Below are 60,948 nucleotides of genomic sequence, written 5' to 3'. Positions count from 1 at the left end.
TTCTTTTTGTAATGCTGTTTTCTTTTCAGATAGCATAGGAAACAAATACAGGCAATACCGTTTTCTGAGTTCCTTTCATCCTGCGTTCTTTTTAGTTTTCATTGTTCAATCGATCAGACAATTACATGATAGATATAGACCGATAAAGGCAGGTAAATGAAGGGCGCATTCACCTCAGACATCCTATAGAACCAGGGGAGCCAGGAAGAAAATCATTTAAATTAAAATGACTTTTTGCTGGGATCGGTTATTTTTTGCATTTCAACCAGTAGAATTACTTATCCACTTAACCTTTTGTTTTACTAGTATGACCTGCAAATCATAAATTGCACGCTTCCTATGATGTGCATGGACAGGGTTGGCATGGAAGGAGAGGGTTTGTTGTTAAATGTAAGACATTTATGCTCTTTTCCGCTGCTTTTCCCCCACACTTTCAGAATGAAACAGACATCCCCAGACATTCCTCAGAGGTGAATCGTAGGCTTAAACCTGTCTCGCATGCTCCAATGGTTGCGGGTTATTTTTCATGGCTTCCACCTTGCCTTTGATACAGTTATAGGGACACTCAGGCCTTGCATTACTGTAAGTCTGTGCACTTGTTGCACAGTGCCGCCGGCATGCTGATGCTGCACCACACACTTACACAGAGTGTCAATCTCCGTCCACTGACGGCGCTGACTCTGTGGTTTAAACCAACATGAACGTCACAAACATCATTGTTTTGTTTTTTTCAGCTGGTATTGGGATTCATCCAAATGTGAGGCGAAACTGGAGACTGTTGTTCAACACCCTGTAATCTGTTGTTTTGAATGTCTTGGTCCAGGATTTTCTCATGACCTTTGTAGGCCTTTCATACCAGGACTCAGCAAAGCACTGCTCAAAATATGAAAGTATGCATTTTCTTATTACCTCTACATTCTAATGCATCGACTGTTGCTTTGGAGAGGGATCTGAGAGCAACTTTTTTTATGAGGTGATTAACTCCAACATTTATTATTTGCACTTCAAAGCTGGAATTAAGTACTCAAACAATAACGTATTTGTGTATATTACAATCTAGTAAACCAGATTCACATATGTTTCATATCATCCCCAAATTGTGCTTTCATGTCAAAACCATACGAATGGTAAAGAAGCTTTGTAACGTAGTTAATATGTATACTCTATTATTAATGATGTTAAATAAAAAACACAACAATAGATTAGTTGAGAACAAGTCAATGTAACAAGACTAAAACTCCGGTCTACAAATATTATCAGTAAAATGCATTTAATTATTAAAAATAATAGTACCAGTTAAGCAGAAGGAGGAGTTGTTACAATATAGTACTATTTATATTATTGAATTATTATTACTGATGCATTCATTTGTAAGTAGCATTTTAATGTTGTGCATCAATGTTGATTGTATAGTTAAATAGTATTTTACAAATGATAGTTAAGATAAACTAATAGTTTTAAACTAATTTAAAGTTTAATTTACAAGATAATTAGTAACTATAGCAGTGAAGAGTTTCGTAATCAAAAACAAGAATTAATTATATCTGCAGTATTTTCACAAGATCAATAAATTCCACGTGCATTATTAAAAAGGTTTTCAATGTTTTTGTTCAGGCACGAGTTGGCCACCGCCTGTGACGTCATACAAGACCGTCTAAGCAACATGGCGGCCACCGGAACGAAGTCGGTTTTGTTCGTTTGCCTGGGTAAGAGACATAAATGCGTCATTTTACACTGAAGAAGTTCATGTAATCCTCATAGAGGATGAAACAAACTTCACATACGACCAGTAAACCGATAGCTAAGCTGCGAACTTTCAAATAAACTTCACAAAAGGCGCCTTAATTAGCTCGCTAGTCGGTAACGTTGTGCATGTATGTACTGCTGGTGTGAAGCCAGGTGTGGTGAAACGTCACAGTGTGATTTGCACACGCGCTGAGCGTCTTTACCTGCGGCCCTTCTCGTTTCTCAATATGTATATACTCGATTACTTTCCTCGACTCCTTGCTTATTTCCGCAAACGGGAGAGGCGTTTGGACACAGATATTGTATCTATTTTGTACTTTCACACTGTTTCAACTACCAAATATTGTGTATACAGTGTATTGACTATGCGTGTGTGTTGCTCTTGCTACCTCAAGTGTTACAGTTTTTGGTAAAACTGTTCATAAACTCCTTTTTAATTTGTTTAAAACATGGCGTCTAAATGTGTCGTGTTGTTTGTGGTTTTCACAGGGAACATTTGCAGATCCCCGATCGCTGAAGCGGTCTTCAGGAAGATGGCGACAGACTCTGGTGTCGTAGACAAGGTAATGTCGTGATTAATCCATCATTACGTCACATTAAATGACATTTAGAATACATCTCATGACCAGCAATATACTGCTGTGGACGAGGGCGGCAGCAAAACGTATTTCAGCCTCCTAAAATGTCCATCTGAATACAGCAATATCTCTTTAAGTTTATGCTATATTTTTATTGTATTTTAAATGTGGAACTGAACTGTATTGAAAAGCGTGGTTCCCCATACAGCGTGGGGAACTGTATGGGGAACTATGCGCATTGTTTTCTCCCATGTCGGTGCCTGCCTCTCCAAATTGGGGGCGTGCACTAATGCAACCCTGCTGCAAAAAACACCCCAACTTCCCCTTTTTTAACCGATACAAGTGGGAAACGAATGGCAGTACAAATTTGCATGACCCACCACACATCTGTACGCGAGGGTATGAACCATTTTTGCTGTGTTGTTGTTGTTGTTGTTGCTCTACTCTGTCTAGTGGAGGATAGACAGTGCTGCCACCTCCAACTATGAGATAGGAAGCCCTCCAGACCACCGCGGTCAAGCCTGCATGAAGAGCCACGGCGTGCCCATGCAGCATGTGGCCAGGAAGGTACGAACACTCACCTCTACGTCTCTCTTAGCGGTAGTTAGCGCCCCCTTTTTGTGTTCTCTGTTGTTGCAGTGGGTCATAGACAGTGGCGCCACTTCTGACTGGAATGTAGGCAGCTCACCGGATGCCCGCGGTCTGGCCTGCCTCAGGAAGCATGGCATTGAGACGAGCCACAGGGCCCGACAGGTACAAGCAGCTCGTCCCGCGGCTCCTCTCGCCTCGTTCGTGTTTCGTGTGTATGAGTGGGATGTTTGTAAGATGGCGCCTGCTAGACACCCAGGTGCTGTTAACCTGTCACTTAGCATACTGTAGCTTTTTCCACTTTTGATACAGGTTCATTTCTCCTTTTTAACCTGCAGCTGCATACTGAGCGCCACACGGTTGCTCTATCCTAAACAAGCACAGGTTCATCTGACCTTCAGCTGAACTGGATGTAAGGTCCAGCCAACGCTGCAGATTAAGAGGAATGTCGAATACCATAAGTCTGTGTAGCAATGATGCCGGTTCAGTTAGCTTGTCTTTCTTAAAATGAAGCTTTGCTTGGAGCCAGTTCAGGGCATGTGTACATTATTACGTAGTCGCCTCCATTTGGCTTTTTAAATGATTCGATACAGATGTGTCACGTTTGAAATGTACTTACACAATATTACATTTATATGAGATATAGTTAACTCATGCCATATGGGGTGAAATATATGACCTTTTATCTCATATTGGAATGATTAGAACAGTAGAAATGCCGTTTTTTAAACGACGCGGGCGGTGAAGTCTACAGGGGGGGGGGGGGTTCAACATCTAAGGTTTTAAAAGATCAAGCGACTTGTTCCAGACAACACGGGTTTAAACTTGGTCTTAAAATATGAAGTGCAGCAGCAGCAGCAGCCCTCCATATTTAACTTTACAGCTTTACTTTAGTAAACGTAAAGATCTTCCTACAGGGAAGAAAAGTGGCAATGGTTTATGAGACTTGAGTTAGAATGTCTATATGGAGTATTAGTGTCCACGGAAATTCAAAATGTATCAATAAAAATGGCAGTTTTCATCAAAAGTAGTGTTATGTTGGAAGTATATGTTTTTTGTATTAGGCTTGGGCAGTATTTTGGTGTTACCGTATACGAGGGTATTCAGAAATCCTGACGGTATGATTTTAAATCCAGACGCTCTGCTTTCTATTGGGCTGTATTGATGTGATGTATCGTAGTTCACGGTACGCGCCACAAGAGGGCGTTCTCCACTGGTGGACCAGGCAGCTGAGCTCAGAAACATGGCGACTACTAGCGGTAGGGATGACGTCACAGCACGTGTTTCGGGCTATTTTGGAATTATTATTCTTCCAAAATACAAAATCAGTTTATAGCCACATGATTTTATTCAACCGCCAGTCTGCCACCACCACCACCACCCGCACATCGTCTCCGTTCAGTCCCCCGAGGCGTCGGTGTCGTAGCTACCCACTGTGTGCGTGACGTTACAGCGGTGCAGTGGAAGTTAACTTTGGCTCGGGCTCATTTAAGGTGGACTGACCTTCTTTAAAGTGGACCAGCTGTTCTCATCTTAGCGACAAAGTGGTCGGGCACTAGTCAGTGAAACGTCAGGAAGGTATATAATAGAAACCAGCCGAGCGTAATGTATATTTGATTGTGAAAGTGAATCCATTGGCCAGGTCTGTCTCCATACTGTTCTGTAAAATGATGGCATCTGTGTGCATGAAATATTGATGAAGACAATCGAACAATTGTTGTATTGTATTAGTTTCAAATCCTGAAACGGGTCTGAAATTACAGCAAGATGTTTGTCCATGTAGGGCCTTTGGGCTTATCCTCTGTTCTTAAAACAGTCTCTTTATGTTTCCCTGAGAGGACTCGGGGGTTTCACCCTGTGCTTGAGATCTTCCGTCTCGCTGGTTTGTCTCTCTGCAAACCATTTGGTCAGACCCTCGTCTAATCTCCTCAAAGCAGGGATGGGGAGGCTCAACCCTCGGCTTAAACCCAGCCAAATCCACACAATGAGCTCCGACAAGCTTTTTGCTCTTTTCCTTCTTCACCCTTCCCTTTTTCGTTACTGTGGGAGTTCGAGGTGCCGGGGCCATCCGGTCCTTGTATAACCAAAGTAAGAGCTGTGTCTGTATACCCGGTACTAAGTCGAGCATGTGTTCAGTGGGTGTTCTGTTTGTGATTTTTATCACGCAGCTGGGGGGTGGGGTGGAAGAGAGTGTCGGGTTTTGGCGACTTCAGAATTGCGCTTCTGCTCTTTGCAGATGATGTGGCGGTGTTGGCTGACAAGTGTGAAGCAGTCGGAATGAGAGTCAGTACCTCCAAGTATGAGGCCATGCTTCTCTACCGGAAAACGGTGGATTGTGTGAGGTGCTGTCCCGAACGAGGTGCTTCAATCTCGGGAACTTGACCACGACTGAGCGTAAAAGAGCCAGAAAGCCTCTTTTAATACGAGATTACCACTGTTTCAGTTAGTGTGATAGTTCAAGTTAGACATGAGCAGAGATATCAACAGAAAGGGTGTGAATGGTAAATAAGTCATCAGACCTTTTTATGGCTATGCATTAATATGTTAACAGTCATACTACTGTGTTGTTGCATGAATGGCCACAGCTGTTTATGTGAGTGAAGATCTCTGTATATCAACATCTGGATCGCAGGACTTTTGTTTGTGTCTTTTTGTTCCTCTCTCTTTTCACTCGTCTGGCATTCCTATAAACTGACTCTCAAAACCCCAAACTATTCAGGGCGCTGACTGCTTTTTCTTCTCCCTCCAATAAACAGTGAACACTTTTCTCAACACCCCTCCATAAAGTTGTTATCCTGAAGATTTCAGTCGTGGTTTATTTGCAACATCAGATGTGGTTTAACGCACCAACAAAAAAAACCCTTGAGCCGCTTCTTTTGTCAGAAATACAACAACATCAAAAGAGAGCTGTTGCATCCGTTTACAGTGCGGCTAGCTGCCCTAACCTCAAGTTTTTTTAAACAAATAAGTCGGTTAACAATAATCTGATTTCATACTTCAAACGGCGAACGAGGTTTTCCACATTACGAAAGGTCACAGAAACGTCTCCATCAGAGCTAACCGTGGTTACAAACGCGTTACACGTCACAATAAAAGCCACCCTGTGTGTCGCCAGGTGAAAGCTTTTAATGTGAAACAGCAGCAGCAGCAGGAAATGTGCAGTGATGTATTGGTGGAGTTTTCTTGTAAACAATGTTTACATTCAGTGTCACTCCCCTAAACTCATTGTACGTATTCTTGAGGTCTAACAAACATGTTGATTTCATTTCTTTCCTCAGAAAACATTTGCAAAGCCGAGACTTTTTTAAAAATCCTGTAGCGTTAAAAAAAACTCCACGGGAAACCTTAAAGCAGCTGTTGTACAGGGTTAAGAGCGTGAACAATAAACTAATGAAATAAAATATAAAACACTAACGCTGAATTACCTGCATGCTTCGTTCCCTGTGAATCCTTCCAGTGGCGGACCCCGCCACTAACGAACGTTTAGTTTAATGTTTAATCTATTAAAGATTTAAGGTTTATGGGAGCCTTTATTGTTGTTTTGTGATTGATTGATTCTCATAGAGAGGCTCTGCCGTACCGTGTCTCCACACAAAGCCAGAAGTAACATTTGTCTTTTCTCCTTCCAGGTGACCAACGAAGACTTCATGAGCTTCGAGTACATTCTCGGCATGGACGACAGCAACATGAGGTACGCTTCATTCAGCCCGCAGCAGCACAGGCTTACTCTATCTGAGAACGTAGCTCTCCGGTGGACGCGGCCTCTGAAAGCAGCGGCGTCATGCATCGAGTGTCTCGGCTCAACGAAGGAAGCCTGGGATCAAGAGAACATTTGCCCGGAAGGAGGTCAAACTAGGTTGTCCTTCTGTCTCGGTAGGGATCTGTGCTACTCCTTCACATGCACATCAAAATGGTGGTAGCATGGAGTAGAACTAGCTTGTAGGTGAATGCCTTCCTTTTTAATGAGCAATATCCTTTCTTAAGCTCTTTCCAAAGGTCAGGGGGAGGGATATTTTTTGATACTTTGAACGTTTAGGGATCATTTTGAGATCACATGCCTGTGGCAGATCTGATCTGTAAGCAGCTTACTGAGTTCTTTGGATGCCTCGTCTTTGGGCAGGTTTTTACCCTTTCTCTCCCACATAATTTTTTTTTTTTTCCTCCACAAATGTTAAGCTGACCAGACTGGGAAAAGTAGACCCCCGTCTTAGACAAAAGGCACTCTGTCCATGTTTAGTTGTCCTTCTCACAAAGCCCATCTCATTGTCGTCACCTTGAAAGTGATTAATAGTTGTTTCACCGTCTTAATAAAGCTCAGAGCATTGTTTGTCAGTGCTTTGGAAGGAAGTTAATTGCGTTACAGATATTCATAAAGGATGATATGGATGTGATGATATGGATGTTCCACCTCATATCTAAAACATTCAAGTGTTCTTCTTCTGCTCTCCTGAAGCCACCAGCTTTCTCTTTGTCTTCACAGTGAGCTGAACAGAAGATCAAGTCTGGTCAAAAACAACCCAGCAAAGGTGGAGCTGCTCGGTTCATATGACCCACAGAATCAGCGCATCATTAAAGACCCGTACTATGTAAGTATTCAAGTATATTCTTCTGTTCGCCGTTTTCACACATAATTAAGGCGATTCTTGAGCGTTTGATCATAATAATCCCCATTTTTGGGACAGTGTGTTCGTGGGGAAAGCAGTGGCAAGAGTCTGAATAAATAGAAGATTGGAGACAACCTGAAGACGAGATCCCTAAAATCAATGTCGTCAATTTTAACTTTATTTGTCAAAATGATAACTGTCATTTTGGACAAAATGATTCTAAAGATAGAGCCCAAAAAACTTAAAGACAAAACTTTCTATAGTTATTATCTTTGGATAATTGTTGTAATTGTTTACTCGTATCACAGCCTTCGTCTGAACATTTCATTCTTCTGGCAATATTTGATCTTAATTCACTTTTACATGTAAATTAACAAATAGTTTTAAGATCTGGCTGACAGGTTTTGTTTATTGTTCCCGTCGCTCACAGTAATGCTGATTGGGGAAAATAGGTTTTCAGGGCCAAACATCTGGAAATCACAGAACATTGCAATATTCCGTTCAATGGCTGCGCACCTGTTGAGCAGAATGTGTGTCGTCTTCAGGTGGTTTAACTCCGGAGACGATTTGCTCTCTAATGGGAGGAATGGGATCCTGTCCAGGCATGTTGTATGAAACGGAGCCAAAAGAAAAACACGGTGAACTTTAACGGTGAAACGGCAGCACCGTCGGTTCTTTGATTCCTCTATTGGAATTAAATGGCTGGCCATAAAATAAAAAAAAAAAGCCATTAACCATTTTGTATCCATATAAAATATGCCATTGAGCCCTTCCAGCCCAGTTAACGCTACAATAAAGTATTTTAACACAACTGTTGTTCAATTTGCTTCGAGGAATAGTTGAGATTGGTCTGCAGCGCTCCCTCATCCCTGATGTTCTCCACATGCTTCCTCTGCAGCGGAACGTCCTGCCAAACGATTCAGACTGATGAGTCCTTGGCTGCTGTATTAAATTCTTCTTTGGGGGGGGGGGGGTTATGAGTGGAAAGGAGTAACGTTTTGATTAGTGGTGATATGCTGTCGATATCCTAAAATAATAGTAATTTACTATGTGGTCTTGATGGATGAAGTGGAACAATGAAACGCTCGTCAAAGTCTAATTGGCAGTGATGAAAGAGAGAATGGTGGTGGACCACGGTGGATGTGATCGTAGTATTTAGTTTCAGAGTTGTGCTTTAATCACCACTTTTCTGTGTGCGGTTAGTGTGTGTGTGTGTGTGTGTGTGTCTGTGTGCTGCTAGCTTTTAGCCAACAGAAGGGGATTATTAATGCTCTTCACTGGCACCACGGTGTGGATGCTTCACAGTAGTGGATGGTGCTGGATCGTGGTCGACAGCGAATGAGCAGAGAGGAACTTGACGTCAGAGCTGCTAAATGAATGGAGACGTGTGCTCTGATCACAGAAAACATCTGCTGCACATCGACTCCAGCGTTTCCTAATCATGCACACGATACACCATCTCCACCAGAAGAAGATTGGTAATAACTTTGGTCTTCTGACTTCTTCTAGCGCCGGAATCAGGTCGACGTTTTTAATGACATGGCGGCGGCCTCGACTGGTACTTTTGCGTTGCTAATTCTCTACTTAAGATGGTGAAGGAGGTAAACGCAGGCTGCAGCTTTAACCCTTTCACGGTGTGCTTTTTAGTTCGGGGGAGGTAAGACCAATAACGTCTTATCCACCGGTCCGCTGTACGTAGCGCCGCCCCCTCTCGTCACTTCTGGCTCCAGAAACACAAGGTGGGAGTGGCCAAAATGACGAGTGACGTCACGGTGACTTCGTCCACTTCTTCTAATCAGTCTGTGGGTTAACATTATACCTGCTGTACATCGTGACCTTTGCTGTGGTTGTGAAGGTTTTTTCCATAAAAATCGATCAAGATTTCAGTAAAAGCTTCCCGCTTTAAAACCTCAAAGCACTCTTGCTGCTTTTTCTAAATTGTAGGTGTTGTGCTCAAGCTAACCTGTTTCCTTCTCGGCAACATGTTGCTCTCATCTGATGGTTGAGTAAGAAACTAACAGTTTATTTGGTGTTTTCAAAGCACAGACTGTTCCCTGCGTTTCTACAGCTGTATTGTATAAAATCCAGCAGGTGTATGTATGTACGTAATTAATTACATGATTGATTTATTTTCTCCCGTTTTTGTCTCACAGGGGAGTGACGAAGACTTTGAAAAGGTGTACGAACAGTGCTTACGCTGCTGCAAGGCGTTCCTGGAGAAGAACTCCTAACAGCATGAGGCCTGAAACTGATCTCTGCTAAATCTGTTGAATTAACAAGAAACAATCAACCAAATATGATTTGACTGTCACACAAACGCATAACGTCATTGGATGAGCAGGAAGCGTTTGTCTCAGTGTTGTAAACAAACCCCACATTCTGTACGTTTAGAAGGATGCTGCGTGGACGAGTTTGACTGTAAATTTATGTGATTAATACAATAAAATAAAAGAATGACTATCGGAGGCTTATTTTACACACAAATCCTTATTCTTTACATTTTGAATTAGGTATTTCTGTGTGTGAAGACATCCTTATTATTGACAGAACATGTGAGGTGTGCAGGTCAAAGGTAGCGCCGGCCTAAATCTGGTATTACAGCTCCTTTTAATCTGAACTAAGACTATATTATTACTATTATTAGATATCAAGTGTATCTCATGAATATTTAAAAACAGATAAACTCAATCTGCTCCCACTCTTTTCCCTTGACTTGACCGATCACCGCTGGCTACTTGTCCGGTGGTGGTGATCCCATGAGGGCGGACTCATCAGCGCCAATACAGAATTAGCATGCGGTGCGATTCATCTGCATGCGGTGGAGTTGTGGTTTCACCCTAGTGAGTGAACATTGAGAAAGGGCTGCATATCATTAAACTTGGGTGGACTCTAAAGGTTCGTTGAACCAACTGGAGCGTTTCCAATTGTAAAAGAATTTAGTTTTGGGGCGGTATAGTTGTCAAGGAGGGGCGGCAACTGTGAAGGAGCTCGCATGCGAATCGAAGATTAATTGAGTAAGATTTCAAAAACAGCAGATGTATCCGTCTTCTGGTCCGGGTGAGTCGAAAAGTGCCTCTTAGGATTTTGGACACAATATGGTTCAATCTGCTTTATTCAGTACTGAAATGAAGCAGTTTTTGGCAAACTTTGTTCCCTGATGCCTGATCACACAAGCACTGCTAGGGGTTAATATTTCAGACCAAACATCCTGTACAAATCCACTGTGGTTCAAGCAAATAATAGTTTCCATGTTCAGTTAAATATGCTTTCTTGCGGGGAGTTGGATGAGCCGATCGATGCCTGAAAGTAGCCTGGGTCTGTCTGATAGAACATCCACCTGCTGGCTCCTCTAAAGCTCACCATTACCCTGGATAATCGGGCTACACGGTGAGCAATGTTCATACTTCTGGAGTGTGAAGTAGTGCCAGTGAAACGTTCAGTGTGGAGTCTGTGGAGTGTATAGAGTAATTGTTCTTGAAATGTGCTTTCTCTTTTGTTAAAACACAAAAACAGCACGATAGTAGAGAACAGGGTAACATTGTATTTGTCTCAACATTTCAAATAACACTTAAAAACTCACTTTCACCAGTCAAGAGAGATAAGTTGTTTTGCAATTTGTTGAACCGGCCCGTTTAAAAGGGCCTTTTTTTCGCCCAGTGTGAATGTTTTTATCGTTGCTGATCTGCAGCGTGAAGTTCACCGTAGTCGCAGGACTCGGTCCAGTCATGTGGTCCATCAGGGAACATTCCACATTTCAAGAAGGAAAGAAAACACTGCACCAGACGACAAGGACGACCCACATTTGTACCAATCTTATAATTTATACGTGTATTTAACAGCCATTTCATAAATGCAGTCACTTTAATTTATGGTGGATGGATTCCTCCTATGCTTTACAGTATGTACATGTGTCTCTTGTTTCATATGGCCTATAGTCTGTACAGGGAAACCTTTACGACAACTCAAATATATAAATATAGATTTTCGATCCACAGGAGGGCTGCGATTACAACCGCCTCTTCCTTTTTTCTTGCAAAGACACAGAGAAATGTCAATTAATAATTTAATCGCAGTTCTTTCTCAGTGTGAGCACAAGTGGCTGAAGCTATGCCGTGATGCCCGGGGGTTTGTGGGAGCTTATTGTCTGCATTAATGCCTAATGCAGCAGCAGAAGGGATGGGCTCAACCCACAGCACTCATACGGACCGAACCAATCGCACAAAGCAAGTCGTATCAAATATATCTTACATTTGGATTTTGCTCTCTTCTGAAAGAAATTAACAAAATAAAAAAATATGGAATCCCTTTTTTTTTTTTTGTTTGTTTGTTTTTGCAACATCTTTTTGGATGCCAGCAGGAAAATAGGCCTGGTGTCTGCTTCTCTCAGCCACTCGCTTCTTTCTCTCTCCACTCCTCCTCAGCTCCGCCGTCTCTATCTCGCTCTGGTTTCGTTGGCTGGTTGCCTCCCTCGTGGTGACAGACGTCCATCGAGGCGCAGCCGGAGCGGTGGGAGGCATTAATCCACGCGGTGGCAGAGCAGACCTCACTGATGGCCTAGTGTCAGTGAGGGCTGCTCAGAGTTTTTTTTTTAGGCTTCCCTTTCACTGTCCAAGGCACTTTTATCCCAAGTTGTCTTTCTTGTGGAGGACTTGTTTGCGTTCAACCTGCAATGAGGAGGAAGTGAAATTCAGCACCGTCTCCAACCGGGCAGCCCTTGACAAAATATTTGCTTGCCAAAAAAAATCAAAAAAATCACAATAAATCACGAAACTATCGCTGTGCTGCTGCTGAGGCGTGTGTGTATCGACGCAGCACGCCTATCACCATGGACATGCAGCTGAACTGCAGAGCCAGGACACCACAGTGTACAAATACTACATAATACTACATTACAAGTAGTGTAGAACGGCCCCTTTTGAACCTTCATTTAGTATTTTCCCCAGAACTCTAGTGGAGAAGAGGTATAAATACATGCATTCAATGGAAATATTCAAATGAAGTACAATAAGTGCCCCCAAAATGATGTAAAAGCCCAATTTTTGGAGACATATTTTTAAAGTTTAATGATTAACACCTACAGTGGGAATTGTTCTGCATCGAGTACTTTCACTTTGGATTCTTTGAGTACATTTAGATAATGATACTTTTACTTTTACTTGTAGCAGCATTTTTACATTGTTGTATTGCTATTTTTACTCAGCTAGATGACCTCAATACTTCCAACTTGTCACATATGTCTTTTGAAAGTCATCCTTCCTGGATATATCCCAACACGCCGTCCCTTCGACCATATGTCCTCTGTAGCGTCTTCTCTTTAACCCTAAACAGCAGAACGCGTGTTTGATGTAGAGGAGAGTGTGTTACGCTACCTTGTGCGCTACCCCTCTGTGCACTGCGGGCTGCCGGCTAGTCTTGTGAGGAGCCGAGCACATCTTTTGAAGTCTGAGAAAGAGAAGATTAAAAGGAGAGACCTGCGTATGAGTGGATGCTTTTCACACGGTGTGATGACATTGAACTGACAAAGAGAGACATTCCTCTGTGTGTGTGTGTGTGTGTGTGTGTGTGTGTGTGTGTGTGAGAGAGAGAGCTTACAATCAGGTGTTGTGCAGTCCCTGGTGTGGTGGTAGAGTCTGTACACATGCTTCCTGCACTTGGGACTGAAGTAAAGCGGACCTGAAAGGGAAGACAGCAGGCTGTGAGAGCATGTCCGGCACTGCACGGTCACCTGCACCAACATGTTTACAGCTAATACAGTGTGTAAGGCTATCATGTATGTGTTTCCTCCCTCACCTGTTAAATGTTTCAGGAATTTCTCCTTCTTTCTGAGATCTCTGGGGAATATGACTGTGGAAAGAGAGAAGATGGGAGAGAGGTGTCAGGTTTAACCTATAGCTGCCTTTACATAGCACAGACATTTGCCTAAAATGAATTTACTGGACTCAATCCCAGCACTAGAACTGTCAATTAAAGCCTGGGTCAACTTTGATATCCAGCGAGAGGCCAACAGAAACAACAGGAACTCATTTTGAAGCATATTTCCTCACTTACCTCCGGTGGTATCTAGCCATGCAGATGGTTTTTGTTTGATTTTTTTTCTCCAGATTTTGAGATTTCTGCCTCCAACCAAATATCTGCATTGCTAGATAGCACTTAAGGTAAGTTAGAAACATGTGGTGCAGCACCCATTTGACTGTATCCCGTGATAGCTCCATCGCTCTATAATGATTATTCCAGTAGGCTACATCCTTCATTAGAGGCTACAGCATCCTCTTGAGATCCAACACTAGAGTCCCGCCCAGAAGCACAAGTCACTCACCGACAACCTGATCGCCTCTGTCTGTTTTCAGTCTGTTTAAGTCCTTTAATTCCACCGCAGAGCTCCTCGTCTGTGACGGTGACGGGGCTTCCCTGTTCGCGCTGTGGCGACCCCGGCTCTGCTCCACGTGCCTCACGATCTCTATCATCCGCCTCAAGTCCTGCCGCGCCTCCGTGCCGGCTGCAGCGTCAGACGATGGGGCCGCCGAGGGCGCGCTCTCGCCGCAGTGAGCGGTCAGCGTGCACAGCAGTAGCACCAGTCCCATTATGACGCGCTTACGTAGTCCGCTCATAGCTCCCGTGGAGAGCGAGCGAGAGGAACAAAGTGAACTACTTCTCCACACAGTTGAACTGTAGACCTGCAAGAAGGATCGATGCATGCATGTCAAGATGATGTCAGATTCACAGAGAAGGAGTATTTTAACCGATGACTGATGCATAATTCATTCACAGAAAATCACAGTTGGAATAATGTGTCAAGTAAATAGTAAATACGTCACAAGGAGTCCCATTTAAATACATGCTCTTACTTTGTCTCTAAACTATCTTCTATCATACGTTTGCGTCACACATCATTGCTTATTCTTCATATCAAAGTATTGTAGTTCAGACAAATTTTGCTCTACATTATTTAAAATCGTTTAAGAAGTGATAACCTGAATGCTATTTTGGTCATAAACCTATAGAAGTAGGCTACAAGTTCATAAGTCTTGTGACTTAAGTGTTTTATTTATTTAGGAATTCGAGATTTTTATTTTACAAAAGACAGTTAAGAGCAAATTACAAATACAAAAGACCACACGAGCAACAGCAGCACTACGTTATATAAGAAAATATTGCTTATATCTGATCAAAGAGATAGGCCTAAGTGATGGGATAATACAAATATATTTACCTTTGGGTCGATACAGTCTTTTCAAACTGCGTGATTACGTTCCGTGCGTCCAAACATGGAAATAAAGAACTGTGCGCAACTTTAGCTCCTCGCTTTTGCCGCTCCAAAAAAAGATGTGCCCTTTAAGTCTGTTCTTCTGTGGGGGAAATCAAAGCGTCTGAAGTCATATGAGTGTTCGCCGAGCATCTGTGGTCATCCCTCCAGGCCGACTTCAGGGAGAGAGTGGACAAGCAGCCAAGTGATCCGGTGCTCCAAGTCCGGTGTGCGTCCTCGCTGAAGTAACGGATCAGCTCACTTTTTTATCTCCGTCTCGCAGACGCGGTGACCTGTCCCTTGTGGGTTACTCCGCCGTGTCTGTGATAATAATAATAATGATAATACGCATTATTGGTACTCCTGAAGCAGAACGTCCACTTGAGTCGACTGACCATCACTTGAACGCCGTGTGAAGTTCTCTGCGCCCCCCTCCTTTCGGTTACTCTATTTATTTGTGCGATATGCAGTTACAGGAAGCGTTTTTCCGACTAATACTTCCAATGAAATTTCCAATTAGCCCAGCTCACGTCGTAAATACCACCATCTCGGTGGAAACGCTCTCATATTAATGTGATTCTCATAACTTCATTTGGAGCCATTGCGCACTTTACATCCATCATGGAGATTGAAACACAATTACGCCCCGTTTGAGGGTGATTCTATGAAAATGAATTACGCACGATTTTAAAAGTTATTGCACTGTAGTTTCTGGTCAGAACAAACGACTACACGGCATAGTGGAGCTTTAGCCCACAGAAGGTTTCTCCTCAGATTAGTTTGTACAGCTTTCTCCAAGCAGGGCGTGCAATTGTTTCCCATGACCCCCCCCCCCCCCCCCCCCTTCAAATCTAACTGACCAGTGAGGCTCAAATATTCTACTAGTACTAAAACACGTTGAGGGGAATCCGCATGTTTCAGAACTAAGAAAGTAAAGTTTATGCAGCACCACAAGTCAAAAAGTGTAACATGTTGCCTCATCAAAACTAAACTTCCAAACAATGATGAGTACTTTTTAACCGCAAAGTAACTCGTGTGACCGTGCGTAAAACCTTGGTGCTGAAAGGACAGCGCGCACTGTCACCCAGCTCCGAACCTCTTCTCCGAAGAGTCACGTCTCTGCGTTAACTCAGGAGACGTTCCGGTATAATGACAGACAGGTTCTCTTAGTTGGAACGCAAGGATGGCAAATTGTTATCGATCAAAACGATGACAGAAGCTATGGATATTTGGTTCCCCTGGTGATTCACACCAGGATGATGGATCTTGTTTTTTGTAGATCAGAGAGAATCGATCCAACTTCTTGGCGGTGTAATGCGATATCCAATAACATTGATCAGCTGTGTCAGACATGCTTTGCATGGAGAGCAAATCTGCCTTGCGGTTGCAGATGAATTTAGGTTTTTTTTTTGCAGCACGAGACCAGTGTGATGATTAGCGTACTGGACATCACTGGTACGTTTTGGGAGCAGGTGGCGCAGTGGTTTGAGAAGATACATCCACCAGACAATCCTGATCCTTCGCCCATTTATCACTGACCTCTGACCTCTGACATGCACGTGGAAGACTATAAAGTGAATATTATTTTACTATAAAACAGCTCATCTTTATCATTAACATTAGAGCTGGACTGCAATGCCCACTAACCCAATATCATGTGTGTAATATACGTTTGAATGCATCATTTGAGAAGAGTTTCTGACCACCTAGCACTTTTAAATGGCAGCTATTTCATTTATCAAGTAAATAACATAATAAATACACATTTCTTTATAGTCACCATAATATTCTGCAATGGAAGGAAACATCTTCAGCAGGGGGCGCCATTCTGCAATTACTACACATGACAGTAAAATCCTCCAAATGTTCATTTGTCTACTGTCTCATGCCTCCTGACATAACAAACAATGACTTCTGCTCTTGAAATCGTTCTGCAAAGATGGAAAACTAAAGTGCATAGTTGTGCTAAATGAACCAACATTCTGGATTAACACCACAAAATAAAATGAAAAAAAAAATGAATATGTTCTGCTTTTAAATGGCTATTTAATACAAAGTAAGTGAGTTTATAATTGTGAGTATTTGTGTGTGACTATGCATTACGATGCTGGCCAGTGGTTGTCTTCCTTCCTTTGACTGATGCTGTAATGTGTTGGAGATCAGCAGCAGCAGAAATCATGAACAGGCATGCGAGGTGGTTCATGGTCGTGCAGTTGTATGACCATGTCACATGTGGAGCTATTATCCAATATGTGTGAGTCCATGAGTCATGTTCCTGTGCTCAGCCTCACTCATGTGGGTTTCCTCTCTCTCTCTCTCTCTCTCTCTCTCTCTCTCTCTCTCTCTCTCCTGTTGCACTTGTATTTTCCTCTGCAACACGTTGTGATTCACTGAGGAGGATGTGGTCGTCTTCCCTTCAACATGCCTCTGTTTTCCTGGATTACTTGTTTTCATGAGTTTGTCAAAAGGCGAGGCCGTCTCTGATGTTGGCCACAGCAAAGGACACGCTTCTGTGATCAAGGATGTTGGAACTATTTTCACCATGAGGGTCACTTAAACTAAATGCTTGTAACTTTTTAAAACCTGGACCACAAACAACACGGTTTAAATTATGAGAAAATAGAAAACATGTACTTTAATTTGCTAAAAGGAATTCATGTTTTACCAAAACTAAGCTTGGTTAACAAGGGCAGTAAAGTTCACGTTTATGAACCGGTACTCGTCCATCTCTTTTTTAAAATACAGACATGGGGTTGAATAATGACACATCACTATGTGGTATTCATGCTAGACTTTCTCTCCACGTGTTTCTGGTCATAGAACATCCTCCTAACAGATATTAAATACAGGCGTCACGCCTCCTAATGCTCTAGATCTGTGTCCTCTCGACTTCATCTTTCACGGCTTCTTTATCTCCCCTCATCTGACCTTCAGATGGTTGGCTTTTACCTTGCTTCCGTCATCATTATTTAATTGTTCAGGTAATGTAGGGGTGCAAATACACCTTTTCTATTTTATGTAAATACAGATTTTGTTCGATATTTACGACAGAATGATGCCCTGTTTTATAGCACACACATGCCATGGCAGGGTAAGCCCAGGTGTGATTGATACCATTAGTTATGGCTCTGTTTCATTTGGGTTGGCCAGGGCCCTGGTATTATGCATGCTGGCTCACTGGAACGGCTGTGATACACTGAATAAAATGGGACGATACTTAACTTTATGAATAAGCAGCTGTGTTCACCGCGTTACGTCATGTCAAAATAGATGCCGTGAAAAGGGACTGTTGAATTTCAAAACGTGGGTCTGCCACCAATTATGTTTTCCTGTTGTAACGCTTCATAACAGTCCGAGAGTGGTGGCAGTGGTACGCTAAGAGAATATCTATTTAATATTAAGCTGTGTTTTGAGATTAAAGGGAAGAAAGTGATACTATTTTCATCGTGTCTGAGTTAAACGCCTGCAGGTCTCGTTATTTCCTCTGGCGCACAGCTGCAGATCCGTTGTTCTCGCTGCATCCAGTGACGTGACATCGTTGAATCAAGGAAGAGAGAAGCCGCTCAAAGCTGCAGCGGGGAGGATAGGGGGGATAGGGGGGATAGCGGGGACCCTCCAGAATCAAGAATATTCAACAGGGACATGAAGGGTGATTGGGGGTCAATGTGAGGGAGGGGATGTGAAGGGAGGAAGGGGGAGATGGAGGAATGAATAGCTGAAATATGAAAGAGAGAAGCGTGAGGGAGAACTTTAAAGGATCGGACCTGAAGAAATGAGAAGGGATTCAAGTTGTTGTACATCAATGATTTAACTCTTAATCTCTTACATTAATAAATAATAAATTAATATATCGTCCAGAGAGATGCAGGAAGTACCCAGCAGGAGTTGTAGTGAGGGACGCTCATCTAGGATGAACAGCAGAGAAGACGACAGAATAAAAAGATGTCTGAAGGTTCTGAACTAATTTCAAAGATTAGAAAAAGACGTATCGTTTCTGCAATGCAGTCATTATTCATCATTGTGAACTGAAAAGGTGATTAATAGGACTTTATATTGGGACATACATTTATACAGAGGTCATCTATAGGAACTCCATATCCCTGCTTCTAAAGACAAATTAACTGAACACAGACACATCCATACTAAAGCAATCACCCCCATTTATTTATGAATTAATTTATATATTTTTAACAATTTGAAACTAATAGGAATTCAAATCCACACACTACTACTCCTGGTTGGAGAACATCCACAATTGTAAAAGTTTTTTCCTCTTTTTAAGATCCACATGTTTGTTATTAGCGTTTGGAGTCAAATAAGGTGGAGTGAGAGTAGAAGTGTTCCTCAACACTTTGTATCTTCAGGCAAACCAGTGTGTGTGTGTGTGTGTGTGTGTGTGTGTGTGTGTGTGTGTGTGTGTGTGTGTGTGTTACGTTTTTACGCTTGAGAGGTGATGGTGTCTGGGCTCTGGTCTTGTGCAATCTCCATCTGGCTGCCTTCCACTCCGCTGCAACTAGAACAACTCAGATCAGTGCTGCTGGAAGGGCAATTAAGGTCAAGCCCTGCAAATACCGCCAGACCGCCAGACCCCCAGACCGCCAGACCCCCAGACCCCCAGACCCCAGACCCCCAGACCCCCAGACCGCCAGACCCCCAGACCCCCAGACCCCCAGACCCCCAGACCGCCAGACCGCCAGACCCCCAGACCCCCAGACCCCCAGACCGCCAGACCGTCTTCCTCGTTGATGCTCCTCTGTACCACAGGAAGTACATGGAGCATTATTAGCATCTTCTACGATGACTTCACTAGGTCACAAATGAAAGCAAAAGCCTGAATGAATGAGTGAAGAAACATAACAAATGTAAACGCTTCCATACTGCACTCGGAGTAGAAAGAGCACAGGTGTGAAAATAACATTAACGATGGTTTCATTCCATTGTGGCTCATTAAACTGTGGCAGTTAGACCTGTCCCTGGTAAGCTTAAATAAAGTGCAGCTGTTGTTAATGTTATAGACCTCTGTGCTCTTCAGGCTATACATATTATTGGGGTACGGAGAGCAAGAACGTCAGTCACAAACTCGGCTCATTCGGTCCGTTGTTTTGCCACAACTGTGACTCGGCTGAGAGACGATGCAGACGACACATTGCTCCCCAACAGATGGAGGCTTGCTGTCGTTGGGAAAGAAGTAGAATGTAGGAATGTAAACACGCGATGATGTCCGGCGCAGAGTATCAATCACGGAATATGAGACACATTCTCACCAGATGCTGTGTTATAAAGGAGTTACTGCATCCAGCTCTACGCAACTCAAACGTAATGTTTACCACCCGAGTGCATCTACTGTACATCAGTAAGCGGTCTGTGGAGACAAACATGAAGCCTCTACAGGACCTGTCTCCTTTAATAACACCCACCGCCGTCATTTTCTCCCCGACTCAGCAATTTAATGAGTTCACGCTACACTACTGTGCAGCTGGTTTCAACTCAAAGCAATAATCGAACTGAGTTTGAAAGACAACCGTGGCAAATTGAACAGGAAAGTGGACAATGTGAGATACATCCAGTGCTCTCTCTCTCTCTCTCTCTCTCTCTCTCTGTCTCTCTCTCTCTCTCTCTCTCTCTCTCTCTCTCTGTGTCTCTCTCTCTCTCTCTTTAAATCCAAACAAGCCTTATTGGCATGAATGTTACAGCTGCATTGTTGCCGAGGCTGAATTCCAAATGAGTGAATAAATACATTTTACGCCAGAAAACAAATGTCTGGCTTCCTCTCTTACTCACACACACACACATTGTCACCGTTTCCTCACCCTCATGTTATGAAGGGGTGTTGAGTCATTTCGGTTCAGTCCTGTGTGTTACCGTAATGACTCACGAGATTTCACAGGTCAGTCCTCTGCGTTAGTTATGTCCAGTGAGGGTAATGTTCTTTCACATGAAGGGTTGAAGGAGTTTGTTGAAGATGTCTTCACATCTATCCGTCAATCTATCCAATATCCGTCTCTTCGATTGGCGTGTTAGACTTGAAATGGAATACAGACGTTCCATCGTATCGCCGTTAGCGCTGCAGGTCTGTACTCATCGTTCCTGAAAGTTAAGGAGAATTCTGCACAACTGTATGACAAATACCAGCAAGAATGCACAGAGACTCGTCCTAATGAGAAGAAGGTGGAGATGGGGAGGACATGTGTTGAGAAAACATGCCGGGAGGCATTAAGGGCAATGATGATGAGAGAGAAAACAACAACACATTTGAGTCTGACGCACTATGAGAAACTCCTGATCAAGTTGATTTTCCCTATTTATTTATTTATTTAAAGCTGCCACTCACTTCTCTCTGGTAGATTTGGAGGCACCCTGTCCGAGAGACGTCTTTGTCACCGGTGACAGCTGTGCTTTGCTGTGACGTTACGGTAACCGTTGGGACACACACACACACACACACACACACACACACACACACACACACACACACACACACACACTTCTCAATCACTTGTGTGGTGATTTCCAAAGTTGACACTGACATTACCTGCAGCATAAGCTGTATTGTGCCTTATTTCCAGGTCATGCTTTTCCAGACAGTTCATCATTTGCAGTTTCATCTTTGTCTTTATAGAAGTCAACTTGCGCTGCACACAGTCAGACGCACAAATATCTCACGCACAATGGAAACATTTTGTTCTATTTCCCTTGTCTTTGGACTCGGTGGCCACGTCGACGGACAGATCGGGGACAGCTCATCCAGAATATCACGCACAGTCTTTGCTCCTAAAACATTTTTGTCATCTCAGCTTTGTGCATCCTCTTTCGAACGTCAGCGGTCGGTGCTGTTGCGGCCCGTGTTTCACCGTATGGTACACATACGAGGCTTCACTTGCGTTCTAATTTCCGCAGTGGATGTCACAAAGAATGGACCTGTATGGCTTTCACCTGTAGCTAGTGTGGCCTTCTTGTGCAGTTCTATGAAAAGCATGCTGTGTCAGGTTATTCCCACCTCCACGGCCAATTCAGAATTCCCAATCGATCGTGTAGCCTTTTCTTTTCTGCAGGTTAATCCATATTTGCACTGAACAACAACAGACATTACCAACCCTTTTTTGTTGTTGTTGCAGGAACAACTGATGCGCATAAGGGGACTTGTGATTGGATGACAGGTGATCTCACCCGTAGCGTGATCGCCAAGCTTAATTTGTAGTCCTGTTGAGTAAAGGTCTGGATCTCATGGTCTCTGAGCCTGAGCCAGTTCTGTTGGCTGCCTTTTTTCTTTTGATCATGCAGGGTTTTTTTTTATCATGCTTGTAGGCATAACTACTAATGTGTGTTTGCTATTATCAGATGATTTATCTCATGTTCACATCCTTGGCCTTAACGTGAGGCGATGAAGCTCGCCTTGAGCCTGCAGACATGAGCATGTGTTTGCTGCGCACTATTAATAGGCCCACAAATGGCTGAATACTGTTGCGCCTCCCACATCCGTATGAAATGAAACGCTGTGTCCGATAGTTGGTTTAGTAGAGGAGTCTCTCAAAACAAATGAGACAACACTGTGGAATTTGTTTGTATATATTTCTCCAATTTCATGGACTGCTGATTTGTCATGCTTAGTTATTCTGCAGAGTTGAAGAGATGACAGAAAGACAAGAAAGTGATGCTGATCCACTACCTACTGTAGCAGAGATGTGACTCCCCTGTCACCGAGAGCATCCTGATGTAGCCCCTGAGCTCATACATTATTCCTCTCTTCTTTGGTATCCACACCTGATTAGTCACGCTTCATCATCTGATCCAACATCTCCTGAGGGTCAAGATGGCCTTTTTCCATCTGCTGCTGCTGCAGAATGCCCGAAAAGCTCGATTATCTTGCATATCTGTATCAGAATCCATTTGCTGAACTCACACCGTATGAAGGTGAAGGAGCTCTTTTGCAGATGTTGTTCACCCTGGGAACAATTGATACTAACACACTTTTCCGGCAAGGCCCCAATCAGTCAACATGGCTGACATGGGATGTAAGCTTGAGAGAGAGACAGAGAGAAATGAGGTTGCATCAACTCAGTGTTTGTAAATGTTTGAGCGAGGGAGAGCTCTGTGAATTTCCCCCGGGAGAATAAATGGAATGGTTTTGTATTGAATTACTTTGGAAAGTTTCCACAAGCTTTCTTGTGCCAGCATGCATCCGTACATCAAGCACGGAACATGTGAACGACAAGAACCACAGGAACAGTTTCTAAATAGAAATAAAACTGAAATACCCTCCAAGGAATACATTTAGTATTTTATTTGGTATTAGATAAGTGTATTCTCTGTGACAGACCTCACCATTGCTGCACTCAGACTTGCACTCAGACATGGATCAGTTACTGTGGCTGCAGCCATCTCTGGGAGCCAGTTCCTTGGAAGAACTGTAGGACTATACCATAATGTATGACTGCACCATTCCCAGAGAGGGGCATTCCTTATCTGAGCTGTTAATGAATTATTAAAGAAAATATACAGTCCAGACATTAATCAGCAGGTCAGGTTCACGTAATAATCCTCTGACAGACTATGCAGTTCGGCCTCCATGTGACCCTGGAAGGATTACTAAAAGCAGCGAGTTATTTGTAGGCAGCCACTTCCAGAAAGGATTTTTGTTTAGGCATGCAGGGTCAGCCTTCTTGACTTATTAAATGCCACATTCATTTGTTTAATCTGTCAGTGGGGAAAAACTGGCGTTACAGTAAGCCCTCATTCCTGAGAGGTAACTGATCCTTTTCTTCTGAGAGTGTATTAATGGAGCTCTGTGGTGCGCCAGTCACACAGAAAGTACACTAAGTATATGATCTGGTTATAGTATGTGACACGGAAAAGACACAATTCCCATCATCCTCTTTTTCCTGGGTAATATTCTCCCTCGACACGAGGTCGGGATGGACTGTGTTCCCGTTACTTCTGATGACAGAGCAGGATGACCTGAACCTCATGCATGAAACAGGATATTGTCTGCAGCGTCCTGCATGCTCACACGCAGAATATTTAGACACACGTACAGAACAAAACACACACTCGGTAACAGAATCACGCACACGGGAGTTTAATCCCAAATGCAACACATTTCTCTCCAATATTATTGCGACACTTTGCGCCGACATCTGTATGTTGCTGTGTTGTCCAGAGCAAACTTACTCCCTTCAACTATTCCAGAGAAAAATAAATAGAGAAATAGCGAAGTGAAGTGAACACAAATCTAAGAGACCGTAAAACAACAAATGGGGAGAGGAAAAAATGTTTTTAGAGAAGGGTGCAAATGAAAAGCAGTGATAGAAAACAAGATAAGGGGAGAGGGGGATGTGGACGGATGGTTGAAGAGCATTATTGTGCTCAATTTGTGTAGACGGTAGAGTCCCATCAGTGGACACTTGAAGGGAAATACCATTACTGAAACAGAAAGTTGAAGGAAACAAACATTTGACACAGCGGCACTAGGAGGAGTAAAGACAGGGAATGCAGAGGTGTTTCAAATAGTCAGGTTTTAGTAGTGAGCATACGATTTGAGTGAGATTTGGATTATACATGAGGAGTTGTGTGAGTTTGTAAACGGATGTTTTAAAGAAGTTTTGCGGTCGTTAAACACGCCCCCTATTTCAAAATGATTAAACACGCCCCCTATTTCAAAATGATCCCACATTCAATGTAACACTAGTTATTGATATCCACATGATCATTTTGGGGGTGAAGTTTTATCACCGGTGTTGCTTAGTAAGTGTTTACTTTTTCAAACCCAGTTTCCTTGCCACTGTGCTGATTGATGCTTTCAGTATCTCTTGTTTATGATGTCTCGTCTTTTCTATGATTTGCAATCACGACTATGAAATATGCGTAACTGAGTTTGCGATTGTTTAAGTAAGATCTTCAAAGTACAAGCGCTGTCCTCAGCTTTTGTTGTGCGTTCAGCTCACTGCCAAGCTGCGCAACATGTAGGTGCCCACCCATAGTGAGGGCTGGAAAGATGGGCTCTTCGAACCAGCGTGATCGTTTCATGGCCTGAGCTGCTGAGATAAAAACCCGAAGCTGTAAAATTGTGAAAGTTTATGTGGAATCATGAAAGAAACATGGGTTTAACATTACTCATTATCTCCACCTGAGGAAAGCACATTCTTTTGAGTCATTTGCTTCAAACATGAGGCATTTTATGAGTAAACATAAGTACACTTGTCAACAAGCGTGACTTATTTTATGGAGCGTGATAGGAGCATTTATAAGAAGGTGTGGAAGTCATTAAGAATCCAGAGAGTTTCAAGCTAATGACTTGAGACCATCTTGCACCAGCTGCGACAGGAAATCGGACCAGGGACGTATGAGGGTGAGGGGGGCCAGCGGCTCCTTCCTCACTTCCTACACCCTGACTTCCAGTGCTCCTTCTCGGACTACGTCCATCTTCAAACTCAGCCTTAGTTTTGATCTCGACTACACGTCTGTCAAATTCTGTGACTGCATCTTGCACGATTGGGACACTGTCGTGGTCACTAAATCTCTCAGACAGACAAAAACACTTTGCATAGTACTAAAAACCGCTTCTGTAGTAGTTCCCACTACAATGGGCGTCTCCACGACTACTTAATACACACACTGCTGAACCTCGCAGCAACTCAGCCATTGCCATCGGGCAGACAGATTTGCGAGTTGAATTTAGTTTTTTGGCAACCTTGTGCGATTCTTTTATATTTTACTTTACATCACAACTTTTGAGCTGATTGCCTGCATTCATCACTGCTTGTTTTTCAGTTTAAATGAAGTGTGTTCCATGAAGTCTTACAACCCTATTATTGTTTAGCCAATTATGTGTCACGGGGTGTAGTGGCGTAACAAAAAAAGAGGGTGTAATTAGAAGGTGGACACAAAGGGAAAAAGGTCATGGAACAGCGGGGGAATCCGAGGACATTATGATGTAAAGCAATGTAGGAAGAAATGTGAATTAGTCTGAATTGTTTTTTCCCATCATACTCCAGCTCAAAGGCCCTGAAAGTGGCAATTTAACTCTTGTGGTCATCCAGGAAGGGGGGGAGGCTTGATATACATAGCCTCTTCTGATCTATTCTACTTCACTCACGTCATTCAAGCACACACACACACACACACACACACACACACACACACACTGTTAGTGTTAAAGGGTGTTGCACAGGGTGTAGAGAGTGGGAGGTTTCTTCACACTCTCTCAAAATGATTCATGAGCCACAAGTCACCTCATAACGTTCTCACGGCCCGTTCTACTCCATCAGCATCAAAGGACACCACTGTGGTGTAGGTGTTCTGAATGGAGACGAACTTAAGACAAAATAATCATACGAGGGAGTTCACCAACGACATGTCGGAATTTTAAGGGGGAACAAGAATGCATTTACTTTACTTTTGCTCTGAAGCCAGCTCGCTCTCACTGAATGGCGTATGAATGACATTTCCTGCTTTTTGCATGTCATTTGTCCACCATGCAGTCTGCACTGACTGCAAGTAAACACATCTACACAACTATGATACGTTCTCAACAAACTGTGCCCGTTTCCATCGTCTAGTTGCCTTAACATAACCCTGACTCGAGCATCATGTGAATAGCTGTTTCACCCCGTGGCGTATGAGTTTGATACTCCAGCTTATTTTTGCTCCTCTTACCAACACTTGATGTTTACACTTTTGACATCTGCTGCACACCACAAACTATCGCATAGCGATGAGGATGTAACATCAAAAGTAACATATATATATATATATATATATATATATATATATATATAGAACAGTCGGATGTTAAATCTTTCAAACTTGTCATCACACTGAGCGACCACACTTTGATAAGCCAGCATACACATAACAATGCCTGTCTTTGATTTATTAGTCTCACGTCATTTGGCAAGACTGCCCTTAAATCAATTGCAGTCAACAAAAAAATGCATGAGCTTTTCAAGCGACCAAAAAAAAAGCTGAATATCAAAACCGCATTCAAAACAATACCACCATAAAGACTGACGGCGTATTCAATTTGTTTTCCCTGCAATATCCACTCAACTCAAGCATGATAACACTTTTAAACAATAACACTGAAGCACTCAGGGCACCTGGTCAACTTAGGGAATGTGGGGCTTGGATACATTTTGAAAAATAGATATTGACATTTGAACAAAGCCACAATTTATTTTGTTGCCTAAACCTAACCTCAAGCAGGACTTCAAAAATTGGGAATTCCAGAAGGCAATTCGTCGCCGTTAGTTAAAGGAGTCGCTAGTCAAATGAGTCGTTAGTCACATAAATCGCTAGTCACCTGGGTTGTTATTCACTGGGTTGTTGTTACCTATTTTATAATAGTTTAGGGCTGCGTCTGCATTTCACATTAATAGCTAAACCTGTCCCGAGATCTGAACAGCCTATTATTGAAAGATGCTTATGTAATAAAAGACTTGCTCTCCAACCTAGGATCTTTATTTATGGGCTTGAAAAAGACTTAAGTGGTATTCACTCAAAGATATATCTTTGCTTGTTTTTAAGAACAGCAAAAAGAGGATCAGTATTATCCACAGGGGACTAGCTGTCAGAGAGGCTGGGAGGGGTTTCATGTATTGAGTTGTGTTTATGTAAGAAGAAGAAGACGAGTTGGAGTGACTGAACGATCAGATCCAGGACTTTCAAAAGCGAGGTCGTGCCTCCGCCAAAACCTCTGCTCTCACCTCTGAGTCATTTCAGGAATTTGAGTTCCTGGCTCTGATATACCGAAGCTCACAGGCCGTCTGATGTGCCAAATCCCAAGGATGTGCTGAGAGGTCTATTCATTGAAAGTGTGCGAGGACCACAGACAGCGTGTGAGGTTGGTGCGTCAGGGTGGAGGACTGTCCCTGCTCGACTTGCTTTGTACCAGCCTTTGGTCGGGATGGTATTCACTCAAATCTATCACTTGTGCATTAGTGTAGAAGTGTAGGAGCCTTGGGATTGATGCTACAAGTGCACATGCATTAACTTCTTCTTCCTCTCAGATGGTGCGGGCCTAAGCCATGAGCAGCGTTCTGTTACTAAAACCCTCTGTCAGAACCACTGCTCTATATTATTTTAGCAATTCATGTCAAAAGTATCAACAAGCAGATTTATGTTAATATTTGTAGATAGGATCTCAAGCATGATTGAGTTTTTTTTATGTGTTTTGGCAGGTGCAGTGTCTGTAGTATTTACCAAAAGATGAAGTATCTTGTTAGTTTGGTTTATGGGTTTTATTGCTGTTTTCATCCAATTACTTAACTATATAAATAAGGGATATTGGAATTTCTTTTTAATGGACCTGTAATAAATATTGCATTGTATAATACAGTGTTTGTGCATCGATCTATTGCAGCACATTGCATTGTTAGACTGTTATGGTGCCGGTATTTGTCCTTTTGTTGCATTGTATTGTTGCACAATACAGCAAATAGCTAGACGACCAGCTAAGAGTTTTAGGCGTTGAATGAATTGTCAGTGATACATTTTCTTATATGTATCTGGAGAAGAGTCTAGTGTTTGTTTGTTTGTTGGTCCTCGTCTTCTTCGTCTGTCGTGTCATTTCACTAGTTGACATATAAGAGAAGTTATAAAAAAAACATGTGCCGTGTAATCCCCACCAGTGCAAGCCCAACGAAACGCCTCATTACTTATTGATGAGTAGGTCAACAACAGGGAAGACCATAACAATTTCACTTCAGGAAGTCAGGCAACTGTGATGAAAAGATGAATAATGCAATGCAACAAGAAAGAAATAAAAAATGCATTGCCTGAACATATAATATATCTCTGAATGTTATCCATACAGTTATTTATTGTGGGGAGCATTATATCGTATTAGGCTACATGTGCTAAGTAAAAAAGACTCGTTAAACTGGTACGTTTAACAATAAGGGGAGCAGTTTCCTTATAAAAATACTAAGGAAAAAACACGTACCTTGTCCTTATGAGCTATTTAAAGATTGCAGAGTTTTGTACACATTTACCACAGTTTTTCTTCTCATCCTTCCTTCCCTTTTCTTCTGGATTTCCTTTTCCAGTAGTTCCATCCTTCAAGTCTCTCCTGTAGATAAGGTGAGTCACGTTGGGCCCATAAATCAGAGGACCTGGGCGAGAGCAGACTCTGGTCAGGGAGGACAAAGACAGCGTCTTGTCACACATGACCGATCGTCTCGCTCTACAAAGCCCGCAGTCGTAACAATAGACGTTAGGAAAAAGTTGTTTTGTTTTTTCTCATAAATTGTCTGCAGATGACCTTAAGTGATTAACCTAATAAAATGGTTTATGTTTGTTGCCGCGCTGAATACTTTTGTTTTTCTGTGAAATAATCTTCCCACTTCTAATGTACAGCAGCCCTCATTTGATAGACTTTTGAGAAAACTATTTATTTTCATGATCTACAACCTGTTGCGTTGAATAAGGTAACTGAGAAGTTAATGACATGATGCAGGGTTGATACATTTACACTCTGTCTGGAGCAACAAGCAACGCAATTCATGCAAAGCGGTTAATCGTTCGTGACAATTCAAATGTGCTGAGAAATCTTACCACAAGCTTTAACCTACTGTAGATGTTCACATGTCCTCTTCTCACATAAATAAGAAGTCCCTAAAGTTTTTATTGACCACTGAACTAATCATCTGCTGATGAAGATCATGTGCTGTGATTGAAAGCTTCAGAATAGCTATAGGTGTAGAACCTGTGTTCTCCACTTTTGCCTACGGTCTCTTCGTGGGGATATGTGACGGTGCGCTTTATGTATTTTTCAGCAGAAGATGCAGATGTGGTGATGTGGACTGAGATCTTACAGCACGATGTCGAGTCCTCTGTGGCTTGAACCCAGCACACAATAGAAAGTAGCTCTGTTAATTATCAATAATTCATACAGATACAATACAGGTCAACAAAATGCACGTGCATGCATACTGTAAAGGCTCCGGTATAGAGAATCATTAAATGAAATTAAATAATAAGCACCGAGCTCTTAAAGCTGGTTTATTCCTCTACATCCCATCACTAATGGAGGGCAGGTTGACTGCTTAAGGTCTGCGTAAACACAGTTTAGATATATGTATTTCTCTTTCTCTGTGAGCATGACTTGGCTTCTACTTGTTTTGGTCGGTCTGAGTCATCATAAGGCGTCACAGATTTCACAGTATTAAGACAACCGCTTTGGCTTATTGCATTAGCAATGACATCATTCCTGCTGCATGCATTCGTTCGAATTTGGAGAGAAAGTTAAGGTCTCCGTTTTCCCACAAATGCTATTATCTTTAAAATGATGTTATAGTCTCCGAGTGAGTTAAAGCACACGACCGATGTTTTTTATTTTCAATGACAAAGAACATCAGGTGCACTGTATGAGCGCCAGTTTTATATGACATTCATCAGCATAGCGTCAGTGTGTGTGGCGGATAGATCTGTTTTTCCAGGAGAGAGACTGTATCTCATCCTTACTCATCATTGAATATTGCAACAAATCTTTCTTAAGAAGATCTGGCCTTTGAGGTCCCAACATCCCCGTCTCATCTTTGCTTTCATCTCCGTCTCCAGCGGGTGAACACCCGTTGTGCCTTCAGTAGGTGCTGTGTGATATGGGTGTTTGCGTAACCTCCAGCACTTTGGCTTGTCGTGGGAAATTACCCCGGTGACAGAAATGTCTTCTCAGGGGAAACGTCAGGAAGAGAAAGTCTCCCCCGTCTCAGACGGGAACCTCAGCAAACATGGCTGCTGACGCAGAAGGGCGTCAGCTGAGGGAAAGACAGGGCTTCACGATTCTATCCAGACAAACTTAAAAAAGAATCGCTTGTCAGACCCCTTGGTGCTTCATCATTTGGTATGTGACATTTAAGCGGAGGAGATTGGAACATGTATGAATTCATGACCTAGCTGGAAGAGGGATGGAGGGAAACACGGCGTCTCAGTGGCTGTCACCTCTCGTAGGCCTGAATTAAATCTCAACAGTGATCCTCTCTGTGCCCAGACACTCCCTAGACATTGTGGGTGTAATTGTCGACATGAGTGAATAATGTCCGTCTCCTTTTTTGGTGACGGACCGGCAAAGTGGCCAAAGTGTAAGTCTGGTGTATTCTTGAATATGGCTGTCTCCAACAATGGTTAACCTGGAGAGGAAAGATGACGAGCAGAGTGACCGAATGGGAGAGGTTGACAGAGAAGCATTATGGGATGGAGTTAGAAGAGAAGTGACAACTTTATTCTTTTAGCTCCTATAAGGCTCAAACAGAGATGGGAGATGAGAGCTTTTGTGTTTACAAAAAACGTCTCAATGCTTGTTGTCAATCTTCATAAGGCTGCTATTTAACTTAAGCCATTTAGCAATATGCCATAATTTGTAGATATCCCACAAACCTTTTCTGTATATTATCCACATAATCTTGGGGCAAGGACATATAAAGACCGCTAAATGACACACCTAGAGATGTGTATATATATGTGTATATATGTATATATATAGCGCCTATAGACTTTCGATCAACGCAAATCGAAAGTGCGCTTTAACACTGTCATCATTCACCCATAATACACTGATGACAGGGGCTGCCATACAAGGTGCCACCTGCCCATCAGAGCGATCTAAACATTCATGCAAATACACTTTACCAAATGTGGGTAAAACTATCCTTGATGAATTGCAGCCGCTCTTAAAGATTTGTTCTTTTTATTTTCTTGTAACTACTGTTCCCGCCTGCTCCGACTGGGTCATCACAATCTGTATGTGAAGATCAAACATCGTGACAAGTTCCTGTTGGCCGTGCCTGGTGATCAGTGGGGAGCATTCGGCTTTAATTCAGCACAGCGCTGACAGAGAAGTGGATGAGGCGGCACTGTGCATTACTCTTTTATGGGAGAAGAAGAGCAGGCATCCAGCCGTCTCTGCCTGGGGTGTGGAAGAGAAGTTATGCTGTGACAGAACATCCTGCCTTGATCTTATTTTCAAATCATAGTGAGAGGACGCGTACGATACGTCACAGCAGTGAAAAGAAGAGAGACACGACGACGGAAGAGGCGGAATGGAGTTGCGTTGCAAGCGACAGTTTTACATTAATATGTGCGTAGAATGAGTGCGTCACACGTGTTCCACCCTTTAAGCTGGAGACCTCCTGTCTCCTTCGATTTGGGCCCAACATGATTGAACATCTGCTTTTATTGTTTGTTCTAGCCATGTGCACACAGATACAAAATGTAATATTTAATGCAAAATAAAACTTGCTCTGGTCTTCGGCATGACCAGACTAACCAATTAAATGTGGACCTCGGGGAAAAAAATGTCTGTTGGTTTACTTTATATAAGTCACTTTGTGGTAATTTGATTAAACACAATGTTATTTATTAAAATGCACCATGTGAGATATCTGCAGAGGCCGATCCACCAGGATTTGGATTTGCTGTGTAACCTTTCGAGCACCAGGCTCTTCCACAGAGTCGCCATCTTAAATACCCATAATGCATATACAAGCATTTGTGACACGCCACGCCTCTATAACACATCAAGGTTACATATAGAAAGTACAAATGGTACTTGAAGATGTTATGGTATACAGGGGCAAAATAGAGTTCATGTCTTCCCCTCCGCATGGATGGTTTCTACATACCGGAAGTGTCATGTACAGCCACAGGATGTTACTGATAGCATTTCAGTGTTCAGTTTTACACGTTTTTAATTAAAGCCCTGTGGTCTTTGTTCGTTGTATGCCAATTTGCATGGGCATTTGAGCATGTATATGATATGTTAGCAGTGGAAATTGGAAATAAAGTTGTATTTGGCAGTGTATGAGGCAGTTTTATGCGTGAAAATTCTTGGCATTGTTGGTCATTTCCAAGAACCATTTCACACATACAACTCCCCGATTCAACCACCACCACGTGTACATGTGTCTTTCTTATCGTGCACAAAATTACATAATAATAATGCGGAAGTAAAAAAAAAAAAAAGGAGCAAGCAACTGTTTAACATTAACACGTGCTGATTTAGTCTTCACTGTGTCACTGATTCTACAGTTATCCTGCTGGTATGATATGATGTTAGTTTGGTGCCATAGAGGTATTTTACCACTCTTTATAATGGCCGCTGTCTTATTGCAAATTGCACACAATGATCTTGTGCTTCTTCTTAAAAGAATGCATATTTCTCAGTCTACTAATACTTGAACTCCACCTTTTGAACCTGAGCTCCTACCTCCAACAGCTCACTCCCTGTGGCTACAAGCGGCAGACAGACGACAGGAGGTGTGAGAGCCGTGCATCGCTCACAAGTGTTCTTGGTCCTGATCACTTAACTTGTATTTCAGTCAGGATTTAGATCAGAGTCAGCCTATTGAGCATGTGAGATATAGATTCTTTATTTATTGTTTCTTTATCGCTAAATAAAACTTGCATATTGGACCAATAACTTCATAAGTATAAATAAAATAAACTGTCTCTACACACTGGCCCTGGACTTGAAGTAAATATCACTACGCTGTGCTGTTTGTCACATCTTTGGCTAGTTTTCTCTTATTCTGTTCAACAAGGATGAATTGAAACGACACCAATCATGTAAAGCTGACAAAAGTAATTGCTTTTGTAAGTATTTTACTGACTTGGACTGTTGTAACTGTTGTAATATCAGAACACAGACACATCTGTGAAAAATGGACCACAGCAAACAGCCAACTTTGATGCATCACCTCTGCATGTGTTTCCCATTCACAAACTGTTTTTTTGCACAATATAAGAGAGCGGACCGTGTTTTAAAGTCTGTCTGGTGAAAAGGAAGAACCACACATTTGATTAACATCTATACCTGATGACACAGGAGTTCATCACCAGAGGTGAACATGGTGGACGGATTCGTGGAGCTCAGGGATCTGAGAATTTGCCTCCTAATGTCGCACATGTGAATCCTGGTCGGGAGATGGAGATGATGACTCATCTGTCTAGACAGATACACAGTACTGTAAGAGACAGTAATAAAGGCAAAGAACAAAGGCTTGTGATTCTAAAAAGAAAATCCACATTATACTCTTCCATCTTCCTCTGCCAGATGTTATCTTCCACAACACAATCAGACACCCAAAGTCCTTCTTTTCATCTCGTACAGTGTCTAACAGATGGAGTGGTCCATCTTCTATGGATCTTCTATGCTGGGGCGGCAGCATCTCGGCAGCCGACGGGAAGAGACTGAGCGAACTCGTCAAGAAGGCCAGCGGTGTGCTGGGGCGTAGGGTGGATACGGTGGAGGTGGTGGAGGTGGTGGGAGACGGGACAAAAGGTGCACCTTTAAAGTTCAAGGTGATTCATAAGGAGTGCAGTTGGCTGCGGCAGACTTCCATTCCCTTTCACGGGGGGGGGGAGTAGGCTAGGCCGGACGGCTCCCCGGCCTAAGTGGAGGATTGTGGTAGTGGGCGTGGTCTGTGCTCAGCTGCAGGGGGGGGGATCTGTGGCAGCGGTTCAGGGGAACAGTGCCAGGGTTAATTGGCACAGCTGTAGCCTGTTGCTAATCATCCCGCGTTCTTTTAAGCAGTAGCAGGGCGGAGCTCTGGTGGCCGGTGACACGCAGAGAGGACCAAGAGAGCGCCGCAGACTCCAGCTTCATATCTAACGCAAAGACATGAGACCGGCATCGATCTTCTCCGGTAACTCTTGGTAAGAACGTGATTGTCCAAAAGTACTACGAATTTGAATGAAGTGTCTTAATTGAATCCAAATAGTTTTAAAGGATGATTGACCGCCACTCAGAGCTAACTGATTAACACACTAGTATGCCGGTTCTGATTCCTGTTCTGCTTTTAATGACGTTGACATGGAACATGAAGAAGAAAAAATTCAAAACCATTACAGTATTCAGGTTTGTTTACATGACACGATATCCTTGTTTCTATCGAAGTATTTCAGATAGCATATTAGGGTTTCTGAAACCAGGAAATTATGTTTACATGAGCAACGCATATAACTGGGATACATCAGAGACCCGGTCGTAATCAGGATACTGCTGCACATTCTGGTTCTATATCAATATATAGTTTTTTTTTCCATAATTTACTCCATATTGCCTGTGTGAATTGCTTTCATTATGTTCAGTCTTCCGTTTTGAAACTGGTTTTAGTTTAACCAACATCGGGCTTGCCGAGGAAAGGATCAGCAGATGATGAAATAACAAACCTGTCGGTTAGCATCTGTCAGCATCTGTCTGATTAAAGTGTATGCAAAGAAGGCATGGGGGCCTCTGTATGTCGAGCTCTCTGCGGTCAAGACGACACGTGTACAGTACCCACCACCTTGGGGTTATCCTACGTGCCACGGAGCCCTCCCATTGGGCCTCATGCTGACATTCTGCGTTACAGCGCATCGAAGCCGCAACATGCTGGGACGACCCCACCAGCCCCCCCCCCCCCCCCCCCCTCTCTCTCTGCAGAGGGGGCGATGAGTCATTTTATGAATAGGAAGTGAGATGGTCATTAAATCAAAAGTATGTATATGCTGCACTGTCTCTTTTCTCATGCATGATTGTTTGAAAGCACTGATCCCTCAACAAGATGCTTAGTAGAAGAGATGGACCGTAGAGCGATGGATTCAACCCGTCTTCTCCTCCTCTCTACAGCCGCACAGAGGAAATGAGGTATCTCACTCTGAGTGACAAAGTCCTAAAATTCATCACAATAATGGGCTATGATTCATGCGCTTCAGATAGGAGCACCAAATTGGCATAAGTGACAATGGAGACACTGTCCCTAGAGTGTACACGTTGTCCAGACAGATATGTGTGAGAATGGACATTAATAAGCTTATTTCATTCAGCAGACCCTCCATCCATGGCTCCATTCTCATCCTTCCTGATATTATTCTCCTTAAGACTGAGGCTGCATGTAAAGTTGACTGCCTTTCCTTTTCCTTTGATAAATACCGTGCAGTTAATGACCTCGGATACATTTTTACGTGTTTATGTAAGGGCGTTTGCATGTCCACCCATGAATTTATGGTATTATGTTGGGAGACTAACCCACTTGGCAGGATTTCATTGCAAAGAACAGCCATCTGCCTGCTTGATACACCCGTGTTGAATGCAGTATTACTCTCTGAACTTAATATCTAAACTTTGTCAACTTAAATTCTTGAGATATCCAATGTTTTTTTTTATCAAAACAGAAGTATTGATGGGCTTCCTGTATTTCAACAGTTCTCTCTATCATTTAATCTCCATCGACTCAACACCTCTGGTTCTGATTCCCTCCTCAGCGCCTCTCTTTTTAGGGACGGTTAGGGTTTGGTGTTCTTGGTCCGTCTCTGAGACCAAAATCTGTTGCGCAGATAAACCATTAGATCAAGTCCTTGTGTCAAAGACAGACAACTCGGTTTGACAAATTTGGTGTTGGACAGGGAATTAATTAATGGGGTTATAACCAGGGCATGATGATGAACATGATCGGAGTACAAAATGTAAAAATTGTTAGATATGCCAACAGTTGCACAGAAAATGTAGGCAATAACACATAAACCAATAATAGGAAAAATAGCAACTATGTTGAATAGGTCTGTCTTCAATTAATTAATTCCAATTATCGTAAGTAAGAGAGTCTTTGAGTCGGGGCACAGCAGGGCGGCTGAACATTCAGTAATTTAAATTTTCTAAATGTTTCTAGTGAATGATGAATTGCTATTTACTTGGGTCCAAATAGAAATTTCTACTCCAGCCAATCCCTGATTTATGTGGCACCAAATTGCATTGGTCTCTTCAGGATGTTTCCACACACAAAATACTTATCTGTAGGTGGTTAAATTGACTCACACATACTTTCTTGGTACAGTTAAAGGACTTTTAAGATGAAACACATCTGGCTGAAAGAAACTCTCAGTCATTTGGAAACGATATTCATCTGGCTCCGTTACTGCTGGGTAATAATGTCTGTAGGCACACGGTATAATGAGATTGTTCACTTTGTTCTCATTGTTACTGTGTGTAGTCACACAAAGGTCCCTGCATCAAGGAGACGTGGTCTGACGTTGTGACGCAAGCGCTTTGTCGAGGACCACAGTGAAAGACTTGGCATGAAGTCTTCTGTATGACCTGCAGCTTTTCATGATGGATGGGCAGGATATCTGTAATGGAGCGAAACCGGTCACTGCGCGAAAATGGCAGCATGAATAAGGAAATGATGAGAATGTTGAGGAGTAGATGTTGGCAATTATCTCGCCTGCATAAACATAAATCTAGTTTATGATTGAGTCGTGATTGGGATCGGCTCCCAAATTGAATGGGTTCCTCCTTGGCTATACCCTTCCACCGTTTGTCCGTAACCCTGCTGACAAATAGACAAACAAACCAACCTGAAAACAATCTGCATGGCAGAGTAACACTTCGTGAATCTACGCTCTTGAACTAAACACCTACATTTCCATCTACACTCTTTGAGGAGCCAACAGGTTTTTTTATTTTAGTTGCTTAAATCAAACTTGTTTCTTTGGGAACTTTTTCTGCAAAGACCCGAATGTTTGAAACCAACTGCAACTTTTTCATAAGGCCCACCAAGTCAGTGTCTGTCTTTAATTTAATTCAGCTTACCACCGTCACGTTTTAATACATTAGACTTGGTTTCATATGCTAAAGACTCAGAATTGGGTTTACTGCTAAGTAGGTTCAGGAATGTGTCTGGATGTTTGGTGCATGTAGTCAACAATAACAATATATAATAAAGATATTAAGGAAATAAAAATACAGGCAAAGTACTGCAAGATTCAAGAGCATAAATATAGAATAGACAAATTATAATAAAACAAAAGATTATATGTACCATATAATCAGAATTGTGAAGCACTTTGTAACTGCTTAAACAAATTATAATAGTATAATTAGTATTCATTTTAACAACCCTCAAAATTGTATTGTTTTAAGAAGAAAAACAACTTAAATGTCTCATGTTGGAATAATAAAAGTGACCTGATGTTCAGTAGCTGCTCTTAAAGCAGACGATGATGGAAGAAGGTGATGGTCAGTGTGTTCTGGTGAAAGTGATACAGGCTTATCAATGACTCACTTAGAGTGAATCACTGAGTTCAAGCTCTTTGAGGCTTATAGTCTGTACCCTGGAGACGTATTGTAATTCAAATACATTAATAAAGGTTGAATACAATTTGGTATATGTCTGGATTTAAAATAAAACCCGTGAATGAAAGTACATCATACTGTAATGATTTCAGACATCGCCAGGCTTTTTATATCACCAGTGTGCATAAAATTTCTATAAAATATATCTATATAATCATGTTCATCACACTGACTCATTCATAAGCACACACTGAGTGACTCATCTATCACTCTGCATCAGTTATTCCAGTTTTTCCGCTCGCTCTCCCTCTTTTCTCATTTATTGTATTACAGAGCATGCTCAGTCGGTGTGACTCAACCTGCGGAGACATGCTGCTGCAGGACCCCCCCCCACCAGGTTAAAGTATGCAGCCCTCGCTACCTAAAGCTACGGGACGCTGTTTAACTTCAACCCCCTACCCCCCGTTTAGCATTTATACATAGTTTAACACATAATAATTGCTTAAAACACACTTAAAAACTCAGTAAAGTGACATTTTAGGTGTTTAACGTATGCGTCATCAATATAAAAGATATAATATAATTCTATTTATTGTTAGCATTATGAATGCTTGATAACAGTTTAACATTGCTGTCCTTGTTATACATAACTGTATATATAATGATGTATGGAATATACACTAATTCTTACAGTGTGTCGTCAGAGACTGGATGAAATGATTGAAGGAGAGGAGTTGAACGTTATTGTATCTGTTGAAAGGTTTTCTCCAGAATTCATATTTTTGGCAATTTGCAACACCTTCCCTACAATATGTCAAGGTAACATAACAGTATTGTTGGTACAAAACATGTATTGGAATAACACAACATTGACATATCACTATTAAGTTGATATGATTGTGAGCAAACGGCTGCGTATTTATCCATCCAGCTGTTACAAAGCAACCAACATATTGTTTTTGGATGTTTGTGGTCTCTTTCAGCTCAGTCTTTGGTCTCTACCGACTCCTGAGGAACATCTCGGAGTCACTAACCACTGTGTTCACCGGACGAGTCCAGCCACACACCATTGCGGCTGGTAAAATAATCTACTTCATTTTTAATTATGATATTTTCATCATAAAAAAAAGCTCTTGGCACAGTGAAACATATGAATATGTGTTGTTAACACTGTAAAATCTACATTTAGACCTGATGTGGAAGAGAAAAATGCACAAGTTCATCTTTATTTAAGCTCTGCTGCTGTGCAAGAAGGTATTTTTTACAACCGGTACAAGATTTATGGAAAAGTGGTTAAAACTGCTCTTATTAGCGCAACATTGTAACAAACACAGAGTCCTGCCAAACATCTTCACCAGTAGATTATACACCACAGATGTTGAGAAGCACAGCAGCAGCCAACATAAACTGTATAGAAATAGTGAGAGAGAACATTGTGGCGGAGAACGAAAACACGACTTGAGCTCATTTCCTTTCTGTGCTGAGATGTAAACTCAAAGTGCACGACTGTTTCTGGCCAATACAACATCTGCCTATTCACATTCTCTCAACTGGAGTCATGCTTTAGCTTCACTCACTGTCATGTCATTACGAGGAAGTTCTGTGGATCCGCGCCAGACGTGTGTGAGTTGTGAGGATGACGTGCAGGTGAATGGTTGAAATGCTTTTCATGCATACAACTTCGACATACGTTTGTTTATGACGTCACTTGAGGGAATTTATCAGATTATGTGCAGCTCCCTCCAGCAGTTCCCTTTTAACTAGATGAACATGACAAGCAGTGGGTCAGTTACAAACTGTGCAGCCAAACATTGTTGGAACCGACAGAGCTTTTTCAATATCGGTTCAATTATTTTAAGAAAAGTAACTTCAACGAAGGGCTGCATTAACCATATTAATGACAAAAATACTGTGTAATACTAAGATGATATTAAAGGTACTTCAGGGAACATACAATATAATGGGACATCTAGTTGTTAAAGGTAAAGTTTGTGCCATGGGATCTTGCTATTATCACTGATAACATGATAATCAGCCACTTTCTACTGCGACACCATCATCAGCTGTGATCACAGGTAACAATGAAAAGGCCTACCCGATGTGACCCACTGGTGTCAGGACGACATCCTGCTCCTGAACATCAGCAAGACTGAGGAGCCGATGGCGGACGAAGCAGGGAAGGAGCCGCTGATGTCAGTGAGTCCTCGGTGGAGAGGGTAAACGGCTTCAAGAACCTCGGCGTTCGCATCACTGAGGGCCTGAACTGGGCGCTACAAACTGACTCAGTCGAGAAAAAGACAAGGCAGAGTCTGTTTCACCTGAGACGCTCGAGGGTGTTTGGGTATCCATTTAAATACTGAGGGATTTCTACTCCTGCACCATCACCGCAACTAGAACGCAAAACCCTGCAAAGAGTGGTTCTTTTTGAACATGTGCGGCGCTTTATCCTGCCAAGAGATGATTTACGACCCGTCTCTCCCCACGCACATCATTACGGGAACTGCTGGGATTACATCTTACGGGAAATGTACCTGTATTACATGTGACGAATAAAACTAAATTGATTGAATTTGTACAGATCAGACACTAGTACTAATACATGTTACACCTATAACTCTGTGCACCACAGTTCCCCATCTGTAACGTTTTGACTGCACAGGACCTGTGGGAACCTCAGCTTCAGCTTACAAGCAACACATTGACATGATTCATCCTTGATGAGCGTGTCAGTTTCTGGGCAAGGATCTCAAAATGTTTCTCACAGCTCTGGTGTAACATTCCTAATGCAATAACCGGCCTCGGTCTACAACGTCCATTGACAACTTTATCAGTTTTACTGATGGTTTACTTGTTTTTTCACTTGTCAGTTGACCAACTTGATTATTAATTGCCCAATCAGACCTCATCTATCTAATAGTTATGGATCTCGTAGCTCATCTGCCTCCCGGTTCATTGGGTTGTTTGTTCTAAGATGCACTTCAAGGCGTCCTTTCCCGATCTTTGTCCCGGTCTTTGTCCCGCCTGCTGTCCTGTGTGTTCTGTGCTGTTCTACTATCACTCTCTTTCTCACAGGTGTGTTTCTTTCATCCACAGCGGTTTCCCCCAAAGGACTGCAGCTGACTGGATGTTGTGCAATGTACTATTTTACATGTCAAACCAGAGGAGAGCAGCCATGTCTGAGGTACAGCAACTAGTGGTTTTGGCTGCAACTTATTTCAGAGTGTAGTATCCGCTCCAATCGTTTGTTTCACAGAGACACTTCTGAACTTGTCTAGGTGCTTGAATACGTATTCAGTTAGACATGACTCAACTGCCAAGATTAGCAGATTTCCTGCATTTTACTACTGTATTATATTTCTTATACAGTGTTTTAATAACCGTTTTTAATGTTTCAATGAATGTCCTTTGTGTTTAAATCTTTTCTCTTGCCTTATGTTTTGATGTTTTTAATGGTTTTATGTGAAGCTCTTTGAATTGCCTTGTTGTTGAAGTGTGCTATACAAAGAAACTCGCCTGGCCACATACGGTATATATATATATATCAGATGCATTTAGAGACGGTGTGAGTTGAGGACAAAGTCTCCATAGGAACCTGTCTCATGTCATCTAGTTTATACTGCTCTCTAGTGGTGCAACAACATCCTCAGGCCTTCACTGAAACCATGACGAGGTTTCACTTTTAACCTGTACATAAAAAAAATAAAAATAAAAAGGTGTAATTCACAGATAATCCATACAAATGTATTCAATCAATCATTTGGATTCATAATTCATAACATAGCTAAGAGGCCAGCATATTTCTATATTGAGCCTGAACACCAGCCTTTCTTGTAATTGGGTGCTGCTGTTGTAATGACATTGATTTTAGGCAATTTTTGTCAGTATGCTCTTCCCTCATCTTAATCAACAGATCGATAATGACCAGTCATAGATTAAAGCTTCTCCATGATCCATACAACGACCTTCTGGTACAAATCAACAGTTACATGAAAGTCGTTCAAAAACACTTTATCTTTCTTTGTGCATTTCAACAACTTTAAAACAACATTTGTACAAAACAGTAAACGTCCTTTGGTCCTCGTATATATATCATAGCGTACAGTATTTCACCGGCATTTTTTTATTTTTACAACAGCTGTCACCAGAAACAGACAGCCAGTCCTGACCGACATCAACGAAACAATCTATTCACGGTCACAAGGAGGAATCCGTCTTCGTCCTCCGAAATTCAGGATGAGCATGGCGGAGGCACCGATTCTCAACACCTCCAAATGGAGTCCATTTTGGACACGAGGAGGGAGATCAGTCATTCTTCTCCCTCATCTCTCTGCGGGCCTTTCGCTTGAGCTGGAGTGTCTTCAGCTCAGTCATAGTGGAAAACGTCCTGTACACCCACACCATCTGTCAATGCACACCACAAGACATCCACGTATCACGTCGCACTCATCACACTTTAACTGAGGTTGAGGCTGAACAATGACGCTTACCACAATTATGACTGTATTCAGCAGCAGAGGGATGGAGTACACCAAAGATATGAACATGCCCTTGGAGTCAAAGTACTGGAAATTAGAGAAGGACCTGCAAGAAAATAATTACGCTTCATGAAATCTTAATGACTGAATATGTGGCCTGTTTTTGAACAACAGAGCCTCTGCATACATATGTTATTTACCACATGAAAGTAGCAAAAATAATATTCTGCTGAATTGTCTTACCTCCAGTTCATGGCTGCCAGCTCATTTAAATATTCAGCACTATACACCAGACCAACTGTAAGACGGAGATGTCAGTCAGTAACCGATACAGCAAAATAAACAAATTCAACAAGGTTCACAGGATTTACTGACGGTGAACTGGTCTTATTCAGTGTTTACTGGTAACACACACACACACACACACACACACACACACACACACACACACACACTGCTCGGTTCTCTTGTATTCACTTACCCATGAGCAGGAAGTGACAAATCTGCGCTCTGTAGTATCTGCACGTCAACACGGTCAGAAACAAACACACGACATGAAACAGCAACAGCCCGATTAGCCAGGACTCCGACCACTGCACCTGTAAACGGAAGCACACAATTGGGCAGCGGTCACCCGGGAATAGAGCTGCTCCAAGTGGGTAATGACGGTTTAGAAAAGGTAGCCTGTCTATTAGCAGGGGTAGCTACGACCGCTAACGTTTACTCGTAGGAAATCAAATGTAACTTACAGACATGAGGAACGTCCATACGGATGTGATTCTTAAATTGCTGAACTCATCGATGGGGACAGAGCTAATATTCTCCGCTTTTTGGTCCGTCATTTTCACAAAACAACCACTGCTCAGCCTAAAGCTTCGTCTGTAAACAAGTCCAGGCGGTTTGTCGCAGTAAAGTTACGTCATAGAGGCGACTTCTTCTCCGTTGAGGGTTTTTACGGCGGTTGAATTCACGTTGCGTTACAGCCACCCTCGGGTTTTAGTCTCACTTCTTATGTACACAGTCTATTGCGCAGTGTTCATAATCTTTAAAGCCGGTTTTAAAAAGCAATCCCTAGTGAATGTGCTCTGTAGCCCACTCCTGAAAATACTGCAGTATTTAGCTATTTGTAGTATTATATATTTGTTGCTGCTGTAGCGAACAAATTCCCCCTTATCTATCAATCAATCTCTCTCTCTCTCTCTCTCTCTCTCTCTCTCTCTCTCTCTCTCTCTCTCTCTCTCTCTCCATTTAAGGAAGAAGTGCTATATTCACGTTTTTTTTTCCACAGTACACACTTGTATGTTATATGTTTTAACAAAAAGACTCCAGACTGCGGTCTAAGCACAATTCAATCGGTTTCACTATTTTGCCACTTTATTATTTAGAATGTATATTGTACATATTAGTTAAATGTTAATGCTTGGTTTCTCTGTTCTACTTTGATGTCTTTAATGTCCGTTGAAAGTAATGTGAAAATCAAATTCCATGTATGTGTACGCATACATGGCCAATAAAGCTGATTCTGATTCTGATTTAAGGATTTCTTTTAGAGAAAATAACAAAACAAAAAATACTTCTGCCAAGATCAAAATCAAATCAAACAAAGTGGCTACAAATAAAATAAATAAATAAAATAAATAAATCACGACAGCAGGGCTATCTCAAATTAACTTAAAGCTATCAAGTAAATAAAAAACCTTTAGAGCGTTCTTGTCTTTGACATGTTTCAGTGACGTGCGACTGTTAAGGATAGTTAAAGCACCGTGTACGATGATCATAGGACGGTGTCTGATGTTTATGACGCAAACGGCTTTTGTGGTCTCGTGAACTCCTATAACCACGCGAGAGTACCCCGGAAATACTGGGCGCGAATTTGACTATCAGCCGTCCCACGGTCCCCCCCCCCCCCCCCCCCCCCCCAGCAAGTCTTCTGGTTGTGTGCGGCTGCCTCTCACTACGGTATCGGTAAGCAGTCCCTCCATGAACTAACATGCCAGTCCTTTACTAATTCTTACAGCGACGCAAACTAAACCACAACACAACTCCGCTGCTCGCTGGCTCAATACTTGTTAACTGTTTAGCATGTAGCGTCAGTTAGCCAGCTAAGCTAACGTTAGTTTGTAACGGCTAGCCTGATATGTAACGTCAACGTTACTTTCGTTTTCGTTTGACGTTAGTCTGCGGCCAGTGTTCCAACTGTCGGTTTCGCGAAAGACATTACGCAACACAGACAAACCGACAAATAGCCTTCAAGCTAGAGAACAAGAGCTGCGGTTTAAACCGTGAGCTTTCAGTTTCGTTTCTATCCATAAGGCTAGGTTAAGGTGGCCGAGATGTCGAAAAGGAAAAGCAGCTCTGTCAGTGACAACCCCAACAAACGGGTCAGACCTGCTGCTGCTGCTGCTGCTGCTGAGGAGGAAGATGTAGAAGATGAAGATGTTGACCAGGAAGAGCCTCTACAGAATGGACAGGTATGTGCTGTCAAATGTTTCTGAAACATCCTGTTCCTGCAGAGATGTTATCATCTATTTCCCCTTCACTCTGTCTTGTTTAGAACAGACTCTCTCAGAATGATAAAGACGCACACTATTGTGTAACATGAAATGTTTCACGGTTCAACCTGTGTTTAGGTGCAGGGCGCTCGTGAGGTGGTGAGTGATGCAGGCATCGTGGAGAGCATCACACTGAAGAACTTCATGTGTCACTCTCTCCTTGGCCCCTTCACGTTTGGTTCCAATGTCAACTTTGTGGTCGGCAACAATGGAAGTGAGTGCAGCCGTGAGGCTAATGGAGGCTGAACTGAACTGAATGAAGATGCATCCTTGAGCTACAATAAGCAAATGCACATTTGTTTTGTTTGTTGATTTAGCTTTTATTTCTGTTAGTGTTCAATATTTCTTTCTTCATGCTATGCATTCAACATGAAAATCACACGTGTCTCATTATTGTATGTGATCGGTGCTCAGATTTCTATGTCTGTACTTTTTAAGTTGTGCATTTATCATGAATCCTCTTGTCTGCCCAAAGTTGGATCTGTGTAACGTCTTGAACCTAAATCATGTATTTCTGTTCCTATATTGCTAAGTTCCCTGTCTACGTTGTATCCTTCTTATCTTTCATTTGGTTCATTTGGTTATTTCAGTGTCAGAAATCTTTGTTTTCTGCACTAACTGCTTGTGTGACAGGTGGAAAGAGTGCCGTTCTGACGGCTCTCATCGTGGCCTTAGGCGGGAACGCACACGCCACGAACCGAGGATTATCCCTCAAGGGTTTTGTGAAGGAAGGAGAAAGGTTAGAACCTTGCACCACATCATGGTTCTCTTTTTCAACATGCAGGTTGTTGAGTGTCTGTCCGTCCGTTTCATGAATGTTGTCCTTCAAGTTCTTCTCAACTCTTCACCTTAAAGAAATTTCTGGTGTAAACATATCTTCCGTGAAGGCTTCTTTGCTAGAGCTACACATTTGACGAGATGTCAAGTATATATCGTCTTCTCTCTACGAGAGAGGGGGGACTCTCAAATCCCATTGTGTTTGACATTTTGAGAAGTATCGCATGTAAAAGTTAACTTGTGTTAAAAGATTGAACGTGTGTTACTCGTTCCCCAGCTCTGCTGACGTATCGATCACCCTGCGTAACAAAGGAAGGGATGCTTACAAACCGGAGGTGTACGGTGCAGCCATCATCGTCGACCTGAGAATCACACGGGAGGGCCTGAGAACCTACAAGCTGAGGAGCAAATCAGGTAAAGACTGTGAAGAGCTATACACTTCTCTTCTACTACTGCACAGTGCTTACAATATATAACATTTAAGTAGTACTTTTCCATGTCTGGACATTATAGTAAAATATAGCAATTTTGTTCTTGTCATGTTAGGCTCATTTTCATAAATTTCTGACATTTTATAGACCAAAGGATTCATTTATTGATGGTTGAAAAAAAAAATCATGTTTATCGATAATTGTTAAACGATGATGAATGTTTTTCTGTTCACGATAAAAAGCAGCATAAGGCAAGAGTGAAAAAGAAAGGAAAGTTTAACAATATGAGTATGCAAATTACTACTTCTGACAGCTGTGTGAATCTGTATTATTAGCGATTAATAAACGTATGTATTTCTTTCCTCTTCTAGGTCAAATTGTCTCAACCAAAAAGGAAGAGCTGTTGTCTATCCTGGACAATTTCAACATACAGGTATGAGCTCTGCATGCATTACAACGTTCTTTAATCTTCATTGCAGCAGAATGTGAGATAAAGCTGCTGTATTGGTTAGAGGAAGTCATCATCAGCTTTCCCCCCCAAAGGTGAACAACCCCGTCTCCGTCCTCACTCAAGAGATGAGCAAATACTTCCTCCACTCCAAGGGAGAGGGGGACAAATATAAGGTGATTCCATTCAGACACATTTAAAGAAGAACGTTTTCTCTTTTTGTTTTTGTGAACTTTGACTGTGATTTATTTCTTTTTTTCATTCCTCTTACAGTTTTTTATGAAAGCTACCCAGCTGGAGCAGATGAGAGAAGACTTTGTTTACATCAAAACCACCAAACACGTCACGGAGGACAAAGTTCAGCAACACAGTGAAGTAAGACTCCGCTTGGCTGACAGATTCATACCAGAGAGTGAATACTGGACTTGGATGTTCACCATGTGGATACAAAGACAGGAGCTGCTGGATATGTAAATAAGCAACTGTCTGCATGAAGGTGACGATATGTCGATGTTTCTACTGCCCCCATGTGGCCAGAAAGCGTCACGTTATTGCAGGACTAATTATATTGATGCAGAACTATACTGTTGATCAATTTAAAGGCTTCAAATAGAAACAATACAGTTTTATACAACCATAAACAGTTATTACTTTACCGTTTCAGTGCTTGAAAGACTTGAAGCGGAAATACGTGGAGAAAGAGGACCGCTACAAGAACATGGCATCTTTGGATGAAATGCACACCAAACTGGAGGACTTGCAGAAGCAAATGGCTTGGGCTTTGGTGAGATCATGTTCTCCTATGTTCTTCTCCCAATTTTGAATTCCAACCTCCTTCATGCAGAGACACGTTGGGCTGTTAAGGAAATGAGGATGAGGTCCGCTCCTCTGTGACCTCATAGCTTGCCTTTGTTGTCGTCTCAAAATGAAAGCAAGCGTTTACGGACCAATGTCTGAACGAGACTTAGTCATGACAACTCGTTCTGAATAGTGGTTGACTTCCTTGTTTTGGTACAGTTGGTTTTCACAGCTTATTCAAACCGTTTCTGAGTATAAATCTGTGCCCCAAGTATGTTACACAGTGTTCACACTAATGAAGCAACCGGGAGTCACGTGTCCTCTGATGTTGCAGGTGATTGAGATGGAGAAGGAGTTGGAGCCAATAAAAGAGAAGCTGCAGTCAGACCGACATTCTACAGAGAAATATGACGAGAAGGTGGATGAATGGAAGGTATGCAACTTCTTTAGTATTCTCCATCAAATCACTGTATTTAGTGTGTGTTTTTAGAATCACCAGTAATTTAATAACTGCCTCTGTTTGATAACTTACACCACGACTTTGCACTTTTCTGCACTAAGCTCTCTTCTCTCCTCTAACCTTTTAACCCCCGCCTCTCTGATCTGTGTTTATGTAATAATACAGAATAAGGTCGAGGAGGCGGAGAAGAAATCCAGGCAGATCCAGGAACACTTGGAGGAGATCACGCAGCAAGTCCAGGAGCTACAGCCCAAATGTGCCGAGCTCAAGGCCGAGGCCCAGAGACGGAATACCCTCCTCAAGTCTAGCGAGGTCAGAGTTCAGAAAATACGTTAGTCCAGAAAACACAGTCAACTGGTTCAGTCGCTTTCATGCGAGTGCTGCAAGTGAATTGAATAAGTCTCCCACAATATAAAGCAGTGTATTGGTTCTTGCTTTCTGCTCATCTTGTCAGATATCATTAAGGTTATTATAGTGAGAGCTTGTTGTGTAACTGACCAGTGTTTCTAATATCCGATTATGTATGTGAGCTAGGTCACTGTGCACAGATTCAAGGCTAACCTGAGGGACCTGGAAAAGGACAAAGTCCAGCTGTCCTCGAGGATCAATGATCTCAAGCTGAGGTACGACCTCATTTTGTGTTCACGCGGTCCGTGTTTATACATGTATTTATTTTGTTGTTGTTGCTTTTTGTCTTCCTTCCAATTTTCGCTGTAGCATCAGTCAGACATCGGGAGCGGAAAGCCAGGCCAGGACGGAGCGTATGAAGCAGATACAGGCGGAGCTCGAAAACATGAGTCACCAGATCGCCACTCTCAGCCAGCAGATTGACCAGTACCACCATGTCTGCAACCGGGCCAAGGAAGAGCAAGGAAAGATCAGGTAGGGAACCGAAACAAATAAATGTCCGCAGAATCAGAAAGAAACCCCACTGTGAGCTTGACAGTTGAAGTTGAGCTGGAATAAATGCATTTGTATCTAAATAAACCCAATTAGAAATAGATGAATTAGTCTGTTGGATTAGTACGGCAGTGGAATAACTGATACAGTACCACCCGCCCACCTCTGTCCTCAGGAAAGAGCAGGAAGCGCTCCAGAGGTCCATTGACGCCAACAGAAGGAACCTGCAGACTATGGAGAGCAGTCGGTCCAATCGCCTGCGGCGTTTTGGAGAACACATGCCTGCATTCCTCAACGCCATCCAGGAAGCTCACAGACGGGGCCAGTTAAAGCACACACCTCGAGGACCTCTGGGTAAGACCCGGTGCCCAGTTGTGCTTTGGTCAACATCTGTATATTCCAGGCCTGATTCCTTTCTCACCCTATTGAATCACAAAATCAGCTGTGCCAAAAGGTGACTTCTGTGAAAAATGCTCCTCTAACTTGCTTTCTCTTTTCTCGTTTCCTTCCCCTCTACAGGTTACCTCATTAGCCTGAAGGACCCGGAGTTAGCCTTGTCTGTTGAAGTATGTCTTAAAGGGCAGCTGCAGGCCTTCACTTGTGACAACCACGAGGATGAGAAGGTGCTGCAGGGCCTCATGTCTAAAATGTTCCCAACTGGCCGTAGACCGGCCATCATCACCAGCAATTTTCTTTCAAGAGTCCACGATACGAGATCGAGGTGAGGTCATGGACAACATTCACCTGCTGGTCCGGTTTTCAAAGTTATCAAATCTACACAGCTTCATTTCAGTCTGTTACTTAAGGGACACATTTTGCATGAAGTATCACTTGAATACCATGGTATACTATGTGGTTTGTGTCTTCTTGTCAGGGCCGTCAATCACCCTGAATACCCCTCCGTGCTTCAAGCTCTGGAAATTGAGGACCCGGTTGTGGCCAACTGCTTGATTGATCAACGGGGCATTGAGAGCATTCTACTCATTAAGGTACGGTGTTTCCACTACACCGACGCAAACACTTAACGGACTCGCGGTGTTGGTGTGTTTCTGACACAGCAGTCAATGTAACAACTGACCTATTATTTGAACTGTACATTTACTCTGCGTGTGCACTTTTGGTGGCGTAGAATCGAACGGACGCTCGGCGAGTGATGCAGGCCAGAAACCCTCCTCAGCACTGTACCCAGGCCTTTTCCAAGGACGGAGATCAGATCTTCAATAACCGGAGTTACACTGCTGAGCAGACCAGAGCCAACTACCTCTCAGGAGATGTTGAGGAGGAGATCAGGTGTGTGTGTGTGTGTGTGTGTGTGTGTGTGTGTGTGTGTGTGTGTGTGTGTGTGTGTGTGTGTGTGGTAATACTCTCTCTTTGTCTTTTATTTGTCTCATGTAAACCTTATCTTGCTTGTTGTATGTAGAAAGACCGTGTGTAGATAATGGACATGTTTAGCTTCCATTTTTTCACATCAGGCAGTATTTGTAGGAAATGCTTTTATGGTAACACCTTCTCTGTCTCCTGGTTCCTCTCTTTGCTCTCAGGCACTTGCAGAGGGAGATCGAGAACCAGAGGGCTCAGGCGTCTCGCTTCCAGCAACAGATGAAGAAGCTCGACGACGACATCAAACAGAACGAAGGGCTGCTGAGAAGAACCCTAGTAGAGCAGAGGACTACCAAAGTAACCCTTTTACCGCTAATACACAATTCATCATTTATCAAGTAATTTCAAATCGATGCATAAACATTTAACCTTTCAGTTGGAAATACTGCTCAATCAAAAAGGAATTTCCAAATCAAATGTCGAGTATTCTGCACTGATATATTTCATGATTTTGTATATTTGTTCCAGGCCACGGCCACAAAGCTACAGCTGGAGCTGACTGACCTACAAAATATGGAAGAGCCTCAGTCAGAGGACCTCAATCCCCTGGTTTGTACAGAACACATCAGTGCAGTACAACAATCATCTCAGTAGATACACGTAGGAAAGAAAATATGGAATATTGACTGCAGGAAAACGTCCCACATAAATGTATGATCTCCAAATAATCAGCACAGATAGACACCTGGGGTGATATGCTACTCTCACACTCTACTACAGGAGGAAGATCTTCAAGAGATCGTTTCTAAGATCTCGTCCAAGCGTGCCGAGTACGACGAGGCCCGAGCTCAGATGATTGACTTCAAGGCATCCTATGAGAAGGCAGAGCAGGAGTACAAGCAGCACAAAGAGCAGATCAACACTGTCGCTGAGGAAGCAGACCCCGTCAAGGTAATAAATATATATATATATATATATATATTTATATATAGTCTTGTATTTAGGATAAAAGAAAGATTTAGATCTCTATCCCCTGAATACCGGGGGAAGCTCACGCGGTTGCTCTTCCGTGCGCTCGTCCTTCTGTCCTTCTACAGGAGGAGCTGAGTAAGGCGGACCAGGATGTGATGAAGTGCAGGCATCACAAGAAACACTATGACGAGAAACGCAGCGCCCATCTCCGCAGCATCCAGACCCTCGAAGCCAACCAGGAGAGCAAAGAGCAGGAACTTCAGGTGTGCCGAACGGAGATACACGGGGCGGCTGGGCTTCATGGCTAATTTAACAAAAATTAACTATTTTAATTCAAATAGCAATAGCTGTGGCCGGGGCATTATGTATACGACTGCGAGGCAGTAAATGTATTTTGACACTTTTTCTCACCCTGCGGTTCAGACATCTGTGGCCAAGGCCAGGGAAATCTGTCCAGAGCGACTAGAAGTACGACGGACAGCCAGGAGTCTAGACAGCGAGATCAACCGTCTGAAGGTGAAGATCAAGACCCAGCAGGAACAACAGGGGGACCGCGAGGAGGTAGTGAGGTACGTCACCTAGACCAGGGCGTCGCATGACAATGTAGTGCTTGAACCGTGGTGTCATGACACGCGTGTAAGCATCAGTTGTACGTCTTTACTCTATTATGAAATGAAATCTTTTCTTCTTCTTTTTTTAACACCAACACCTTTTCGTCTGTCTCACCTTCTCGTGTCTAGGCAGTATCACGAGGCTCTGGAGAGCTACAAGAACATGGCACAGCAAATGAAGTACCTCAACAGCTTCATCAAGAGTCTCGATAGTGTCATGAACCGGAGACTGCAGGTGTACGCTGAGCTCAGGAGGTGGGAGCTCTTTCATTTATCTAACGTTGATAAATTCATGTTTCTTTTCGATCTAATGGATTAGCAAAATCCCAAAAAAGAAGAAGTGTTAATTGTGTCACTTGTCTCTTTGTGTTCCCTGATGTTCTTCCTTCCATGTCCACATGTCTCCGTTCTCTGCAGGTTCCTCTCGGCCCGCTGTAAATACTACTTTGACAGCATGCTGGCCCAGAGAGGATACACCGGAAGAATGGCCTTTGACCACAAGAATGAAACCCTCTCCATCTCAGTACGACCAAACTAACTCGACTAAACGCCGTAGTGGCAATGAGCGACTGCTACGGCTTCTTATCCAGGTGTAATGATCAGAGAAATGACACCGATTCCTCCTCCGTTCCTCTGCAGGTGCAGCCGGGCCAGGGAAACAAGGCTGACTTGAGTGACATGCGCTCTCTGTCCGGAGGCGAGCGCTCCTTCTCCACCGTGTGCTTCGTTCTCTCTCTTTGGGCCATCACGGAGGCGCCTTTCCGCTGTCTCGACGAGTTTGATGTTTACATGGTAAGAAGAGAGAGATTTTTATTTGTCTGAACAAGAGCATCAAGAGGGGGAAGGAACAGTTTGGAGGCTGTTCATTTGCAGGGTTTTCTCTTTTCTTCACTTAGGACATGGTGAACAGGAGAATATCGATGGACATGATGCTGAAGGTGGCTTCTGGTCAACGCTACAGACAGTTCATCTTCCTGACCCCACAGAGCATGAGGTATTCACTGATACAACAGACTGTGATGTATTCACTGCAGCTACTGCAGAGTCTCTGAGTAAACGAGCTTCTTAGTTTCTGTGAGAGGGAGGCACTCACGTCTTTGTTGCTCTTCTTCTTTGTTCTTTCAGCTCTCTTCCAGAGAGTAAAATCATCCGCATCCTCCGTCTCAAAGATCCAGACCGGGGCAACAACACACAAAGAAGTCCAGACGAGGAGCAGTAGTGTTGCTCTTCTGGTTTGTCAGCACTATTAAACGATCCACTATTACAGGGGTTACTGCACAGTGAGGGGAAGTGTTTTTAAAAACCCCCGCCAATTGTTAAATGGCTCGAAAACAGGCCCGTTGAAGAGTTGTCCGTCATTGTTAGAAATATTTAAAGTTCATTAAACCAAGTCAAGTTACGAGACAAATGCGTGTCTGTGTTTACATTCAACTTGAAACCTGTCAGGGTCGGTCTTGTGAAGAGGAAAGGTTTGCACCTTTAAGGGCTCTGTGCCAAATCCTCCACACAAGGCGGTCCACTGGAATGCACTTCCACTGATGCACATAACATCTGTTGACAACATACCTGACCTCCTGAGGACAGTGGGACAACAAGCAGACGACATGAAGCCCAAATCTCTTCCGTCGAGCTTGTTCGACGGAAATTCTGCATCAGGTGAAACTGTGAATGTGCGAGCAGCAAACTATCAACAGCACGTGGATCACCAAGAGAGTCTGCATCGCTCTGACCACGACGAGAGGCAGAATGAGAGGAGTCACAGACAAGTTCATTTCACATTCCTGCCGGAGAGGTATGAGCCGCTGGTGGATGAGGAGGCGCGAGTCAAGGCAAGAGAAGAGAAGAAGAAAAGGAAGAAAGAAAAGTACAAAAAAGTCAAGAAGGTTGGTGTTCTTCTCTTCTCTGATTGTTTTATTAGATACATTATTTAAATTCATAGAAGTTCATCTACACAAATCCATTGCCACCGTCAAGCTACAAGTTATTCAGAACATGTTTCATCTGCTCGGTGTGAGCGCTGGTTTCATAATTTGTATTCTATGCTGTTGCTGCATAATTCATGTTTAGTTAGTGAGACTATTGAGGTAATAACTAGTCTTAAAATGATGTAATTGAGTTGAGTTCAGCTTTAAAGCTCACAGATCACTAGAAAGTTTTAAAATGAAACGTGATCATCCCAGTGAAGCTTAAAGCTTGCAGTTATGATAACATAACATTTACAGCTGTTATTTACAGCTGTTTCCTCCTTTGGCAACCAGCACCAGCTCGTCTTTGATCTCAGGTCTTAAGTTCTGGACTCGCGCTGACCCGGTCAGACTAAAGACTCTCTAAAGAGCTGTAGAGCTTCATGCAGGTCCTCTGTGTGCTGTAGCTGAGGAGACAGGAGAACGTCCCCACATGCTGCTCTGTTATTGTGCTGTAAATATACTTATATTATCTTATGTGTATTTCTGGTATGAAGATCCTTGATTGATCCAACTCTGTTTGTTTTCTTGTAGTTTCCATTTGGGTAAGTTAAATATAATATAATATTATGTATATATATATATATATATATATATATATATACTCACTCAATATGATCAATCCGCCTCCTTCAAATCATTCTAAAACGTTGTTGATTATTGAAAAACTCTTAAGTTTTGTCTGAACTGAAATCAATGAGTCAAAATCACCGTTTCCCTACAAATCAGAGTTACATAATGTGTGATTTTAATTGGTTAGGGTTATGAAGTGTTATTCTTCTAACGTTTCCACAACCTCTTCATCAGTCAGCTGGTGTTCATGTTCATGCTGAGCAGTACTGAGCAGCTTATCTGTTTTTCATGGCCAGAATGTCACGTAAGCAACTCATAAATAAGTTGTATATAAACAAAGTAAAAGTTAATCGTTGACTTTGGATATAGTTTGAAAAATTTATCTTCAGTCGAGCTCCATTAACTAACTATCACCAGACTATCTCTAATCTTATTATTATAATTAATTATTATGTCTGTTTTAAGTTTAAATATGTTGCTGGTGAGTGGAGTCATTTTTACACACTACACTGAGGAAGCAAGATTGTTTTTGCTCCATTTTTCTAAAACATCTGACTTCCTGTATCCGCTTCATCTGGTCAGACCGTTCCTGTTCAAACGGCAGACAATAGTGTTCACTGGGCTTTTACATTTCAGGGGTAAATAAAGCCTCTCCTCCTGCGGTGCCATTGTTCTGAAGGCCCACATGAGCAGGTTTTCATTCAACAGTTCCTGCCTGAATTCATCTCGACTCTTAATTCCCATATTTGTTAAACCTCATTCTGTCCAAACCACTAATGCAGCTTTTGTAGGTGAATGCTGTGGGAATGCGGGTGATAATTACATGGTTGTGTGGTTTAATTCTTCCCCGAAGCTTTCTTAGAATATAGATTTCTGCTCTGTTGGTTAATTCTGCAGACTTGGTGATTCATCAATAAATGCATGTTTGTCTTTCAGAATGTCGGCAAAGCACTGCGCTCCACCTGGAAGTGTCTGATGCTCGGTCTGTACAATTTTGCCCTCGGCTACTCTACTCCGGTCACGCTGGCGGCTACTTTCGTCCCGGACTTTCACCCCGGCAGAACCACGGCCTGAGCCCGGCCAGGTGCGCCTCCTACTGGCTGCAACGCACACTGCACTGTAGCTCCACACCAGGAGACACTGACCAAAGACTTTATATAGGTTTAGAATGTTTAAGTGTATTAAAATGATTGTTGTTGTTTTTTAGAAGAAGAAAGTAGTTACTAATAATATTAATGATGTGCTAAAGAACTGTTTTGGTAATCTATATTTCATTATTTACACCTGGACTTTTCTTAGTGTGACATTTTGATCCTATCAGTTGTTGTAGCTGTAATAATATACAGTTTTAACCAGATTTACAGGCATAGAAACTTTAAATAAATAGAGACGGAATCTGTGAAATTGCTCTTTGTATAGACCCAATGTGTATGTAGGTTATGCACTCTTTATTAAACATAAATTACATATTGCTCATGCACATATTAACCCCTAAAGAATATGTGCATTTGTCACTGATTTCTTTGTGAAGCGTGTCGCTGCTGTGTGCGTGTGTACAGAGGGAGGATGTGGGGGATGTGGCGTCTGCAGCAGGACAGGAATGACTGGAACATTTACTGTAGCTGCAGGTGAAGTGGATCGGGGCGAAAAACGCCTCTCAGTCAGGAAACAGGGACGTGATCGTCAGTGGAGCACGAGTGAATCGAGGCTGACGGGTTGTGTGGACGGGCAGCGGCAGTAGGAACACCACTGATCTCAAGAGCATTTAGCAATACTCAACCCGTCTGAGCACCAGACAGATGGCCAGCAGACTAATAATGACTGATGAGGAGGAGGAGGAGGAGGAGGAGGCTTTGGATACATTTCTGTTGAAGATGACTCTAAAATGTCAGAGTTTCTGTATGAGTTTGTTCAGTTTGAAAGCTTTTCTTGTCATATTTGTAGGTTGAAAAAAATAAAGTAATAATACAAACTCGTAATTCCCAGAATCTTCTTGAATATAAAAGGACACAAGCTAGTCGTGTGAGGGAATAAAACAAACTTTTATTGCAGGTTGCTTTCAAATACCTTTGTTGCCACACAATATTAACACAGAATGAAGTAGCACAGCTACAGCACACTGCCGGCAACTGGCGAGTCTCTCAAGGCCAGGAACCGATTTAGTTTGAACTCAAAGTCAACGAGACGTTCACCGGGAGGCCGGTACTTCCCTCTCATCGCCGAGCTCAGGTAGGGAATGAGAGCGCAGTTCTCTTCAAACGAGGCCAGCCGCTTTTTGTACTTCTTGCGGCTGTAGTCTGTGCTCTTGTTGTTGAACGCTGTAAAAAAACAACAACACATTTGTTAGATAAAACATAACATAGCTTCGACCATAATTATTAAGTTTCAAGCAATTCACACATGATGCTTCATTTGTGACCCCCTGCCGACCTTTCAGGTAGAAGGCCACATAGAGGAGTGATGATCTCTGTATACTGAGGAAGGGGTGCTTCGGTTTGAGACACCCAACCGCTGTCATGGCCTTAATGACGGACACTGAGACACCCTAAACAAAAAGAATACAGACTTTACTCAAGCGAGACGGATGTCAAAGAGACTTCAGAAACATATATTTAAAATTATAGGTTTGAGTTTGTGTCTGACCTGTTCCAGGTAGCCCAGCGTTGGAAGGGAGGTGAGGGGTACAGGTTCACACAGAGGAGGAACTTTAGTGGGCAGCTTCTGGTCCCAGTAGGCTTCGGGAACCCTTCAAAGATAATATTCCAACACTTTCTACATTACAAGTAGCGTAAAACGTTTAGATATTATTGATATGCACAACTAACTTTGTGAAAAGAACACATGACTTACAAAACGTTTCTGGAATACACAAAGACATAGGTCCCCACCTCAAAAACCTGTCCTGTTTCTGCTTTGTCTCAAAAATGTAGATCCTTTCTCGGTATTCAACAGCATGTTCCATCTTTCCCCGAACCAGAGCGTCGTACCTTGGGACGAGTAAACCTTCCGTGAATGGAGAACTATCTCACGCAGTAGAGCGCAGTGGGCGGTAAGAAGAGATCTGACACAAATGAACTCCGCTTGACATATTCTTTCTATTTGTGTTATAGGGCTGAATACCCCGATGATGTTCGATACAACGCACCTTTGCTTCCCATCCAGATAAGTGACCGGGCAGAAGCCCTTCAGCTCAACTTGCTGCGGGAACCTGTTCTTCACCTGAATCTCAGTCATCTTTCTCGGCAACAGGTGGGCTTGTGGGAGAGTGTGAGCGCAGCCGGGAGACACAAAATGATCAGGTGTGGTCAGGAACCGCTGCGGTTGAGAGAGCGACATACAAATATTTGTATGCACTGGATAGTAAAAAATCTGTTTATGTGGACCGGCTGTCGGCTCCACTACACTGACCTCTAGATGGTCTTCACCACACATCTTGTAATACTGTCCCTTGTACTCAGCTGCGTGAGTTAAGGCTGCAATTTCGGAGCAGTCCACCAGGTGGTAATGTAGAGCCAGGCAGACGGGGCAGTAGTGACCAAACTCTCTAAGCCGACGCTGCAGCTCCTTGGGTGTGATGCACAGTCTCTTGATGGAGGCTGCTTCTCCTTCAAAATTACAAAAAGCAAAGGGAGGATGAACTTCAGATTAAATGTAGGTTTTTTGTAGCACACAGGGTTTGGGCGGTTATTTGACTTTTAAGTGTGAGCTGATTTCTGGATAAGCTTCGACTTACCGCTGCGCGTCCTCTCCAGGTAGTTGGTGATACATTTCACGCTGACGCTGACCTCGTTTATAATGCTGTTCCAGATCCACCATTTGCTCTTCATGCCATCGAGCAGGATCCAGTTCTGATATTGTTCTCGGAAGTGTTGCCTGACATGCTCCATCTCCTTCTTGTAACAGAAGTTGCGAGTGTGGAGGATCTCTGAGCTGTCGTGCGTCAGGTAAGGCCTGCAGTGGGAGGAGAGAGGGGTACACCACATTAACAGTGAAGGTTTGTTATTACAAAAACTGCTCTCACACTTGTGATTTCTGATGTATATTCATCAAGACAATTAGAGTTGATACTGGTGTGTGTTTTTCTCGCTAACTTGTTGGGCTTCATCTTGTCCAGAAGGCCTCTCCTCAGCACCTCCAGCGTGTCCAGCTCCAGCTCAAAAACAATCATGTGAATGATGCTCCGAGACCCAATCAGCTCTGACTGCTGAAGTGTCTTCGGAAAGCCATCCAACACGTACCTGGGATCAAATATTGTCTCCTCAAACACCCTCAAGCAGCAATAAAAGAGTACAGATGTGCAGAATTCTTGAGATTCAGAGTAAGAATAAAGTCTTAGGTTATTCTAAGCCTCGATGCCCCCAGCTTACCCTCGAGTGCTGCAGACCGAGCTCATGAGCGCCACCTCCAGACACTGAACGGCCAGTTCATCGGGCACAGCGGATCCCTGGGAGAGATGCTCTTTCATCCGGACGGCCAGATCGGTGTGCTCATGATCGCTGAGCACCGTACGCATAACACTGCCAATGGACAGACGGGCCAAGCCGTACTTCTGAGCAAACATCTGCGCCACTGCAGAGATAAAGCAGAGTGAGAGAAAGGGTAAAACAAACAACTCCGCTTGGATGATGTCGCCGCTGTCTTGAGACTTACCAGTGGTTTTTCCAGATTTGGGAGGTCCAACAACTGCTATTTTAACAGGAAGGGACTGGGTGGGCTTTGGCTGCCTGAGGTACTTCAAGGGGTTCAGCATGAATGTGTTGCGGTTCTCCTTAGACGCAAAGAAGTAGATATACTGATGGAAGATTATGGGATATGTGGAATTGAGAGGCCACTGCAGAGGCTGGAACAAATCTCTCTCTTTGTACTGCTGTAGAAGGGGGAGGTGTGTGTAGAAAACAGTAAGTTAAAATACTCTGTGCACAGGACAGTCAGGCAAGTATTTGAAATAAAAAAAAGACACAGTGGCCATTCCTAAATCCCGCCTACCTTTATGGGATCCCAGCAGCCAAAGGCACTGTGGAGCTTATAGGAGGAGAGCAGCAGCTTGTGTGCCACGCTGTATGAGACGGGTTGGCATCTTTGGAAGAGCGACTCCCTGTTGGTCAGCAGGGGCTGGATCTTCCGGAGCAGCTGATCCCGCACAATACGGAGCTTGCGAGAGGCACTGATTGAGACTTTGGGTATGTTGAGTTCACTCAGGAGCTCCTGATGACAGAACAGCACAAAGCAGAATGTATGAGTTCATGGAAAATTACAATTTTGTGAATGTACATGATGCAGACTCTCTGTAAAGCCAAAGGATGTGTTCTTGAAATCAGAGTGTAAAATGTCTGTATGTCTTCAGACAACTATTGTGAAACTATTGTAAATCTTATGTAACGTCTGTGTCATTCTCCCGATATAAAAAAGGGTAATAAATGTGTATTTCTGTCTACGTCATGAGGGTTTGTGTCTTTGTACCGTCACAGTATCGAGGCTGTTTTCATCCGTCGCATAGCGCTCTGCTATCTCCATCTCCAGCCTCTCAGACGCTGCCTCCTCAGTCTCCTCATTCTCCATGTCTTTGTTTTCCTCCTCTACAGGAAACTCCTCCTCCAGCAGGGCCTCTATCCCGTCCTCTACGCTACCTGCAGCTTCATCCTCCTCCTCCTCATCGTCTTCTTCATCCTCACGATAGCTGAACTGATGAGTTGGAGATAGGAGGAAGGAAGGTTAAGCCGTGATGGAGAGGGGATGGTAATAATGGTAATAATGAGATTGTTTACCTTTGTTTTTGCTTCACTGGTGAGTTCAGCCCTTCTCTTGGCAATGCTCTCCTCCTGTAGCAAAGAGAAGTACTTGTGCCAGACACTCACACACAATCTATAGTCACTGTCAGGACAATTCGTCGGAGTTGTCCCTTGCTTACCCTGTTCTCTTTCCGCAGATCACAAAGGAGGTTCAGCCGCGCTTCGCGGTGGTTGCGGCGCTCACGCCAGCTCCTCAAGTATGTCGGCAACAGACGCTTCCGGACATCTGTGACGTCCACCGCCATCATTACCACGACGTCAGGGAACAGCTGCTTCTGCAACATGTACTGCACCTCCTCGGGGTTGTGAGGGAAGCCCTCCAAAATAAAACCTGTAGATCTTCAAGATGGAGGAAGGTAAGCTCAACAAATACTTTGTGCTGCCAGGTGTTTTTGGGGACTTACGCTTATTAAGAGTTAATATTACTTTACATTACGTTAATTAGAGTAAATATGACGCATGGGACAGGTTAGAGAGTGTATTTTGTGTTTGTGTATAACTACATGTATGGCTCCTGTTTCCAGTATGGTGCGATAACCATATCCAGGATCTGTGGAGTCAGTGGATCTCCATCAGACAGGTAGGCTTTGATTGCCTCCTCCTCATCGGTCAGAACCACTTCCTGCTGTAGACACACAACATATTTCAAAACATCATCCTCACAGGCATCATAATACTAGAAATACTACTGGAGATCCTGCTACAGTGAAGTTTATCGAAAGCTGACCTCCATGTAATTTGTGCTGGCGGAGGTCTCCTCCAGCTCCTCCGCCTCCTTCTCGACCCCCCCCCTGGCTTCCTCGATTAAGGCCTCCAAATCCCTAGGAGACTCCTCTGAAGACTCTAGCTCGTCAGCGTAAGGAACCCGCGTCTTTGTCTTGGCCATGACGAGCGTTTGGAGTTGCTCTCTGAACTGAATGTGAAAGATGCCGAGCTGCTGGGCGAGCCACTCGCCATGGGTGGTCTTGCCTGACCCTCGGGTGCCGAGCAAAAAGATCCGCAGGACAGGAGGCTTGGATAGAAGGTGATGAGACGCTTGTTAGGGACTTTTAGCTTTTCTTACCCTGACTCTTTC

General features: G+C 42.9%; 6 protein-coding genes and 1 long non-coding RNA gene across 9 annotated transcripts in view; 4 read left to right on the top strand and 3 right to left on the bottom strand.

Moving 5' to 3' along the window:
• Positions 1-1,635: 1,635 nt before the first annotated feature.
• acp1 (acid phosphatase 1) lies at positions 1,636-9,974 on the top strand. Of its 2 annotated transcripts, none has more exons than XM_068724587.1 (6): positions 1,636-1,706; positions 2,236-2,309; positions 2,964-3,077; positions 6,542-6,603; positions 7,393-7,498; positions 9,670-9,974. In XM_068724587.1, exons 1-6 carry the CDS (start codon positions 1,664-1,666, stop codon positions 9,745-9,747), a joined length of 477 nt encoding a protein of 158 aa, XP_068580688.1. In that variant the 5' UTR covers positions 1,636-1,663; the 3' UTR covers positions 9,748-9,974. The 2 variants fall into 2 exon arrangements, with proteins under 2 accessions (XP_068580688.1, XP_068580687.1); XM_068724586.1 differs by lacking the exon at positions 2,964-3,077 and adding an exon at positions 2,778-2,891.
• A 1,245-nt stretch (positions 9,975-11,219) lies between these two features.
• alkal2a (ALK and LTK ligand 2a) lies at positions 11,220-15,144 on the bottom strand. Its single transcript, XM_068724632.1, has 6 exons — positions 14,727-15,144; positions 13,833-14,190; positions 13,307-13,360; positions 13,109-13,189; positions 12,886-12,958; positions 11,220-12,180 (listed from the first exon to the last, which is right to left on the bottom strand). Exons 2-5 carry the CDS (start codon positions 14,122-14,124, stop codon positions 12,894-12,896), a joined length of 492 nt encoding a protein of 163 aa, XP_068580733.1. The 5' UTR covers positions 14,125-14,190; positions 14,727-15,144; the 3' UTR covers positions 11,220-12,180; positions 12,886-12,893.
• Positions 15,145-34,248: 19,104 nt separating this feature from the next.
• Positions 34,249-41,115, top strand: LOC137882270 (uncharacterized). Its single transcript, XR_011103937.1, has 3 exons — positions 34,249-34,406; positions 38,787-38,881; positions 40,897-41,115. It is a non-coding gene; the product is annotated as an uncharacterized lncRNA (long non-coding RNA).
• A 680-nt stretch (positions 41,116-41,795) lies between these two features.
• Positions 41,796-43,449, bottom strand: tmem18 (transmembrane protein 18). Its single transcript, XM_068724557.1, has 5 exons — positions 43,028-43,449; positions 42,760-42,877; positions 42,522-42,576; positions 42,291-42,384; positions 41,796-42,204 (listed from the first exon to the last, which is right to left on the bottom strand). The coding sequence occupies exons 1-5, from the start codon at positions 43,118-43,120 to the stop codon at positions 42,106-42,108; spliced, it is 459 nt and encodes a 152-aa protein (XP_068580658.1). The 5' UTR covers positions 43,121-43,449; the 3' UTR covers positions 41,796-42,105.
• Positions 43,450-44,184: 735 nt separating this feature from the next.
• si:dkey-119f1.1 (Structural maintenance of chromosomes protein 6-like) lies at positions 44,185-52,955 on the top strand. 2 transcript variants are annotated; one of them, XM_068724622.1, is made up of 27 exons: positions 44,185-44,243; positions 44,592-44,749; positions 44,909-45,044; positions 45,464-45,569; positions 45,885-46,021; positions 46,410-46,471; positions 46,582-46,662; positions 46,760-46,861; positions 47,151-47,270; positions 47,619-47,717; positions 47,910-48,056; positions 48,279-48,367; positions 48,462-48,626; positions 48,820-48,998; positions 49,164-49,365; positions 49,519-49,633; positions 49,774-49,934; positions 50,186-50,321; positions 50,493-50,573; positions 50,745-50,915; positions 51,062-51,199; positions 51,360-51,505; positions 51,677-51,802; positions 51,965-52,070; positions 52,187-52,339; positions 52,444-52,541; positions 52,673-52,955. In XM_068724622.1, the coding sequence occupies exons 2-27, from the start codon at positions 44,612-44,614 to the stop codon at positions 52,764-52,766; spliced, it is 3,288 nt and encodes a 1,095-aa protein (XP_068580723.1). In that variant the 5' UTR covers positions 44,185-44,243; positions 44,592-44,611; the 3' UTR covers positions 52,767-52,955. The 2 variants fall into 2 exon arrangements, with proteins under 2 accessions (XP_068580723.1, XP_068580724.1); XM_068724623.1 differs by having other exon boundaries at positions 44,192-44,243; positions 44,597-44,749.
• A 114-nt stretch (positions 52,956-53,069) lies between these two features.
• LOC137882333 (required for drug-induced death protein 1-like) lies at positions 53,070-56,026 on the top strand. The gene is made up of 2 exons (XM_068724589.1): positions 53,070-53,430; positions 55,021-56,026. Exons 1-2 carry the CDS (start codon positions 53,086-53,088, stop codon positions 55,156-55,158), a joined length of 483 nt encoding a protein of 160 aa, XP_068580690.1. The 5' UTR covers positions 53,070-53,085; the 3' UTR covers positions 55,159-56,026.
• A 120-nt stretch (positions 56,027-56,146) lies between these two features.
• The window catches only part of ak9 (adenylate kinase 9), a 9,460-nt gene continuing 4,658 nt past the window's right edge, over positions 56,147-60,948 (bottom strand). The window contains exons 18-33 of the mRNA XM_068724577.1: positions 60,601-60,885; positions 60,377-60,498; positions 59,993-60,212; positions 59,850-59,903; positions 59,545-59,766; positions 59,071-59,289; positions 58,735-58,951; positions 58,452-58,653; positions 58,176-58,322; positions 57,818-58,035; positions 57,493-57,689; positions 57,230-57,399; positions 56,973-57,071; positions 56,728-56,830; positions 56,515-56,629; positions 56,147-56,402 (exon numbers count right to left, since the gene is read on the bottom strand). Coding sequence (XP_068580678.1) covers positions 56,194-56,402; positions 56,515-56,629; positions 56,728-56,830; positions 56,973-57,071; positions 57,230-57,399; positions 57,493-57,689; positions 57,818-58,035; positions 58,176-58,322; positions 58,452-58,653; positions 58,735-58,951; positions 59,071-59,289; positions 59,545-59,766; positions 59,850-59,903; positions 59,993-60,212; positions 60,377-60,498; positions 60,601-60,885 — 2,799 coding nt within the window. The 3' untranslated portion in view covers positions 56,147-56,193. The remainder of the gene's footprint in view (positions 56,403-56,514; positions 56,630-56,727; positions 56,831-56,972; positions 57,072-57,229; positions 57,400-57,492; positions 57,690-57,817; positions 58,036-58,175; positions 58,323-58,451; positions 58,654-58,734; positions 58,952-59,070; positions 59,290-59,544; positions 59,767-59,849; positions 59,904-59,992; positions 60,213-60,376; positions 60,499-60,600; positions 60,886-60,948) is intronic.

The sequence above is a fragment of the Cebidichthys violaceus genome, unplaced genomic scaffold, assembly GCF_023349555.1.
Source record: "Cebidichthys violaceus isolate CVI_PGR_0920_01 unplaced genomic scaffold, fCebVio1.0.p SCAF_31, whole genome shotgun sequence".
NCBI lineage: Eukaryota > Metazoa > Chordata > Actinopteri > Perciformes > Stichaeidae > Cebidichthys > Cebidichthys violaceus.
Note: the sequence above shows the minus strand (reverse complement) of the source record. Positions and strands in the feature narration are given on the sequence as shown.

Excerpts from the sequence above, each read along its gene's own strand:
- acp1 (XM_068724587.1), top strand. The coding sequence starts at position 1,664 with ATGGCGGCCACCGGAACGAAGTCGGTTTTGTTCGTTTGCCTGG. Across the intron at positions 1,707-2,235 it reads GGTTTTGTTCGTTTGCCTGG|GGAACATTTGCAGATCCCCG; the intron begins GTAAGAGACATA and ends TGGTTTTCACAG. Across the intron at positions 6,604-7,392 it reads ATGGACGACAGCAACATGAG|TGAGCTGAACAGAAGATCAA; the intron begins GTACGCTTCATT and ends TTGTCTTCACAG.
- alkal2a (XM_068724632.1), bottom strand. The coding sequence starts at position 14,124 with ATGAGCGGACTACGTAAGCGCGTCATAATGGGACTGGTGCTACTGCTG. Across the intron at positions 13,361-13,832 it reads CAGAGGCGATCAGGTTGTCG|TCATATTCCCCAGAGATCTC; the intron begins GTGAGTGACTTG and ends CTCTTTCCACAG. Across the intron at positions 13,190-13,306 it reads ATTCCTGAAACATTTAACAG|GTCCGCTTTACTTCAGTCCC; the intron begins GTGAGGGAGGAA and ends CTTCCCTTTCAG.
- tmem18 (XM_068724557.1), bottom strand. The coding sequence starts at position 43,120 with ATGACGGACCAAAAAGCGGAGAATATTAGCTCTGTCCCCATCGATGAG. Across the intron at positions 42,577-42,759 it reads TTGTCACTTCCTGCTCATGG|TTGGTCTGGTGTATAGTGCT; the intron begins GTAAGTGAATAC and ends TCCGTCTTACAG. Across the intron at positions 42,385-42,521 it reads CTGGCAGCCATGAACTGGAG|GTCCTTCTCTAATTTCCAGT; the intron begins GTAAGACAATTC and ends ATTTTCTTGCAG.
- si:dkey-119f1.1 (XM_068724622.1), top strand. The coding sequence starts at position 44,612 with ATGTCGAAAAGGAAAAGCAGCTCTGTCAGTGACAACCCCAACAAACGG. Across the intron at positions 44,750-44,908 it reads AGCCTCTACAGAATGGACAG|GTGCAGGGCGCTCGTGAGGT; the intron begins GTATGTGCTGTC and ends ACCTGTGTTTAG. Across the intron at positions 52,542-52,672 it reads CTGACCCCACAGAGCATGAG|CTCTCTTCCAGAGAGTAAAA; the intron begins GTATTCACTGAT and ends TTGTTCTTTCAG.
- LOC137882333 (XM_068724589.1), top strand. The coding sequence starts at position 53,086 with ATGCACATAACATCTGTTGACAACATACCTGACCTCCTGAGGACAGTG. Across the intron at positions 53,431-55,020 it reads AGTACAAAAAAGTCAAGAAG|AATGTCGGCAAAGCACTGCG; the intron begins GTTGGTGTTCTT and ends TTTGTCTTTCAG.